The sequence below is a fragment of the Camelina sativa genome, chromosome 6 (genome assembly GCF_000633955.1).
Source record: "Camelina sativa cultivar DH55 chromosome 6, Cs, whole genome shotgun sequence".
In the NCBI taxonomy this organism is placed as follows: Eukaryota; Viridiplantae; Streptophyta; class Magnoliopsida; order Brassicales; family Brassicaceae; genus Camelina; species Camelina sativa.
Genome location: NC_025690.1, coordinates 9,282,047 through 9,346,920, shown reverse-complemented (window position 1 = coordinate 9,346,920; position 64,874 = coordinate 9,282,047). Strand labels below are relative to the sequence as shown.

At 38.8% G+C, this 64,874-nt stretch overlaps 3 protein-coding genes, 1 long non-coding RNA gene and 1 pseudogene across 6 annotated transcripts in view; 1 reads left to right on the top strand and 4 right to left on the bottom strand.

The window, feature by feature from the left end:
- The window catches only part of LOC104710948 (serine/threonine-protein kinase SRPK), a gene marked incomplete in the record, with an annotated part of 11,892 nt that extends 10,513 nt beyond the window's left edge, over positions 1-1,379 (bottom strand). The window contains 1 exon segment of the mRNA XM_019246704.1: positions 1,069-1,379. Within this exon segment, the coding sequence (XP_019102249.1) occupies positions 1,069-1,102 (34 nt within the window).
- On the bottom strand, positions 19,309-21,095 carry LOC104790733 (annotated as a pseudogene).
- LOC104790732 lies at positions 21,665-22,487 on the bottom strand. Its single transcript, XM_010516506.2, has 3 exons — positions 22,462-22,487; positions 22,159-22,380; positions 21,665-22,073 (listed from the first exon to the last, which is right to left on the bottom strand). The coding sequence occupies exons 1-3, from the start codon at positions 22,462-22,464 to the stop codon at positions 21,741-21,743; spliced, it is 558 nt and encodes a 185-aa protein (XP_010514808.1). The 5' UTR covers positions 22,465-22,487; the 3' UTR covers positions 21,665-21,740.
- Positions 25,604-26,971, bottom strand: LOC104790731. 2 transcript variants are annotated; one of them, XR_768803.2, is made up of 4 exons: positions 26,811-26,971; positions 26,631-26,700; positions 26,450-26,529; positions 25,604-25,645 (listed from the first exon to the last, which is right to left on the bottom strand). It is a non-coding gene; the product is annotated as an uncharacterized LOC104790731 (long non-coding RNA). The 2 variants fall into 2 exon arrangements; XR_002038529.1 differs by lacking the exon at positions 25,604-25,645 and having other exon boundaries at positions 26,196-26,529.
- LOC104790728 (putative F-box/LRR-repeat protein At3g44810) lies at positions 31,964-34,131 on the top strand. 2 transcript variants are annotated; one of them, XM_010516505.2, is made up of 4 exons: positions 31,964-32,043; positions 32,407-33,333; positions 33,421-33,567; positions 33,649-34,130. In XM_010516505.2, the coding sequence occupies exons 2-4, from the start codon at positions 32,419-32,421 to the stop codon at positions 33,913-33,915; spliced, it is 1,329 nt and encodes a 442-aa protein (XP_010514807.1). In that variant the 5' UTR covers positions 31,964-32,043; positions 32,407-32,418; the 3' UTR covers positions 33,916-34,130. The 2 variants fall into 2 exon arrangements, with proteins under 2 accessions (XP_010514807.1, XP_019102248.1); XM_019246703.1 differs by lacking the exon at positions 31,964-32,043 and having other exon boundaries at positions 32,086-33,333; positions 33,649-34,131.

Sequence of the window (64,874 nt, the reverse complement as noted above, 5' to 3'; positions counted from 1 at the left end):
CCTGAACTACCACCTTCTTAGCCTTCTTACGGATCTTCTTTTTCTGATTCTTTGTCAAATCGCCATCGTATGTATAACTCTTAGTTTCAGGTTTAGCAGCTGACTCTGAAACAACTTTGTCCTTGGTGGTTGGCTGAACAAGTGGAACACCTGATCTCCGAGCATCTCTTGATGGATCAATAGTGGACAACAACAAAACGTTCTCCGGCTTTAAATCAGTATGAATAATAGAGAGCTCACGGTGAAGATAATCCAACCCAACCAAAATATGAAAACAGAGCTCTTTAACCTTGTGGAGAGGGACCCCTCGGTAATCACTGTACTTGATAACGGACAACAAGTTATCTCCCAAGTACTCAAAGACCATACAAACATGTTTCCCATTAGGACCCGAATGCTTGAAATGATCCAGTAGCTTTACAACACATTTCTTATCACCCGGGTCACTTTCAGCAATCTGTTTCAAGATCTTGATCTCATCCATGGCTGCCTCTGTGTAGTGCTGAGCGCTCTTCTGGACTTTCAAAGCTACATAACGCTACAAACAATAAATTTTTCTTGCGTGGTCAACGCTTTGAAATGAAATTAAAGCAAGGCCCTCCAGCACAAAACCCAAACAAGTACTATAAGATACACAGAAAAGAAAGCAAAAGAGGGTAACCAAAGGACACACAAGGCTAAACGATGATACTACAGGTGTTTCTCAGGGATCTGATACTAATACTTAAGAACTCAATCTGACAAGCTCACTAAACCACATTACCGAAACAGAGCATACATAGTCTATACAGTACTGAGTAACATAACAAAGCAATCATTTTTTTCTTCTTCTTTTCACACCCTAAAATTGGTTCCTTAGGAAACAAAAACGAAGAGGGTAAAAAAGGAAACATACCGATCCATGAGTGTCCCAAGCAAGCCAAACAGTAGAGAAATGTCCCCAACCAAGCTTACTCTGAATCACATAAACTCCATTCTTAAAAGTATCACCAACTCTAACCGCATGGTACCCTCCTTTCCTGTAATCCTCCGTTCCTTCGTCCTCCGACGAATACTCACTCTCTTCACCCACACGTCCGCCGTTTTTATCCTCCGCCGCCATTGCCGGAACTTCACAAATAGGGGCAATCCCGGAGACCCAGAACCACCTCGATTCTAGGAAAAAGTTTCGAAATTGGCAGAACCCCAATTGAGAAGACCCAAGCGATTTCGAAGCTTAACCCTAGAAATTGATGATTCAATACAAAATCAGACTGAAACGAAAGATGATGATTCTGGAATCTGATTTGGTGAATCGATCGAATTTGTTCAATGTGATGATTGGGAATTTTGAAAAGTCTCGAAAGAGAGACAGAGATCGGTTGGGTGGTGTGTCTCGTTAGTTGGTTTGGTAGTTACAAATTAGGGTTTTCTACTCACTTTAGATTCAATTAAAGAGATAAACCGGTTTTAATTGGACCCGGTTTAACGGTAAAACCAGAAAAACGATTTGTCAAAAGAATATTAATTATGTCAAAATCCACTTATTAATTGGGAAGTAGTTGACAAAAAAAAAAGAATTGGGAATACATTTGTCAAAATAATTTTTTTTATTTACATAATTAAACCTTTGTCATTTGTATAAAAATCATAATTTGAAATTATTATTTATAATATAATCATATTTTTAGTATCTAAAAAAATAGTTTAAATAATTGTAAAAGAAATTAGTTTTCCATAATTTAAATATTTTTAACTTACTAAAAAAAGAAGCTCTTATGGACATGTTATGGTCTTATGGAGTTGATTAGAGTTTACATAAATATGATTATATAATCATTTACGGATTAGTTTACTAAAATACACAAAATATTTTAGTCTGCTACCAAACACAATAAATACAATATAATTCATCTAAAATTATAGAACCTCATATATTAATCAAAACATATCAAACAATTAAATAATATAACATACATATTTTCTTAATAATTTAAACAATTAAATAACTACAACATACATTTTTTCTTAGTAATTTAGTACTATAATATAATTTACCTCATTGTGTTTCAAATTTTTTAATTTCAATATAAATCTATGAAACGAGATAGTTTTAGGCTTGAATAAAACAAAATATGTGATCCTTGAGATTAGTTAATTAACCTTCAATCATTCATTTCTTAATATTAGTTAAATTAATATTTTTATTTTTTTAATGATTATTGTTGGATTTCAAAATTTAAAATATATTTTAAATAGATTTGAAAGTAAAAATCAAAAGAATTCAAATCCGTAAATAAACCATGTTATGTCAAGATACAGGGAAAACAGTCAAAATCAACCTCAACTATTTGTCGAACGCTTTTTCATACTTAAACTTCAGTACATTGCAAATAACAACCTAAATTGTGTTAAAATTCAAATTTGCTACATGAACTATATGAAATGTTATTAATTTCAACATTCATTCGAACAATGTTAAGTCGAAGTTTAACGGAACTGAGTCAGACGACCCATGACGTCAACGTAACACTGAAACCCTGTTTTAAAAATCTCCGCCTAGCATCGATTACACCCCGCAAAATCGCTAGACCCACCTTCTGCGCCTCAATTAATGACTAATCCCCGCTGTTATTCATATATTTTACCCTGTTTCACCTAAGTATATTCACATCTTTTGCATGTTTTACTATCTAGTTTGGCCATTATTGAGTAGCTTTAGGACTGTTTATGCATTAGAGTAGATTTTCATTGCATTTGCATAGTTTCTTGCATAAACAGGTGATTTTGGATCCTAAGAAGTATGGAAGGATGCTGAGAAGGATTTGAGCTACCAAGTGAAGAGGATCAAGGAGATATAGCAGAGGGAACCAAGTCCGCGAGTCCACTCGACCACCACACTCGACCAGACACTCGACCGTGTGCTAGGAGGGACTCGATCGGTTGGAAGAAGCAGAAGAGGAGACCACTCGACCATGTACTTGACCGAGCACCTAGTCGAGTTGACCGAGCCACCTGGCTATTTTGTCTTCTAGCCATTTTATGGCTTCCCCTCTCTCCTATATAAGTCACTTGTACCTCATGGCCGTCCAGAAGTGAGAGAGAGTCATAAATAATATCTAGAACCTAGTATTTTACCCTTTTGGGATTATCTACTTTTTCCTTTCTTTTTGTTAAGATCTTTAGCCACTTCTGTACCAAAAACCAAGAATCTTTTGATACTTGTTTGTTTCATAACTTAAGTATTGAGTATTTGAGTTTGATTTCTTCTTCAATATTGTAGATCTCTATCTCATCTTTCTAATCATGCAAGTTTCAATGATTTCTGGTTTTATGATTTTGTTCATCATGTTTAGTGATTGTGAGTAGTGGCTTAGGATCTTAAGGATGGATTAGGCTGTGTAAAAGTTATGGGCTTTTAGATTGATCAAGCTTTATTGTTATAGATCTCTTCTAGATTAGATAAGCTCTATGTTGTTCTTATACTGAGAAGGTAAGAACAAATCTTAAGCTTCTTAGCATCACACCAATGTCTAAGTTGCTAGATAAGGCTAATACTAGAGATTATCATGAAGCATGCTAAGAGATTAGATGTTTTGTTTGATTTTTGACAATAGTGATCTGGGTTTTAATGCCTGCTTTTATATGTAATAGCTCGTGAGAGCTAGTCTATGAGTATCTAAGCTCCATTGTTATTACCATGAGAATGAAGTAACAAGTCTTGGAAGATCATTGTCTAGAGATTAATTCATTGTTGATTGAGGTTTGTTGGTCAATCTAGATAACCATTGCTTAAGCCCAGCCCATGAATTCATCCTTAGGACCTTTCTTTGACTGTTGATTCTCTATTTCAAGCTTTGTTATTAGTTTCTAGTTTGATTTACTTTAGTCTTACTCTGTTTTCTTTGTTGTCTTGTCTCTGTTTTGTATCCGCACTCTAACTCGACCAACCACTCCATCGAGCATCCGATCGAGTGTCTGCTCGAGCTCCATCCATAGCTTCCTATTTTAGCATTTTTACATTCTGCATTTTATCATCATTAGTTGCTAGATAAAAACATTCATCACACTTGGCTTAACTTAGATAAGTATCCACATCCTAATTTCTTGCATCACATCCATTATGGATTGATATCCTTTATGCTGCAACAACATAAGGGTAATTGAAACACCTTGCATCCACCTGTTCATCCATCATCCCTTCCATCATTCATCATCATCACACATACAAAAGAACATGTTTCAATTTGGCGTCGTTGCCATATGGGTGTTTGTTTGTGACATTTAGGATTCATACAAGTCTAAGATTAAGTTCTATTGTTACTTTGATCACTATTGATTAAGATTCTTCATCTGCTTGTTTGTTTTGAGTCTCATGTACCAACTCGACCACTACTCGACCGTGTGCACGATCGAGTACCTGATCGAGTCGACTTCCAGATTAAACGAACAACTCATCTCAGTAAGCTCGACCATCCACTCGAACTTGTGCTCGACCGAGTGTCAGTTCGAGTACCTAGTCAAGTCAGTTGATGCAAACCAGATCTAAGGGAAATCAGAATCTTCAGAGGTACCTTGATCACATCAATCAACTACCAAGAGACCTAAGACAACAGAGAACAAGAATCCAACAAGAACAAGAGAATCAGTTGCTAATGGAGCAACAAAACAATCAAGATCTAAGACCAAGGAACATTGGTGCTGGAGATGCACCAAACACACACAACCAAAGAGTTGGTATTGTGCCTCCAACAGTTGCTAATAATAACTATGAGATCAAAAGTGGGTTGATCTCTATGATTCAAGCAAATAAGTTCCATGGTTTGCCTATGGTTGACCCTTTGGACCAACTTGATGAATTTGATAGAATCTGTAGCCTCACAAAGATCAATGGTGTAAGTGAAGATGGTTTCAAGCTAAGAATGTTCCATTTTTCCCTTGGAGATAAGGCACACTTGTGGGAGAATACCTTGCCAACAGGAGCTATCACCACTTGGGATGCTTGCAAAAAGGCCTTCTTGGCCAAGTTCTTCTCTAATGCAAGAACTGCAAGGTTGAGGAATGAGATTTCTGGTTTTGCACACAAGAATAATGAAAGCTTTTGTGAGGCATGGGAGAGATTCAAAGGCTTCCAAACTCAATGCCCACATCATGGCTTTAGCAATGAATCTCTACTCAGTACCTTATATAGAGGAGTTCTACCTAAGATAAGGATGCTATTGGACACAGCTTCCAATGGAAACTTCCTCAATAATAATGTAGAAGAAAGATGGGAGCTAGTGGAGAACCTAGCACAATCTGATGGGAACTACAATGAGGACTATGATAGAACAGTAAGGGTTGTCTCCACTGATCAAGATGAAAAGTATAAGAAGGACTTGAAGGTTGTCAATGAGAAGCTGGACAAGATTCTACCTAGTCAACAGAAGAATATTCACTTCCTTGCTGAAGAAGACACAACAATTCAAGCTGGGGAGAATGAGTTGGCTGAGTTGTGTTATATGCAGAACCAAGGTGGCTACAAACCTTACAACCAGTTCAAGAACAACAATCTCTCTTATAGGAGTACCAATGTGGCAAACCCACAAGACCAAGTATATCTTCCTCAACAGCCCCAACAACAGAACAACTATGCCCCCAAGCAGCAACATAATGGTTTTCAGGCCCCAATGTGTCCCCCTCCAGGGTTTCAGACTAACCAAGGCCAAGAACCAGATTTGAGAGCTATGATGCAACAAATGCTACTTGGTCAAGCAAATGGGCAGATTGAGGATGCAAAGAAGTTTGCTGAGCTGAACCAAAAGCTAACTTCTCAGTATAATGATCTAAACATCAAGTTTGAGAGTCTGAACTTTAGAGTGAAGTACATGGAGAGCAACATTGCTTATTCATCAGCTCCAAAGCCTAACCAACTTCCTGGAAAAGTCATTCAAAACCCAAGGGAGTTCACTGCTAAAGCTATTAAACTTCATGAGGAAGCTGTCACTGAGGACAGTGAAGTTCAAGCTGGGGAGGATTTATCACTAATTGAAGCCAAGAGCAAAAATTTTACACAACAGGCACAAGGCGGCAAGGAACTCGACCAGGCACACGATCGAGTACTTGATCGATTGGCTGATCGAACCATTGCCACAGAAGCTGTGAAACCTGTTAGGTACATCCCTCCTGCTTACAAACCTCCTTTGCCATTCACATGACGTTTCAAGGCACAAAAGCTGAAGGAACTTAGTGAAATCATTGAAAGGAATCAGTTGAGAAGCTCAAGAGTTCAGTTTAGGAATTAACTGGTCTAGTAAAGGATCTCCAAATGCAACTCAACAAGAGGTCTTTCAAAAAAGCAAGACCAAGGCTCAAGATTAAGAAACAAGGTTCAAGTTTTAAGGAGGTAGTGATCAAGCAAGAACACCACAATGATCAAGAGGTACCAGGGAGGATTTCATCACCTCTTTGTTCTCTAAACCAAGCCTGAAAAGGGCAGTCAAAGTCAAGTTTAGAGACTATAAACAAGCTCACTAGGGAGGAAGTCCCTAAAGTATCATTGTAAATATGTTTAATTTTCCTTGTAGTTTTGATATCTTTTCTTTTATGTTTGTGTTGGGCAGGCTATTTTATGAAGGTGTAGATTGTTTTGGAATGAATTGGACTTGTGCAAGTAGACTCGCAAGCCCACTCGACCAGCCCATGAGAGGTACTCGATCGAGTGGCCTACGAGATCAAGCCCAATCGATTCAAATTTTTCTTGCACGATTGAGTGGAGGGAGAAAGCAGTTCAAAATTCAAATTTTGGTCAAAATTCGAGTTGCAGAAAAGAGAGTCAAATATTCCCAATTCAAAATTGAATGCCAAAAACGTTCCACCATTGTCTCTTTGTCCTCTTAGCCTCTTTATATAGAGGTAAACTCGGTCCAAGGCTCCTCACACTCTCTCATTTGTTTAAGACAATCAAAATCTAGCTTAAAATCTCTCTCAAGTTCATATCTTTGTTCAAGCTTTGTTGTTTTGGTTTTGGGTTACTAACCTATTAACTTTAAGCTTTGAGTCTATCTCTTTCAGTTCTTTCTTTCAAAATGTCTTCAAGGTCTACAAGGTAATCTCAACAAGCTGTTGATCGCTCCATGGAACGAAGAGATGCACAGCTTGCATCAAGAAAACAAGCTGGTGGAAGTACTCGAGCAGGCAAAGGACCAAGTGCCAGCTCGAGTAGGCGATCAAGTGGAGTTGCGAACAAGAAACATCAACCAGCTGAAGAGGACCCTGAGCGAACTGAAAGTGAAGAGGAGATGGAGTTCACTCTTCAAGAACACATGAGGAGGAACAAAACAAAAGGGAAGAGGCCAGCAGTAGAACAACAAGAAGAGGTTGAAAGTGAAGAAGAAGAGTAGGAAGAAGAAGGGGAAGAAGAAGAAGAATCTTGTGGGTTGACTCCAAAACAGCTCTATGGAGCATTCATGAAGATGAGCTTTCAAGGAACAAGGTATCCACATAAGGAGACCATGGAGAAGCTGGGCATTGATGAAGATGTGGAGTTTCTCTTTGAGAAGTGCAATTTAAGCAAGTTCATGAGCTTGTGCATGGAAGGGTATAGAGAAGAGAGCTGTGAGTTCTTAGCCACCATCAAGATGCACTTCTATCCAAGGATGGATAAAGAGTTGGGAGCTGGTTGTTGTGACTTCACCATCAAGGGTAGAAGATATGAGCTTTCTTTCAAGAAGATAGCTAATATCTTTGGATTTGAAGTTAGGAGTGAAAAGAATATGGTTATACCAAGAGAAGAACTCTTTACTGTTAGGGAAACCATTGGAGATAGCAACCTCTACTCATCCTCCAAGTGCAAGAGCTCAAAGATAAGGAACCCAGTCCTAAGGTACTTCCACAAGTGTCTAGCAAACACTTTCTTTGCTAGAAAGGAGACAGGAAATGTGAATGAAGGAGAACTGAAGATGTTTGATGTGGCCCTCAATGGTATCATCCTCCAAGCAAGAAATGGCACCATCATCTTTGGGAGTTGTGTGGAGACTGATCTTGCCATGCTCCTTATTGACCAAATGATCTACTATAGAAGCTGGGTAAGCAAGTTGCACAAGAGAGGCTCAGTTGGAGTCCTAACCATTGGAGGCATCATCACTCCAATGTTATTAGCTGCTAAGGTACCACTCAAGGGAGAGCAAGCCAAACCAAGATGGGTAGACACAAGCTACCTCACCTCCACTATCATTCTAGCCAAGGAGATGCACTATGGAAAGCACCTTTTCAACTTTGAGCATCCAACATTAGGGAAGACTCAACTTGTTCTACCAAACAAGGCACTCACCACCATAAGTGAAGGGTTAAACATTGATTTTTGGCCAGCTGCTGAGTTTTTGTTTGATGGGACAGCCCATATAAGAGAAGATCAAGATAGAGATGTTGAGATGGTTGATGGAGAAGAGCAATTTTACTTTGAAGATTATGAGCCAAGTCCAAGAGATAGTAGAGGAGTGAGGGAGACTAGCAAGAGGTTGACACTTCTACAAAAGTGGAACAAGTGGCATGGGAAGAACTTTGACAAGCTGAAGAAGAAGATGGGAAAAATGACTAAGTCCATCAAGGGTTTAAAGAAGGAGATTGTTGAATTGAAGAGTGGAAATTCTTCACCAGCACCATCTAGCCCTTTGAGAAGGAGTAGCTCAACTAGAGCACTATCTAGAGCTGAAAACCAAGTGGAGCCAGCTAGAGCTTCAATGCATGAGCCAATTCAGAGGAGGAGAGGTTCAAGTCGCCCAGAACAGCAGTTTCCGAGGCACTCGACCGGTTCACTCGAGCACACACTCGACCGAGTACCACCAATGCACTCGGCCGAGTACTTGCCCATGCCTCCATATGGTTTCCCAGCTCCAGCAGGTTATCCAAGATATCCCTATGGCCAAGCCTACCCTCCCATCCCACCCCAATACTTCATGGATCCAGCCCTCTTGCAGCAATTCTACCAGCAGCAAGGAAGCCAATATATCTCACAACCATCAACTCGCAGTCCAACTCGACCACCCCACTCGACTGAGCACTCGACCGAGTACTAGTCGATGGCTATAGTCGAGTTGCCTCCTTCTCCACCTCCAAATCCAAATCCAAGCTCCAGCTACACCTTTGACAACATGAATGAGGATGTATACACCTTCTTCCACAACCAATAAGGTACCAACATCAACATTTCATTGTAAATACCATTTCATCTCATGTTTAGTTTTCTTTTCACTCTTGAATCCTCTCACAAATTTTTCTTACACAAGGGACTGTGTAATTTAAGTTTGGGAGAGGGTTTGAGATAGTATTTGACATTGTTTTATATTTTCTTATTTCAAAATTTTAGCAAAATCATGTTAGTATTTGCATTTCATCTAAGGCATAAAAAAGACCAAAAATTTTGAAATTTTTTCACAAAAATCTTTGAAAAAACAGAGTGTTCATGTAGTTTGCATTGCATATTAAGATCTTGTTAGGACTTTTTCATATTGCATTAGGGGTCAATGATGAGTTTAGCCTTGTTAACTTGCTTGAATTCACTAAACTAGGATCAATGCCCAAGTTAATAGTACTTTGATGCTAGTTGAGTAGCTAGAAACATAAGATTGAACCAAGTCTAGAATTCCTATATTGCATTCTGTCTAAACTAAAGCATGTTGTGATATGAAACCATTTCCTATTTATAAGAACCTAATATTGACTTTTAAATATCAGTTTGTGCATTGCTTTAAACGCATGGATACTTTACACATATTTGGATCATCTTTCCCATTTTTTTACCACTCTTGTTGATCCAAGTAGTTGAATTCATTATTGAATCAGTTTCCCCTACCCTTAACCAACCCTTCTTTCAAGCCATGTTATATTTTGTGTGTATGAGGCCTATTTTAGGATTGAGCTTGGTAGAAAGTGTTAGTTTTGAACTGACAAGAATGAAACCTTGTGTAGTTCTAGTTTGCATTTTTCAAACTAGATTGGACTAGGAGGTTTAAATTCTAGGTTGGGACTTGGTATGTTTAAAAACAGAGAAGAAAAGAGGGAAAAGAGAAAGAAAAGGGTAGAGTCTTTAGGAGAGGAATGTGTTTAAGTAAATATAGGCTCTAGTGAAAGAATGGGAATTATGAAATTGTTAAAGATGTTTCTGTTCAAAGAAAAAGAAAGAAAGAAAGTTAGAAAAGTCTAGCAAAAAGCTTTTATGTCTTAAGAAATGAGAAGAAAAAGGAGCCATAGCAAATAAGAAAGAAACCCCATTCTACTAGATGATTCAAATAAGAAACCTCTCCTAAGGCTTAAAAACAAAAGAGAAAAGGGTATTTGAGAAAAGATGAAGTTAAAGGGTAGAACTAGGACATTATGGTATTAGAATAATAGGAGCAAATACTTTGGGTACCTTTGGGTAGACAATGTTCTGTTCTTGTATGTGTCTAAGTGATCTTACCTTTAGCCTTTTTCTAAAGCTCAATCCACTTTTTGTGAGAGAAACCTTGTATTTGATAAGCCCCACTCAAAAGAGAGACCATTTTTGTCTCTAAACCCTTATTACCAAGCCAAATGAGTTTAAGCATTGCATGAGTTGATTCATATTCTTGTTTGATGAATGTTAAAGGAAATGGTTGACTTGAATGCATGTGGAAGTCTAAGGTTTGAATCAGTTAAGGTTGTGAAAGGCTTGTCTAAAATTTTTAAGTACAGCTCATTCAACTTGCATCCTAGTACTAGTAACTTGGACATTGATTCTAGCTAGCTTATTAGCAAGTTTTAGGTGATGACATCCCACTTCCAAACCTCATTCTCCTTCTTATATCTTGTTTATTTGCTTGAGGGCAAGCAAATACTAAGTTTGGGGGTGTTGATGTTAATATATTTTATCCTGTTTCACCTTAGTATATTCACATCTTTTGCATGTTTTACTATCTAGTTTGGCCATTATTGAGTAGCTTTAGGACTGTTTATGCATTAGAGTAGATTTGCATTGCATTTGCATAGTTTCTTGCATAAACAGGTGATTTTGGATCCTAAGGAGTATGGAAGGATGCCGAGAAGGATTTGAGCTACCAAGTGAAGAGGATCAAGGAGTTATAGCAGAGGGAACCAAATCTGCGAGTCCACTCGACCACCACACTCGACCAGACACTCGACCGTGTGCTAGGAGGGACTCGATCAGTTGGAAGAAGCAGAAGAGGCGACCACTCGACCATGTACTCGACCGAGCACCTAGTCGAGTTGACCGAGCCGCCTGGCTATTTTATCTTCTAGCCATTTTAGGGCTTACCCTCACTCCTATATAAGTCACTTGTACCTCATGGCCGCCCAGAAGTCAGAGAGAGTCAGAAATAATATTNTAGTAACTTGGACATTGATTCTAGCTAGCTTATTAGCAAGTTTTAGGTGATGACATCCCACTTCCAAACCTCATTCTCCTTCTTATATCTTGTTTATTTGCTTGAGGGCAAGCAAATACTAAGTTTGGGGGTGTTGATGTTAATATATTTTATCCTGTTTCACCTTAGTATATTCACATCTTTTGCATGTTTTACTATCTAGTTTGGCCATTATTGAGTAGCTTTAGGACTGTTTATGCATTAGAGTAGATTTGCATTGCATTTGCATAGTTTCTTGCATAAACAGGTGATTTTGGATCCTAAGGAGTATGGAAGGATGCCGAGAAGGATTTGAGCTACCAAGTGAAGAGGATCAAGGAGTTATAGCAGAGGGAACCAAATCTGCGAGTCCACTCGACCACCACACTCGACCAGACACTCGACCGTGTGCTAGGAGGGACTCGATCAGTTGGAAGAAGCAGAAGAGGCGACCACTCGACCATGTACTCGACCGAGCACCTAGTCGAGTTGACCGAGCCGCCTGGCTATTTTATCTTCTAGCCATTTTAGGGCTTACCCTCACTCCTATATAAGTCACTTGTACCTCATGGCCGCCCAGAAGTCAGAGAGAGTCAGAAATAATATTTAGAACCTAGTATTTTACCCTTTTGGGATTATCTACTTTTTCCTTTCTTTTTGTTAAGATCTTTAGCCACTTTTGTACCAAAAACCAAGAATCTTTTGATACTTATTTGTTTCATAACTTTCTAAGTATTGAGTATTTGAGTTTGATTTCTTCTTCAATATTGTAGATCTCTATCTCATCTTTCTAACCATCCAAGTTTCAATGATTTCTGGGTTTATGATTTTGTTCATCATGTTTAGTGATTGTGAGTAGTGGCTTAGGATCTTAAGGATGGATTAGGCTGGGTAAAAGTTATGGGCTTTTAGATTGATCAAGCTTTATTGTTATAGATCTCTTCTAGATTAGATAAGCTCTATGTTGTTCTTATACTGAGAAGGTAAGAACAGATCTTAAGCTTTTTAGCATCACACCAATGTCTAGGTTGCTAGATAAGGCTAATACTAGAGATTATCATGAAGCATGCTAAGAGATTAGATGTTTTGTTTGATTTTTGACAATAGTGATCTGGGTTTTAACACCTGCTTTTATATGTAATAGCTAGTGAGAGCTAGTTTATGAGTATCTAAGCTCCATTGTTATTACCATGAGAATGGAGTAACAAGTCTTAGAAGATCACTGTCTAGAGATTAGCTCATTGTTGATTGAGGTTTGTTGGTCAATCTAGATAACCATTGCTTAAGCCCAGCCTATGAATACATCCTTATGACCTTTCTTTGACTGTTGATTCTCTATTTCAAGCTTTGTTATTAGTTTCTAGTTTGATTTACTTTAGTCTTACTCTGTTTTCTTTGTTGTCCTGTCTCTGTTTTGCATCCGCACTCTAACTCGACCAACCACTCCATCGAGCATCCGATCGAGTGTCTGCTCGAGCTCCATCTAGAGCTTCCTATTTTAGCATCTTTACATTCTGCATTTCATCATCATTAGTTGCTAGATAAAAACATTCATCACACTTGGCTTAACTTAGATAAGTATCCTTTATGCTGCAACAACATAAGGGTAATTGAAACACCTTGCATCCACCTGTTCATCCATCATCTCTACCATCATTCATCATCATCACACATACAAAAGAACATGTTTCACCCGCATAGCATCGATTATCCAATTATGTCCTAATTTGATTATAAGATGTCTACTCCGATTGCTTCCCGCTTAATTTTGTATATACCGATTATTTTTGAAGTCAAATATAAATCAAATATATATATTTTGTTATTTAGACATTTAAATTATGAGTTTATGATGTTTTACAATAATTAATGTATAAAATTTAATGAAAATCATAAAATTTTCTTTTAAAATTACGTTTTTATGTGTTTACCGTAATTTGAAAGACAATACTATAGTTTTATATTTTAGTTGATATTTTTTTAACATAAACAGAATTATTCATATATTTAATACTATATATTTGTATTTTATTATTAATTTAATAAAATAGCCCTAAAACTAGTCCCCAATTAATCTCCGTTTAATCCCCGATTTTCTTGCTAAGCGCTAGGCTCACCTCGACCGCCCAACTAGCACCTAGCGATTTCTAAAACAGGGACTGAAACTAACTAAAACAACGCCATTTTAATAATTTCATAGCAACCACAACACATTGAAAATGACGAAAATGGCGTCGTTTTAATCAATCGCATTGCAACTTGGACGCGACGAGTCGTGTAACTCAGCACCGTTAAACTCTGACTTAACACCGTTCGAACATATGTTGAAACTTGAAATTGACAACATTTCATATTTTTAGGTAGTAAATTTGAATTTTATAATTGTTCAGGTTGTTATTTGCAGGGTAATGAAGTTTAGGTTTGAAAAAACGTTTGACAAATAGTTGGGATAGAGTTTGGTCGTTTCCCCGTCAGGATACATCTATATTAACATTTTTGAAGTACATTTTGGTTTATGCCCTTTAAGTTTTAATTATTTAATTTTTTATTTTACAACAATAACCCCTAAAGAAATTCTATAAATAACATTGCAGAGAAACTCAAATACTAAACTTTCTTAAACTGACCAACATTTGTTACATTTATTGCCATAAAATCTTAACAACATCTATACATTCCAATTTTTCCAAAAACAACTCTACCCATTAAAGTTTTAACTCATTAAATCTCCAAAACTATTTTTATGGATGCTAGAATCTCTCAAATTTAAATGATATACCACAAATTTTCTATAACAAAAGTTTACAATCTCAATAATTATATTAACATTAATAAATTTCCTAAACTGAAAATCCAATCTATATATACATTTTTGAAGTACATTTTGGGTTCTACCCTTTTAATTTTGCTTATTTAAAATTTTAGTCCCTACAAAATTGCACTAAAAGCAAGAAGTAAAATATGGTAAATTGAAAAAATCAATTTTTTTATAGAAACTAATTAATTCTACTTAAATTCCTTATTAATAGCAAATTTCTTTTCTATATATGTATTCCGAAATAAAAAAATAGAAAAATCAATCATTAAACTGTATACACTGAAAAATAAACAATCAATTAAATTAAATAATTATATATCAAACAAATAGTATTATTTTAAATAAATAAAACAGTTAATTATTCTGATTAAAGATACATTATACAAACAGTTATAATTCATAATTTTAGTGTTTTCATGATAAAATTATAATACTTTAAGAATAATTGTATCACTAAAAATTAAAAATATATAATTTTATTACTAAATTAAATACCGCTAAAATTAAACATCATTATAAATAAAATTAAGTAATTGTCACGAGTTAAATCCTAGTATGTTTTTATTTTAGAAATCAATAAAAATTTCTGAATCATATGTAACTTAGGTTTATAAATCAATGAGCTAATAATATTTTTTTAATTTGGATAAGAATGACCGGTGTCACTAAGTGACTCACTACTCATGCTTATTTTTCAACCTAGTCTACAGCGGGTCGGAAACTTCACGTTGACCCGATCTGTCAACTACTAAACCTTTAACGTTGATAATTAATTATTTAATTAGTGATACAGTCTAGGGCTTTACATTCTATTAATCTAAAACTTTGAATATAATTAACACAAGAAGACATTAGGTGGGATGAGACAAACGTATCAATACAATAAAACATCTAGGTTATTCACCAAGTGCTGACAGCTCAACTTTTGTATTGAAGCACAGACTGACACATCAGAAAAATCTGTAACTAACCAAATTATAACAATTAATACAACCCATTTTTTTTTGACACATCAGAAAAATCTATAACCAATCAAATTAACAATTAATACAACTCATCTTTTTTTTGACACATCAGAAAAAATCTGTAACCAATCAAATTATAACAATTAATACAACTATCTTTTTTTTGCCAAAGACACATTGATTTCTTCTTTTTTTATCGTCCAATTTTAGTATTGTATTTTTTTTTAGCAAAAAACGATGGTAGTACCGGCAAAGGTCTTAGCGGATTTGTAGCTCCCATATCGGCCTCTCGACAAAGCCGCCTCCTGGACTTCCTGCTCCTAGAAAGGAAGAACCGTCGTAGATTCGGTGTAGGAATGGGGAATTAATCGGTTGTGGTGCTTCTAGGAGGTTTTACATGGGGATGAACCTCGATTCCGACGAGCTTCTTTTAAGTGTCGTTTGCGATTTCTTCTTCTTTTCTAATTGGATTTGTAATTTAGATTTTAATTGATTTGTAATTGGCAGCTCTCATATGATGTTGTTGTCGAATATTGCAAGTTACAATATTGCAGTATTGCAAGTTAAATTCATAGAAGAAACAACAATAACGAGGATGAGGAGGAAGGAGAAGAAAAATTGTAGAGGTGCATGCGTCAATGTATATATCTCCTCTTCGATTCTGGGTAAGTGAATTTTCTATCCTTTTTCTCCAGATTCAGATTGACTTTAATTGATTAGTGTAAAATTTTGAATTTAATTCATGTGCTTTGTGTTCTCAAAGAGGTAATGCTAACGAAGCAACTTACCTAAATAATTTTTGCTTCTCCAGAATGTATTTGAAGTGAGGATAAATGATGAACCTTTGAGATTTGAGATTTGGTTTTTTAAATGACTTGCTTGATTTTCAAACTCTTTGTGTAATCTCGAACTCTCCAATAGAAATTTCCATTTAGTTCTTCATTTTTCAGATCTCAAGTTGGAATAAGAGATAATTATGGATCACAAATGAAATCTAAATTAATTTTCTTTTATTGTTGACTAGCCAACTTCTGGATTTTTTTTTGTGGAGTTAGTTTTTTGTTGTTGCATATATGCCAGTGTGAGGGCAATGCATTTTTATGAGATTGAATTCCTTTTTTGCTACTCCTTGGGTCTGGATTTGGTTCGGCAGATGTTGAGTTTCTTTATACGGAACATTAATTTTTACTTGTTGCAGCAATATAATCTTCTGAACTTATTTTTCATCCACAGGCTTTGATTACAACAAGAAATGTATTTGGTGAAAGGATCTACTGAACTGTCTTTACATATGGGGGAAAATACAAAGGCAACCGTATATCCAACAGCAAACAACACTTGTTTTCTTGAAAAGCCAACAGAGGCTATGGCTGGAAAAAAGAGAAGGAGAATTATGGAGGTAAGGAAACACAAGAAGTTATGAAAGATGAGGATATGTCTGTACCAACGAAAATGGAGATAGATACTGAGATAAAAAAGATGATCAAAAAGCTGTGATGGAAGATACATAGTCAGAGGTTAAGACAAGTGGAGACAATGCTGAGAATGAAAAAGTTGTGACGGAAGATAAGAGTAAGAGGTTAACTTGTGATTGTAGGCAAGACTAATCATTTGGAAGAAGAGATGTTATAGTTTTACAAATACTAAAAATGCAGACTAAAAGACTAAAAGAGTAAATAACACTTTTATCTTTGTTCAAAAAGCTTCACGATGGAGTAAGAATAATAAAGATGTTTCTTTGATGAAAAGATTGAAACTAGGAACCCATAGGTCAAACTATTTTCTTCATTTTTATTTACTCGTAGTTTTGATGTTACATCATGAACATTTTTATTTACTCGTAACTTTGATTAAGTATAACTTTGATGTGATTACGAATATGCGATAGAGGTAGATATTGAAATATTTTTTGGTTTGATTTGAGGCGTATTTTGTTTCATTTCAGTATGGTTTTAGCTTTTTGGGATCTAGAGTTTTTTAATATATAAATATTATTTTTTTCGTTTAATGTTGAAAAATTAGATTTTTTAAGGTAAAAAAAATTGAGAAATGATAATTAATCAATCGAGGCATTGACTTCTTTTTTTTGTTATTATTATAAACAACATACAAAAATAATTGAAATAAAAATAAAATACAAAAACAATCTCGCAGCGTAGCGCGGGTACTATCCTAATTATACTTAACAAATAGAAAACACTAAATAAGCACGTTTTTGGGATGCAAAAGTTGGGAAACAAGTCAATCGGCTGCTTCCACAAAAGCTACGGGTCAATAATTTGTTCTCCTTTGAATATTTTATAACCACACAAATATAATTATATACACATCTATATAAATAATATCCAGTGAGAAATATTGTATATACTGCCAGTAAGCATGGCCAGTTACTACTAATATTATTTAAAAAATACATATAAATTTTTTGCTTCAGAAATTTTCATGGGATAACTACAAAATTTGGTTTGTATAGCTACGAAAAATATTGTAGCTATTTACATATTTTCGTCGTATATTTATATTTGCTACAAATTTGTTTCAAAAAAAAATTTGCGTCTATAAGGTAGTAGCTAATTAATTTTAGTAGACAATCGTAACAAATTTGCTACAATTTAATTTGTGTCAGTTTGCTTCAATTTTGATTCACTACATTTAAAATTTAGAATCAAAAGGAGATGATAGGAAAATAAAAAATTTAATATGAAATAAATCTTCTAAATATCTATATTAATTGTAGAATATTATATATATGGATATTTATAATATTTTAATTATGTTTGGTTATAAGGATAGTAGAGAGAATTAACTTAATTTGTTTGAATATGAATATAAATATTTAATGATATTTAATGGTAAATATTTCCAAAAACATATTTTTGTGCAAAAACTGCTACAATTATACTAGTATAGATAGTTAAAAATATTTCTACGTTATACTTTGTGAGAATAGTTAGTAACTAAACACTACAAATTTTGTTACGATACACAATATTGGATATATTTGTTACACATATATTGCTACTTATTTGTAGCTAATTACCACAAAATAAGTTACATTCATAATAGTGGGTGTATTTGTTACAACAATGTTGTTACTTATGGGTAGCTAATTACTACAATATAAATTAATAAATAAAAACTACAAAATTAATTACGATGATAAGTAGTGAGTATATTTGTTACAGAAATATGGTTACTTATCATTATCATTAGCAATTTACCACAAATTTTATTGGTATCTAAAGTTGTCACTAATTACTACAAATAACTACAATTTTGCTACTATTTTTATTTTATTTTATTTTTTATCGCTAATTAGTAAAAAATTGTCGCAATAATTTGCTACAAACTATTTGTGTGACATATGGCGAAGCTTCTTTGTAGTGGATGCCATTGTAAAAGATGTCATATATCTAAAAGATAACTTAAATCACCTCTGTAAAAATAATTATTTTGAACGATGTATACGCAATTTTTTAAATGTATATTTTTTAGTTTATTTAAATAGAAATGTTAATTTACTTTTTATATGGAAGCAAAATATTTATTGACTCTGAATACAACTTCACAAATTCGGCAAGATGCGATGGAGAAAACATATGAGCTTGTGATAGAGAAACACACGAAACGCTTCCTCAATTAACCAAAGCCAAACCCGGAATGCAATACATCATTGTGCTTCGAAGAAACTGATTTCATGATCTATGTAGAAATGTGAAATGAAATAAGTCTGAGATTCTAATAATGTGATTACAATTATGTGTGTTTATATGTGTGAATGTGTTGTGTTCGTATCATTTGAACAATCCCTTTCATTTGTGTGTATCATATGCTACACATATTACTTTGAAATATCAGTCACTATTGTTTTCCCAAAATATATTTCCATTAGATAAATACAACTAATGGACTACTATGTCTCTTTATACTGTCAGTTATACACTTGCAAAGGCTGGCCCAAAGGAGGCTAATCCAAAGGGTCAAGTGATGAACTCAAAAAGTCATAGGAAGTTTGGTATGGTTGTTGAACCTCAACAACTATAATTTAAATGGTTCCTTCTTCCACAAGAAAAACAGATGAATATAATTAATTAGGAGCAAAATATGGAAAACATGATCAGAAAATATATATTTATATATTGTATACAAATATGCAACATGTTACATCAGTATTAGACATGCATGTGCATACATAACAAATAAAACAAACACCACTTAAGGTAAAACAGTAAATGCTACAACACTGCTAATAGCCGCTGCAATTGCTCCGACCACAAATCCTGGTAAGTTTCCACCTCCAAATAATGCATCAACAGGACCAGCTCCAAACGATACAATCATTTGTGGTATCACGATTGCCATATTTAAAACTCCTAGTGAGAGTCCTGTAGAAATGACATTAAATAAATAAAAAATCCTTATTAACTTTATTAAATGCTTTATTTTATTTTGAATGGTATATTTTCTTGAAAAAAAAAATAAGACAAAAAGATTTTAAATACCTTGGCCGGCCCCGGTGCTGCTTAAGATTATGGAAGCTAGGGCGAATGGAATACTGAAAGTAATCTACAAAAAAAAAAAAAAGATTAATAATGTTAAAAAATAATAATAAAGAATGGATACTAATTATAGTAACAAAATTTGGATTAAAAAAAATAAAAACACAAGTTGTGGACTTACAGCAAGAGGAATTCCAAGAATAGCAAAGAGAGCCAATGCTCCACCTTTGATGCTATCGGTGGGAAGGGCCAAGGCACCGGCAGTTCTCCGGTGCTCCTCCGCCTTTTTAGAAACCAAAACCGTCATTGCCAAACACACGGCGAGGATGATGTTCACAGCTCCCCAAAGCCTTTTGGCTCCAATTTTCCTACTAATACCTTCAATACCAAGCGAAAAGAATCCAAGAACAATTGAGTTAAGCATCAATCCCAACGCACCAACGGTGACTCCTCGGTTGTAAAGTCTCTTCATGTTGTCATCTCCCTCTGAGCTTCCACCGTATACTTCACGACCCATCCAGTCGGTATCGAATAAAAGGAAAGGGAACCACGCAATCCAGTTCAAGGATGTTGTGATCAACAACATCCACATTGGTTTTTTCATCACCTTGAAGGCTCCAAATAGCTCACCGAAGAAGGGAGTTTTCTTCTCTTCGTTGGAGTCTGCCTTTGGTGACCATGGTTTGTCTTCGACGTACAAAAGAAATATGATGGTGACGATGAGGAGGAGAGTGATAGAGAGGAAGAAACAACTCTTTAGATTTGCGCAATAGATGTCACATGATTAAAAATTAAAAAAAAAATAAAAAATAATAAAAAAAATAAAAAATGTCACATGATTTAGTCATTGTGAAAGGAAAGATCTTGTGGAGGTGACTGTATGAACCAGCCGCGTATCCCAAAACGTTTCCAACAGCCATAAAGAAAGAGAAAGCCGCGTTTGCGGTTCGCGTTTTCCTAGCGTCTCCAGCTGCTAAATCACCGAGGAAAGCACGGCAAGGTCCTTGGAGAGTGTTGTTAGCCACGTCCAGGATCCAGAACCCGAGTGCGAAGATAACGACGGCTTTTGACTTTACAGGCTCGTCGACTTTGTCTCCCAAGCTGTGGCCAAAATCAGCCGCGTAACCGACTAAGAAAACAGCAACGGCCACTAGAAAGGCGCCAGCGGCGATGAAAGGACGACGACGACCGAATCTTGACTGACATCGATCGCTGTAGTAACCGACGGTTGGCTGGACAAGAAGGCCGGAGATTGGGCCACATAGCTAGATGAGAGATGACCATTTGTGTGGAACCCCGAGAAGTTGCACGTACGGAGTTAGCAGAGACAACTGAAGAGCCCAACCAAACTGGATACCAGCAGCTATAGAAGATAAGTGGTGATGGGCCATCAACAACTGCCGTCGACGATGAAGAAGACGACTTATCCACAGCATTTTGTTTTTCTTGGAGGTCACTCATCTTCACCTTATCTTTTGAGGGAATTGTGTTGGTGATGGTATTAAAAGACAAGGTGAAGAAGAGGACCGTGATGTTTGTTCTATAAAATGTTATTAATTATTCCGTGTTTCAAATAGTTTAGGAAAGCAAAGCTTTTATAGGTAGAACACACTACAAGAAAACATGGATTTACCGATTGCAAAAACAGTCATTATACAGTCGTTAACTACTTAGTCACGACTGATTGGCGAATGACATACGTAGTCGCTAAACAGTGCGTCGCTAAAAAAATCAGTCGCTAAAAAGTCGCTATGGAGCTACTAATTGGCGACTGATAATTGAGGTTGCTCTTCCCTCGCCAAACAGTCGCTAAAGTTGCGACTGAATTGCAACGCTTTAGCGACTGTTATGGTTACTCATTTGCGACTGTTTGGGTACTGTTTTGTTTACGTTTTGGTGACTGTTTTGCGACTGTTTAATTATCATGTTTTTTAAAAAAATTCTGGTAAAAATGTATTATTTGATTTTGTAATACCAAAACTGATTAAGAAAACATGTACTAAAACATAACAAACATGAAATTAAACAAATACATAAGTACCATGTTTTTACAAAAGTTGCAAAAGTTCCAAAAAACATCCAAATATCCAAGAGTGTTGCAAATATTACATGAGGGAACCTAACTTTGAAAATCAGCAGGGTTTAGGTCATTGGTTTGAGACTCAAGGAAGGTGACATAGTTTGGGTTAGTCTTGAGGAAGCTCGCCAAGCGTGAGATCTCTTCTTGTTGCTCAGATGCAACCCGCAAAGCCTCAGCTGCAACCCGTGAAGCCTCTGCGTCACGCTCTGCTTGTAGAGCTGCTTGTTCCTCTATCTTGCGATTAGCGTCTTCAAGCTGTTGTTGTAGGGTTGTGAAAGTAGAAGAGCTTCCAGGGTACTTCCGCTTCCCGTTGATGTAACTTCCTAGGCTTCCAACTCCAAAGTATGTTCCTCTATCATTTATGTAAGTAGACTCCATACACAAAACAGAGAGAAAAAGTTATTATAATTACTTAACAATGAAAAACTTAATAGCTTATTAGAAAGAAGCAAATTACCTGAAGAAAGAGCTCATCATCCTCCTCATGAGATAGCTCTGATCGACGTGAAGTACCATCTGAAGACTCATCATTATCCTGAGCAGCCAACTTAGCTTCCCTTCTTTTCTTATATGCCTCATGAACTGCTTGCGCTTTCTTATCCACAAAAGTACCATCTTTTTTGGTATGAGTCCTGAGAAAAACTTCAGGAATAGTTGGCGGTCTTCCCAATTCTACTTCCTGGAATGTTAGACAATGAAAAGGTTAGGAACCATTTGATGTCAAGTAATTAAACAATGAAAAGGTTATGATGTAACTCACCATCTCTTGTTCGATTTGTAAGTAAGCCTTCGGCCCTGATACATGCTTGTGAGGGCCAAGACCATTACGGTCAGACATTCGAGCTGCTGAAGTGGTTGCACTCTTTGCCATGGCTTTTTATGTGTTCCAATAGTCACACATTTCTTTCCAAAGAGTTCTCTCAATCCACCTCGGTTTCACTTCCTCTCGCTTAGCTGTTGCCTTGGAAACCATGTATTTCATACGGTTTTGACAAATGCTATAGAACTTTGCTTGAACCACACCGGTTAGAGAGGGATCCCAAGTGTGTGTTTTCTACAAAAGAAGACTAGCGTTAGTGATAAAAAAAAACAAGAAAAAAAGCTATAAATACAGAAATCAAATTGAAAAGAGTAGAAGTTTACCGCGAATTCCAAGAAGTAACCTTCTCTTCTTGCATTTGGAACACAACCCCAACCTTGTTTGTCAACACTTTTGTAATCTTTCGGGTAAGTGATGACTTGTCTTTATCAAACCTTCAAACACAAACAAATCAGTAGTCAAATTCCAATCAAACACAAACAAATCGATCAATCCAAGTAAAATTCTAATCACAAACAAAAACAAACAATCCAAAATTCTAAAAATTCTAATCACAAACAAACACAATCAAGGACGCTTGGTTGGATCTTCGCCAGAAGGGGATGTTCCGGGAAAGCTCCTCGAGTGCTGGAACAGATTTGTCGGAGGGGGATAGTCTCAGTAAGAAGGTGTAGGTCTTGCTGGAGGCTGGAGGTTTGGGACAGGAGTTCTCTGAGAATCAGTCTTTGGAACTCGATGGTTCGCCGGCGTGAAGGTATACTGGGGAGAAAGATTGGCGGGTCTGCGATTCGCCGTTTGTGAGGTTCCAGAGGTTCGATTAGAGGGGTTTCTTCTTCCTCCGCCTCTTTTCTTTACTCCAGCCATCAACGGTTTACGGTTTCGTCGAGTGAGAGGAATTTAGATCTAGGGTTTTGAGGTTTCGCCGTTTCGTCTCGAAGAAGAAGAAGAAGAAGAAGAAGAAATGAGAAAAGAAATGTTAGATTAGGGTTTGTTCGGGGAAGAAAACGAAAATAATGGGTTTTCGTATTTTGTTACGGCCCAAATTTTGTTAAGGCCCAAATTTATTAAAGCAGTCGCTAAATAGTAGCTCTTTAGTCGCAATCGTTTAGCGACTGTCAAACTGGTCTCCAAATTAGTCGCAAATTGGCGACTACACTACGACAATATGCATCAGTCTCCAATTAGCGTCTACTAGGCAACTGATTTATTTTAATAGTCATTCAGTAGCTAAACAATCGCAATTCAGTCGCTAAATTTAGCGATTGTGTTTTTAGTCGCATATTAGTTTATTCTAACAAATTTTAATAATGAATTTTAGATATATATATATATATATATATATATATGTATACATAAATTAGTTTATTCACACAAAAAAATATAAATAATCTACTTACTAAATGAAAATATGGGATAAAGTTGATTAAAGGGGTGGGTTTGTACAATTTGCACCATTGAGAATGAAATGCCTAGTATTGTAGAGGCAGATGTGGTTGTTGCTTATCCCTGTGTTAGTAAGATTTTGCGTTCTATAACTTCAGTCAGTTACATAAATTAGTTGCTTATCCCTGTGTTAGTAAGATTATGCGTTCTATAATTTCAGTCAGTTACTATTTATGGTTACTAGATTCAAAGGTAAATTAATTTTCACTCTCTAACTTACAGATTTTTATTTCTCCAATCTTTGGGTCAAAATATTTAATATATTGCCACTAACATATCTCATGTACTTTTTATAAGACGTATACCCCCGTTGGTTGTTTCTTATAAGTCTTGTATATTTAGAAATATGCACGTGTGAACCAGAGTGGTTGAATACACTTTTGTGTATGCTCAGAGATCTCAAATTAGAACAGGTTGGTGCATGGATCTAAACTTGATTTTAATACATTTGGCTTTGGCAGTACATGTGTTGGTTGACTTGGTTCTAATCCACTCTGCTAATAATCAAGCAACATTTCCCTCCCGATAAACAGCGCCCTAACTGGATAACTGGATTGAGCCGTGTTTAGTTCCAAAATGTTTGTCATCAAGTCTTGAAACCTTAAAATGGTTACAATATGAAGGAGAAGAAGAGTAATCTTAAGAAACGGAAGCGGTTTAAAAAAGGTATCCATCTCCTCAAGATCGACTCATGACCTCGACAAGAAATTTGAGATGATCAAGGAGTTGGCATTTTTTGTCAAGGCGTTCACCTGCCTGTCATCTTATACTCGACTGACGTTGTGGTCGTCAATTCACATGTTGTTGGTTTGTTGGTTGGTGTTCGATCTGAATTTTCTTATGTTTTTGTCTCCTAAATTTAGCTTTGTCAGTTTGCTATGTTCTTTTGCTGTTGCATGATCACTCCGGTTCTAGAAAGTGTGTGTGTTTAAAACTTGGTCAGAAGTTTGGTGTTATAGATATTGGAGTATGTGTTGGACCTGCTGTTAATGGCAGAGTGCGTGAGCTGATAATCGAGATTGATGCTTCGATTACTGAAATATCAGTCACACTTCCAAGGAGTATGTGTACAGACCGTAGAATTAATGCTTGTGAATTTGGTGCTAAACAATGCTGGGAATCGTGGATTTTCGTAAAGAATAAAGATATAAGCAACCTATTATGATTGTAACAAACCTAGCATCATCACCTTAAGTATAACATCACAATATCAGTCTCATGCTCATGCATATCAATCATAAATGGGCTTCGTGTTCGGTTTTTTGATTTGGTTTTCGTTCGTTTTTTTTGTTTTATAAAAACTAAATCATTTAGAAACTGAACCTAATTTAGTGAAACGACCTGACCCGTTTTTTTTTCTTTTAAAATAATAAATAATAATAATATAATAATAATAATAAATAACTACAACTAGTGGTCCCATACCCACTAGCCACCTAATCACAATCACAAACAACAGCGGAATAACAAATACCAATATCAAATAATGCTCAATAATAGAATAACCAATATTCAAACATAACCATTCCAATGTCAAACAACAGGAAACAAGGAACCGGCAACCTAGCACGTTCTAAAGACCCAATCCTAGCAACCTAACAATGTCAGACAACAACCAATCGAGTCCCTAGAACATCCTCCTCTTCATTGCCTTGATTCCACGATCACACTTTGCCTTTACCTGCACCACAAACACAAATTGAGATGCATGAGTATTTGATAAACACTCAGTGATACAATCCTCTCATCTACTAGGCTATACACACAAGCAACATTGATTCCAATGTTCCAAACAAACAACAAACAAAACATACAAACCAGGAAAACAAACATCATCTCGCTAGAAGGGAGGTGTCGACCGACACCAGTCTAGTGTCGACCAACACTGGCATTGGTGTCGAACGACACTACCCCACAATATCGATCGATGCGGTTTTGTTGGTGTTGACCGACACCAAGTGGTGTCGATCGACACTCCACCTGCAACTACGATCCGCTGCGAAGTCGAGAGTCGAATCTCGCTCCCAAACTCCACCAACTCGTCCAATACTCAAAACCCAAGCCGGAAACATCCTTAGAAGCCTGTAGCAACCAATCCCCAGCAAGAAAACACAGAAAACAACAACAAACAAGCAAGAACAAGGAAATCAAAGGCTAAAAAAAGTGTTCTAAGCCACTATTTATTATTTTTCTATTTTTTTTAGGCTAAGAACACCCCTTATGTTCTTTTTATAAAGATGGCCTTAGCAAAAGCGATCTTAAAGGACTCTATGTTTGTACGCGACTACTCAGTTTAATTGAAATGAATTGCCTTTTGACAAAAAAAAAAACATTGATTTAGTGAAAACACTCTTGCTGGAGCAGACTTACACTCCAATCAATTTCATCAAAACACCAAAGCAGTTAACGATACTATTAACTAAGGAAGATTTAGAGTCGCAGAGCTTAATAAATAAACAAAATCTAAATTGAAGAGCGATTGAACCTGAAATAATGGTTTTAATCAAGTTTTGCTACGAAACTGTGTTATATATGTCAATATTATCTTTGATTGCTCTCAAAAACCTGGAAACACATGCAAAATTAAAAGATATACATATATCAGATAACTTATGTATGTGAATCGTAATTGCATTAGAAATTATGTGAAGACATCAAACACATACCTTGCTTTCTCTCCAGCAGAGAACTTAAGAGATCCAATAAATGGAAACAAATAGAGAACCGATGATAAGCCTGCATATATATAGCCTAGAGATTATGATTCTAACATAACCTCGAGATGCATATATCTAATTAACAATGGGTTGGAAAAGGGGGAGAAACTCAAAATCGGGATCGCTTACTTCTGTTCGGAATCTTAAAATTGAAGCATGAAAAAAATATCAGTTTGAAGTCAAGCAACCGAGACTTGCATGTCCTAGATTCTGTCCGGATTGATTACAACAAAATTTTCTATCGGATCTGAAAATTTGAGTGCGAAGATGAGAAACTATCGAATGGAGAAAAAAAAAAAAAGGAAAGAAATGGCTAACTAAATGAACTATAACACAATACATGGTCACACATACCAAATATACTATTTTATCCTTAATTACATGAAGTATATGTATTACATAGCCACATGCATGAACTATGTGACGTTATGTAGTCAACACTATAAACATACAATTCGGTACACTGGTCGACTGACTCCAGTGAAAACCGACGTTGACTCCGGCGAAGACCGACGTTGACTCCGGCGAAGACCGACGTTGACTCCGGCAAAGACCGGCGTTGATTCCAGCGTTGACTAAAAAAATTATATTCTAAGTTTTTTTTTTAAAATTATATTAAATCATTAATAGTTTTTCATGATTAAAAACATATTCAATTCAATATATTAATATTTTTATATATCTCTAATGTATTCATTCTTATAATTAGTTAATTTTTATTTTTAAAACATAAACTAATAGTTAAATAAAAATCATTGATCATGATTTTCAAGATGTAATATAAAGGTATTTGCAAAAATATTCTTATTTTATACCCTTTTGCAAACATACCCTCTATATTGTTTAGCTAAAATCAATTTTTTGTATGTTTATCTTTTATATATTAGAAGTAAATATTGTGAATTTATTTTGTTGTTGTATACATGTTATTAAGAGTATGCAAATTTTATAGTAAAAGTATCTAAAATTTTATACAACATTTACTATGCAAACTATAAAGTAAAGAGTCATATACTCAATCTTTTGCATATTATTTTTATAATGAAAGTAGTTGAATTTGATTTTATGATTTTGTAGTATTTAAATAATCTTATTATCAAAGATTTATATCTTGAAAATAATTATTAATGATTTATAATTTATCATTATTTTAGCTTTAAAAATAAAAATTAACTAATTATAAGAATGAATACATTAGAGATATATAAAAATATTAATTTATCGAATTGAATATGATTTTAATCATGAAAAACTATTAATGATTTAATATAATTTTTTTTTAAAACAAAATTAGAATACAATTTTTTTAGTCAACGTCCGTTTTTGCCGGAGTCAACGTCGGTCTTCGCCGGAATCAGTCGACCGATGTACCGGATTGTATGTTTATGGTGTTGACCACATAACGTCACATAGTTCAAGCATGTGACCATGTAATATATATACTTCGTGTAGTTGAGGATACAATAATATACTTGATATGTTTGACCATGTATTCTCCTATAGTTGGTGTAGTTAGCCATCTTTTTTCCAAAAAAAAACTTTCCCTTTCTCTCTCTTGGTTTTTTCACAATTAGTGATACAGAAGATTCATGGGAAATTGACAATTGGAATAAAGTGATATTTTTCCTTCTTTATAATTTAATCTTTGTTGCACAAAAAATAATAATACTATAATTGAACTTTTTAATAATAGGATACAAAACATATGTATCTAATTCAAAGACATTAGTGCCAAAATTACTACAATAATGTTGTTAAAAATAATTATAATAAACACTTATGTGTTATGTTTTTGCAATGTCTCTTACATGTTATAATACAATTAAATTTCTCAAAAAAAAATCTTACTATTTTTCAATTTAACTAGCATAAGTTCAAAATAAAAATTAAATACATAGTATGTTCTATAACAATAAAAATTTTTAAACTAGATGAATCATATATAAATTAATATGAAGAAAAAAATCAATTAAATTTTGTAATATTTATATTATAACATATGATATAGAAATATACTATATTTGTGTTTGTGTTTACTCCATAAGGGAGGTCGAAAATTTCTGTTTTTGCTTCATGTCGTTTCTAATCGTAAATAAAATGTGTCTCATATTCGGAATGTCTTATATTGGAAATGTATTTTCTTACGCAACATGAATTTAGGAAAGAGTGTATGACATAATTGGATGGGACATGACAAAAGGGAAAAAAAAATTACGTCTACCCCTAAATATTTGGATTTGTCTCAGACAGATTTTATCCTTGTTAACGATTTCACAAATTTAGTAGAAATCTAACTAATCATTTATCCGGTTCAGTTTGATCCCAGCCCACCGTTTTGTCCTTCCGAATTTTAAAATAATGGTAAAACTATTATTCTTTCACATTTGTATAATAACTCAGATTGAAACTAAACCAAAAATTAAACGAAAAACTCAATTTGTCCGAGTCTGATTATAAATATTATATCATATAAATTGGTTTCAAACATATTCGTGCACGTACGTATATTATACTCGATAAATATACAATATACAATATATTATATTGTGTTTGTCCGGAACAGGACTTGAGGAATTTTTGTTTTTGTTTTGTCCCATTTTTAAGGAATACAAATTGTTTCATATATCGGGAATATCTTATATTGGGAGCATTGTTTCATACGGCATGCATTTGAGAATGCCTAAAAGATAAAATGGGACATGATAAAAGGAAATATAAATTATTTCCACTTTTAAAATATTTGTGTTTGTCTTTAATGGGGTTTAAACGTTTTTAATGGTTTCTATCCATTATGATAGGACGGGACGGGTTTTTGTCCCGATTAAACTTACCACATTTCTATTACTATATTTTAGTGTAGTTATCTTTACTAAATTACAAAAACAAATACAATCATTTTTTCTAAATCAAACTAAAAGCAAATTAATATGATTCCTAAAAGAAAGTATGTTCACAAACTGATTATCAAACTTAGTTTTTGAAATTAACTCTGCATGTATGTGCGGGTCAATCCCTAGTATTCTAATAATATACAAATGTGATATTCTTAGAGAAGAAATACAAAGATTCACATTTCTTTATAACTTTTAAACTAATTAATTGTGGCTTTCTAGTTAAGTGAAAATATATAAAAGATTCACATGGTTCCAATTTTTTTTTAAACGCTTCCAAATCAAGAATCATAAAATATCTGAGCGCTTCCAAAATGCATTCAAATAATTTTTTTTCCTTTCGAAATCGCCTTTGTTTTGTGCTTCTTTACACTTCCAAAAATTCCCAAAAACCTTAGGACGAAGCTTCCGTATAAGGGATATCAAAGTAACCTAAAAATTCTCTAACTTCAAAGTTAAATTGAAACACAACTAAAAATCTTTTTTTTTTTTGGTAGAAATTAAAAATCATTTTTGTTGAAAGATACAAGAAGAATAGAAGCCTGTTTCATAAAAAAAAAAGAAAATTTAAAAGAGGATAAAATTCAGAATAAAGGATGCGAGACATGAAGAAAAGATATGCAGCTTTATCATATCTAAGTCTTGTTTGTTATCAATTTAATAAATGATTCTTCTGTCATAGGTTTTAAATTGAACCTTAAACATCTCTCTCTCTCTCTCTCTCTCTCTCTCTCTCTCTCTCTCTCACTCTCACTCATATGGGATTTCGATTTTGCAGGTTTTGCAAAGCAGGGTTGAAAAAGTGATATCACTGTGGTTGTTGCTGACCTGAAGTTCCGCCTTTCATAAGGTATATAGCATTTGATTATTCTTTGATGCTTTGCATTTTTCCTGAGTTTGGTATCTCCTCTGACGTCTTTGATAAGTATGTATTTGATCATTACACCATAGAATTTGTTGTGAATCTCTCTGAGAAGTAGCTTAAATGGTGGATTCAACTAGTTGTTCTTGCTATGGTGATATTAATAACATAAATGATAAATTTTCAACTTCATAAGGTGATTATCTGATGCTTTGTTTTGTTCATGGGTTGGTATTGCGATTATTCTCTTTGCTTAGTATGTGTTTAATGGTTGAGCCATAGAATTTTCGTAAACTACTAAGGAGAGTAAGTATATGCTCACAGGAACTAGTGGTGAATTTAGGTAGGTAGGCTTGACCTTTATAAACGATAAAAATATGTCTTGTTGGTGGTCTCTTTTGCCAATTAGTCTACTTGCTGACACTCAAGTAAAGTAGTGTTGTATGTATTAGATTTCTTATGGGTATGGAAGTACTGAATATATGTATGATGTCACTTACATGTTTAAGTATATATGTGTATTAGTAAATTCCGAGAGAGAGTTTTAGAAGAACTACTAATACCATTGATAGGGTTATGTTAGTGTATATTTGCATTTTTTGCTTGTGTTGGAAATGGGAGATGCTAGCATATGGATTATGAAGATTCGTAAAACACTAATAAAAAATTATTTTGAACAATTATACTTTCCTTAGAGCTACAAGATTCTGTTGTGACGCTCAAGTAAAGTTCACCTCAACACACTTAGTTTCCTTCCATACTATATGCCCTGCTTCCGAGTACTACCTCGAAATGACAATTGGATACGGTGAAGACAACCATGAACCATATATTTCCCAAGTCGAAACACCCCGAAAGCCCTTTCTCTCAGTAGCTTCTTATGTTGTGATGATCTATTGTGAACCCTCTGCACTTATATTTATTAGCTTCAAATTCTCCTAGTCCTTATATGAATTAGATTTGAAGTCTTTTCCACTCTGGGAATGTTGTTGCTTCTTTCAAAGGAAACACAAAACACACAAAATAGGTTTTGGGCTATTCTCTTTATATTTCCTGCGTCCCATCTTCTACCCCAGCTAGCCCTGTTCCCTGACCCGTGACAATAAGATCCACACAATCAAGTTGTACCAATATTTCTTCAGCATCAACGAAATAAAATCAAACATAGGATACACTGAAGTTATGCCAATGATAACTCTACCTAATATCAATTTAAAGGTTTATTATATATAACAGCAACACCGAAAGCAATATTGTAGATTTTTCTCTATCTATTATTTGAACTATATATCTTTCCATTTACACTTTATAATCTTTATAATTAATATAATCTAATTATATATATATATATATATAATTAAATCACTAAAGTTACCTAAATCAGAAGAAAATACAATTTCCCACATGGCAACTTTACACAAATTCTTACTAGTTATAGCCAATTAGATGATGAGTTAAGTGATAACTTATCCAATTACTGATAAGCTCCATTATCATCCACCTTATAAATATCCTAAAAACCAATCAAGACCACAGAAAAAAAAGAGACAAAAAAATCACAAAACTAAACCTTGAGAAAATGGGAAATTGAGAAGAAGTTGTTGTTCTTGTAAGTATCTCTTGAGTTCGTTTTCAATTTGATGAATTTATTTTCATGTCTCCTGGAGATAAAGCTTGAAATTTTAGGGTTTTGGTGTTTAAATTAAACCTAAAAGCTTTGGCTTAGTAGCTTTGTTTAATGAGTCTTAAAGTCTCTCTCTAATGTAATTTTTTTCAAAATGGAAACTGTATCTATTTGTCTGTGTGGGAACCATCTCCTTATCTTCTGTTTTGTGGTGTCAATTTTGAGTTTTGTCTAGGTTGTCGGAATGTTCCATTTTCTCTAAAGTGTGTTGTCCTTTACATACTTGTGGCATATTGGTGGTTGCTGGAATGTGTTAATTAGTGATAGACCTCAATTTTCATGTTTCAGGTACAACTAGGGATGAGTTCTGTCTCTATGACTTCATTGAATTGTCTTCCAGACGAACTTCTTGTCCAAATCTTGTCCTTCCTTCCAACCAAACGGGCCGCTTCAACTTCTGTTCTCGCCAAGAGGTGGAGGACTTTGTTTGTTATCCGGCAGAATCTCGACTTTGACGACTCCGACTTTTTGAACTGGGAAGATGTAGGTGAAGATGATATGGACGAAATCAGAGAGAGTTTCAAGGATTTTGTGGATAGAACATTGGATTTGCAAGGCCCTCAACCTATCAACAAGGTCTCACTTAAATGTGGAGAGGAACCTGGCGAGGATCATGTTGACGACTGGATAATAAATACCCTTGACCGAGGTGTCTCTGAGCTGCATCTATGCTTAACATTTCATAGGCGGACTCATTTTCCATCCAATTTATTCGTCAGCAAAACATTGGTGAAGCTAATATTAGGAAAAGAATTTAGCATCGACTGTGTTCCTTCTAATACGTTTCTTCCGGTACTTAAGATTCTCTTCCTTCGTTCTGTTTGGTTTATGGGAACAGAGTTGTCTGATGTGCTTCTTGCTGGTTGCCCTGCACTTGAGGACTTAACCATACACCACAAGTATTTTTTTGGAACACCAGAAATCATTTCCAGCAAAAGCCTTAAGAGACTTTCTATCATCTCTAAATGTGCTGAAGATGTTCATCTGTTCGAATTCATTTCTTTTGATGCACCAAATCTTGTTGACCTCTTCTATGCTGATTATGCCCGGCATAAGTATTGTCGTTGTAATTTGGATTCACTTGTCAAAGCTACACTGGATCTTCATTTCCTAGAACCTGAACATTGTGATGAGCCATTTGAACCGAATGTGACGGTTCTCATGAATGGGGTACGCAATGTCAAGATGCTTCAATTGACATTTTCTGCTACTGAGGTCAGTTGCATTGTGTGCATGGTCACATTATCATTTGGTTAGAACTTACAAAAAAAAATAACATAATGTGTGTGTGTGTGTTTTTAGGTGCTTTCGGAATGCTGCAAAGGTGGGCTACCTGTGTTCAAGAACCTCCTTGATTTGGTGTTTTACGGTTACAAAGAAAGAGTTTGGAAAGAGCTACTGCCCCTTATGCTAGAGAATTCTCCAAACCTAAAACGTTTGATGCTCTCGGTAAGAAGCAAAAAACTTACTTTATATATATGAGTATGGCATGAAACTAAATTAAATTGGTTTCTTATGGTAATACTTCAGGCATTGTACCCTTGCACGTATGAACATGAGTTTGATGGGATCCGCATTCCACAGACTAACAAAGTAAACTTCTTGGGTATCATGTATTATCAAGGAACTGAAAACGAGTTGAAGCATGTCAGCCACTTCCTACTTAAAATGGAGCAGCTTCAAGTGCTGAAAGTCCACTTCCCAAAGACACTGGTTGACTCCAAAAGGGTGCAACTCATAGAGGATTTGTTGAAGCTTCCGAGAGCCTCATCCACTCTCACGATGCAATTTGTTTGATCATCATCGTCGTCATCATCATCATCATCATCATCTTCATCATCATCATCAACAACATCATCATCATCCTCATCATCAGCATCATCATCCTTATCATCTATATATGTTGTTCTATATGTCTTATGTTTTAATAATTTATGTTGGTCCTTAAACTATGGCTTCTTGAACAATTATTGTCCCTTTTATAAGTATCTTTCTTTTAAAGAATATTATTCTTCATATATTTCTTGATTATTAATTCTATGGCTTTTTCTTACTCCTTTATGCCAAAGTCTAGGACCTTACAATCACTACAAGAAAATATGGAATTGCCGACCGCAAGTTGCGACTAAAAACACAGTCACTAAATTAAGCGACTGAATTACGATTGTTTTGCTACTGAATGGCTACTAAAATAAAACAGTCTCCTAGTAGACGCTAATTCGAGACTGATGCATAATGTCCTAGTGTAGTCGCCAATTTGCGACTAATTTGGAGACCAGTTTGACAGTCGCTAAAAATTGCGACTAAAAAGCTACTATTTAGCGACTGTTTTAATTAATTTGGGCCTTAACAAAATTTGGGCCGTAACAAAACACGAAAACCCATTTCTTATTTGTTAATAGGCGCACCATATAAAATGAAAAAACCCTAGTTCTAAGCTTTTCTAATCTCTTTTTTTTTCTCCTCCTTCTATGTTCCCTTTTCTCATTCTCCTATGTTCTTAGCTTCATCTTCCCCACCTTTTTTATGTATCTTCTTTTCCTCCGTCGATATATTATTTTTCCCTCGTCCTCAAGAGAGAATTGAAACGTTGTTGGCCTTGTCACCCTAATCCATAGTAAAAAAATCCATTCCCTTCGACTACGAATCTGTGGTTAAGATTCGAAGTTTCTTGATCATTTATCGCTGGATTCTCTGTTAGTAGTTTCCTCATCACCAAACTCACGGTTGGTAAGTCCTCAGATCTACTCGATTTTCATTTTTTGTTTGTTGTTGAATTCCTATTTTTCAGTTTTAGATGAAGGATTGCATGTTGTTTGTTTTGATAATTGTAGGTGATCTCGACATGGCATATTTCTTCACTGGGAGATCTTACTATCGGATGCCATCATCAATGCTAGCGTCGCTGATCCGGCGGCTTTGGAAGAGAGCAGCGGCGTGGAGTCCATGAACCCTAATTATTTATGGACTTGTTTTTTTTTGTTATCTAATTTGGGCTCGTGTATTGTATAGGGCCCATGATTTATTGGGTTGTAAATGTAATTTTCGAAGGTCCATTATCATAAATTGTTCTAATTCGGTTCGAATAAACCAAATTAGAAAAGAATTCGGTTTATTTCAGAATTGATTTTAAATCTGATAACCGACCCGAATAACCCGATTATCGAATAACCCGAACCAAATTTTTATTCGGTTCAATTCGGCAGAATTTATAGAAAACCGAAATTTTGAAAAACCGAATAACCTGAACCGAATAACCCGAAATAACCGAATGCCCAGATCTACAAAACATCAACCAAAACAGTCGCAAATGAGTAACCAGATCAGTCGCTAAAGCGTTGCAAATTCAGTAGCAACTTTAGCGACTGTTTGGCGAGGGAAGAATGACCACAATTATCAGTCGCCAATTAGTAGCTCCGTCTTGACTGTTTGGCGACTGATTATTTTAGCGATGCACTATTTAGCGACTACATATTTCAGTCACCAATCAGTCGTAACTAAGTAGTTTGCGACTGCTTAGTGACTGTTTTTGTAGTCGGCAAATCCATGTTTTCTTGTAGTGAATAACTGGTAATTTTTGCTCTTCGTTTGCCTGAATCTGTGTTTATGCATAAATTTTTGCTAACAGTTTGATGAGTGACTACGAATAGTGGTGGATTTGGGTAGCATAAATGTTCAGTATGATGATTTTAGGAACATAGATGATCTCAAGACACAATTGTGCAACGTATGCATAAGGAAAAAGCTTTGAAGACGTACCATAAAGTTAATAGGGTTTCAGCAAAGACCTTTGTGATTTTTTGGGATATGGATAAGTAAATAGCTACAGTTAGGATCTACAAATAGATATAGTTTGTCCTGGGCAATCGGATACCCAATCGGGTTTCGGTTCTACCCAATCGNCAAATGAGTAACCAGATCAGTCGCTAAAGCGTTGCAAATTCAGTAGCAACTTTAGCGACTGTTTGGCGAGGGAAGAATGACCACAATTATCAGTCGCCAATTAGTAGCTCCGTTTCGGGTAAATCGGTATAAGACCAATAGATCCCATTCGGTAATTTACAAAAAAATCGGTTCGGTACGGTTAGTAATTGGCCGGGTTCGGAGCGTTTTTCTACTTCAATACAAAATCCGAAATAACCCGAAATTTTTCCGGGTTATAATCGGTTCGGGTATTTTCAGTAACCAAAATACTCAAATAACCGACTAAAACGCGAGATATCCGATTAAAATTATAAATATCCATGTAAATAACCAAAATAACCGATTAAACCATAAATTTAAACCATAATATTAAGTTTCACCATAACACAACCAAATACCATAACATTAAGTTTCACCATAGCACACCCAAATACCATAACATTAAGTTCAATAAACTCACAACCAACATAAAACAAAAGATAGAACAAGTTCAAACTGCCGTCGAAGCCTTAGTGGGTCAAGGCTTTATTAGGCCTTTAGGTTAAACGGATCTAAAACGGTGGCCCAATATACTTAAGTTACAACCCGAACCCGGACCGAAGTCTATTTTACCAAGGGCTCTTAGCCCATTCGGTAATTTTGCTTAAACCGAACCCTACCCGATACCGCTTTTATCGGTTTGGTTCCGGTACGGTTCTTCGGTACCGGATATTATGCCCAGGACTAGATATAGTTGTGTTTGAACCTATAATTTGTATAACCATATCATGACTGCATTTTTAAAAATTAACTAGAAATATAATAAATGTATTAAATGAATATATAAAATTTTATTAAACAATTAAATTACTCATATTAATTTAAATAAAAAAATTGTAATATTTCTTCAATTTTAAAAATTATTATGAATTTCCTTTGTTATCAATTGAAAAAATACTAATTTAAAAAAATACCCTTCTATGGTATCCATTTTCAAAAATACCCCCTTTTAATAAATATAATGATTAATTCTAAACCTAAACCCCAAATACTAAACTCTACCTCCTAAAATTATATCCTAAATGTAAACTAGAGAACCCAAACCTAAAAAAACTTAATAATAATTTATTTAACATATTGTAATTGTGTAAAAAAAGCAAATATGAAAATGCTCATAAAAACGGTATTTTTGAAATTGTATCTCAAAAAGGGCATTTCTATCAAATTCTCAATTTATTTTGTTATGTTATAAGACATATATGTTATAAAATACTGAATTTTCCTATAATTAAAGAGAAATACCCTTAAATAGCATTTAAACAATTTTATGGACAATTAAAGCACACTCTAAGTCGGTTGAACCTTAGAATGGACTAAGCATCTCACCTTGTTTCTTGTGGGTTTTAGATGTCTTCAGGTGATTCAGGTTGCGGGGATGGTTCAGGAGATGAGGGGCCAAGACATGAGGGTTGTAATCATCACAATGGGTATTTGTCGACGGAGTCAGAGAGTAGTCATGAACCAATAAATCCACACACTTGGAGTGTGGATTGGCGATTGATCGGAGAAGGGGACAGTATGTCTATTGAGACCGATCCATCCGAGTGTCTAGATGAAACGGAGAAGGTGGAAGTGGATCAGGATGACCAGACAATCGTATTGGAGGTTGGTGAACCGAGTCGTATCCAAGTCAGGATGGACGCGCAAGGAAATTTTCAGACCAATCCAGTTGGAGATCATGGAGAGGCGGAGGTGGAGCTCACCGATAAGTTACAGAAGTTGCTGTTAGAACTTGTGGAGGATCATTATGAAGAGGTTAATCCAGAGGACTATATGAGAGAGTACCCGAAGGAAGTTGAGAAGATTATGAACTTCTTGACAGAGATGCATTCACCAGGAGAAGAACTTGCTGCTAATGGGAACAGAGTGACACCCGAGATCGGAGGTACCAGTACGGGACAACCAGTGGAGGAAAAAGCAGAGACGGTCGCAGAAATTCTTCGAAGGTTGAACGAGTTACACTCACCGGAGAGAGCGGATGGAGTTGAGGGTGACCCTATAGTACCGGAGGCCGAGAGACAAAGGAATCCAGGTGACGGAAACTCTAAGTCGGAGGAGCCGACGACGAGAAGGGAAGTATTTGTGGAGGTGATCGAAATTTTGTCAAGTGATTACGAGGGGATACCAACTTTGGTGGTGGAATCAAGAAGTGACCAAGACATAATGCCAAGAGACCAAGACCAAGAAGCTGTCGCGAGTGTGGATCCTAGAGAAGATGTGAGACCAAGGGCTAGTTCAAGCCGAGATGTGAGAAACCAAGGCGGACCAGATCAAGTAATGCCAGACCAAGTAGTACCGGACCAAATTGTGCCGAGACAAAACAGTCCTATTCGAGCCATACCGTTGCAGATGGTGTTAGCTGATCAAGAGGAAGAACCAAGAGACTTAGAATGGGAGAGGATGTCTGGGTTAAGAAGATTAAACCGAAGTCATGTAAGGTTTGAGGAAGGAGAAAGCAGTTCAAAATGGCCAAGGACGTCCTATAAGGAGATGCAACTGAGAGAGCAGCAGGAAGCGCAGTCTGTGACTTTTCAACCGAGAGGCTGACTGAGAATAAGAGCCACTGCTCGGAAGAGGGTGGTGTATCCGAACCAAGTCCACATGAGGAACCAGCCTTATTGCGATCTGTGTGAGGGAGTTGAACATTGGACCAGAAACTGTTGGAGGACAGCACTTCGACGTATGTTTTCCCCGGAGAATGTGGAATGTGATTCATGTGGAATGCGAGGGCAATTTACCTATCGCTGTCCGAATCCAGAATATATGAGGCATTGGAGGCCTTGTGATACTTGTGGGATGCCGGGACACTTGAACAATCATTGTTGGAGAGCGAGACCAGATCGTCCATTGTTTCCAGAACCTAGCCGTTGTACCGAGTGTGGGGGAAGTGGACATTTCCCTCCTAGCTGTCCATACCGAGTTGTGCGAGAAGGATTGAACCCATCAAACCGACTTGTGCATATGGGGGACAACCCGTTAGACCGAGCTATTCGAGATGAAGAAGACCCGATGAATCAAGCTGGAACCTAACTGTCTGTTGCCTCTACCTCAACCGAGTCTCCCGCTGAACCGTTACCTGAAGAACTGGCTAGGGCGTGCGTGTGCACTTGTGAAGAGTGTACTAGGCGCAGGAACCAGTAGATGGTTGGGAGTAAGGGAAGTGTTCCTTTTGAATTTGTGTGTAAGGGTTGGATAGTTTTTCCTTGTGTTGTAGGTTTCTAGACTTAACCTTTGTTGTGGTTTCTAGGATCCAAACCCTTGAAGTATCGGCTAAGTGTTGTAGAACCTCGTATCTTTTGTAAAGTACCTTGTGTTCTTTACCCGTGTTGTTGTGTTGTTAAAACTGCTTGCTAACCTTTGCTTGTTTAAAATGCTTGCTTTGATTGTTGCTTAAGTTTGATAGGTTGCGTAATTAATTGCATAATTAGCTTGCATTGCTTCAACGCGATTGATGAGGATTCACGTAAGTCACCACAAAGCGCGATCAGACAAAAAGAGAAGAAGTTCAAGAGAGTTCAACCAGGAAAGGGCAACCAATTCAGTTAAAAAGCAAAAAAGAAAGAGAAGAGAAAAATGATGGAGGAGGATGAGACAGATTCAAAGAAATCGAGAGAGCAAAAGAGCGGCGCAAATCGATCGAAATGGCAAAACAACTTGAGAAGGTCAATCCAAGTATAATTAAGGAAGTAATGTGTGATCCAAGAATTAAGTGCAAAAGAGGATGCAAGAAGATAACGCGGAGAAGACGAAAATTGTCTATGAATAAACAAAGAGAGTGCAAGAAAATAATGGAAGTCAACCAAGGAAGGTTAAAACATAGTTTATGTTTTGGGGCCAGTAAGGTTCTGCTAAACCAAGTGTAGCAAGGAATTGGTGGAAATATGGGAGTCGAAGAAGAAAAATTCGCTAATAGAGGCAGACATTGAAGATGGAGAAGTCAATATTTTCTACCAAGATCATTCGAGCAAGTTCAGAACTAAAGTCAGTCAAGGACAATGAAGATATAAGTCAAGGAAATGGAATTCAAACTAATTTGGGGGAGAATCTATATGAAGACGAAGGAATCAAAAGAAGTTAAAATCCCAAGGAGTGTGAAGCTAAAGGAATCGGAGAAATGAAAATGAGTGTAAGGTTAAAGGAACCGGAGGAGCTGGAGGAGCAAAAATTTTGTGACTAACAGAGGAGAGAATACGAAGTCGTAGGATGAGCATATCAAGATGGTGGAGTGAACCAAGTTATAATACGGAGGAAAGAGAAGAGTCAAGAAAAGCTGAAGAAAGAGAAGTAAAGAATATAAAGTAGTGGACAAGCCATGGTGCAATATAGCAAAAGCCTTAGTATTCGAAGAACTTGAAGAATATGAGGAGCCAAGTGGATGCTGGAGATGAAGAAACTTCTCCAAAAGTATTAGCCGATGGTGTAAGTGGAGCGAGTGTCGAATGGAGTAGACCATGTCACCAAAAAAGCCAAGGAGAAATGTAAGGAGTGTAACCATACAGAAGTATTTCGATAAAAGTGTCAATGTGATGGTAACCACAAGACGGGGACGTAGATGTCGTGAAGCATCGACATCACAAGAAGAGACGGAGAAGGCTTGAGAATTCGGGGACGAATTCTTATAAGGGAGGGAGAATGTAATGACTCTCACCAAGAGGTAAAATTCAAAATAAAAACCCCTGGCCAAAGGACTGGAAAGGACATAAAGGGAAGGCAAGTAAGGAAGGTAGAAGAATTACGGAAGGAATGTCTGAGAAATTCTGGACAGATCGAGAGATGACCGATGGTACCATGTACCATGTACCGTACCGGACGTACGTACACCGGACGTACCAGACGAACGCCGAAGGGAATTCGAGAAAATTCGAGCAGACCGAGAGATGGCCGTGTTGTCTGAGACGTACTGCCCAAGTTGACCAAGACGTACTAAGCGGATAGTACCCGAGGAGCCGAGAGAAATTGCCGAAAGGACCGATAGTACCCGAGGAGCCGAGAGAGCTGTCCGAGCGATGACCGAGAGGAGCGTCCGAGCGAGACCGAGAAATGACGAGAACTGTCGAGAACGTCGGACGAAGTGACTAGTTTTGCCGGAGAAAGCAAGAAATCGTGTGCCTTTGTAAAGCTGACCAATCAGATTACATGCACACAAGCAGAAAGAATTTTAAATGGAAGGTCGCGAGGGGATTGGGCGGTGTAATCCACGCGCCACATGCAAACAAAGAGAGCGCCACTTGTCAAAACACACTAAGGAATAAGAAGGAGAAGTCGAGCCTATAAATAGAGGGCTTGCGATTTCATTTGTGGTTTTTCTCTCATTTTCTCTCATTCCTCCCTAACACTAAAACACTAAATCTTTGTTCTCTCAAAGCCGAGTGAGAGAGAGAGAGAGAGAGAGAGAGAGAGAGAGAGAGAGAGAGAGAGAGAGAGAGATCATCGAGAGATATTGCTTGCGCCGAGAGAAAAACAAAGGAGAGATCATCGAGAAGGAGACGGTGTTGGTGTCAAAATCAAGTCGAGAAAGAGACAGTGTTTGTGTCGAGGACAAGCCGAGAAGAGACGGTGGTTGCGGACGAAAGCAGACAAAGAGCGGGAAGCCGTTTGACGCGAAGGAGAAGATTGTCTGATCCGCGTCAGTGAAGTCCATCCATCATCTGTTGCCCCCAAGGTGAGTTCTGTGGTTTTGTGTGTGGTGCTGCATGGATCTTTAGATCCTTGCGGTCACCATTTGCGTGTGGAATGTAGACTAGATTCATGTTAGAATCGGTTTAATTTGATGCATGCGAAATATGGTAGGATTCATGCTAGATTCATGTTTTAATGCACATAGAATTTGAGCTAGGAATCACCATGAGAAAATAAACTTGGGTGCATGTTAAGTAACTGGAGTACTTAAATTTTGGATAAAAAGGTTGCATGCATGGTTAAATTGTGAAGATTTTACTTGCAATATTTCTTGCATAAAATCTGTTGCATGCATGAAGTAAATTGGTAAAATTTACTTGCAATTTTTATTGCGTAAAATTGGATGAGGTTAGTTGCATGCTTAATAAGACTTAAAGGATTTAAATGGGTTAAATTGCTTAAAACTGGCTTGCATGCGTAAAGGAACTTGTTGCATTAATTTGCTGAAGTTGGATAAATCGGTTGCATGCATGTAGAATGATCATAAGTCGCATGAATTGTTATTCTATTGCTTGTTGATTGTTGCATGTTTTCTTGCTTGAATTTCTTGCTTGTGTTGCTTGATTTTTCTTGCTTGATTGGTTGGTTTATTTTAGCAAAGTCTCTTGAATTTGTTTCTCGAGTCATAGCTAGAATATAGTGTCGATCTTCTGTTCTAAATACGGTTCTGTCTCGCGAGAGTTCCCAATGATCGCTCGCGCGGGACAATGTCACGGCTAGCTAGCTACTAGCGTGACCGTTACATGACGATGTAACCTTTGGGGGCTCATGCTGGTTACCTTTGTGGTTTCAGCATGGGAAGTGTTGTGGAATAGAACAAATTATCGAGGGCCCATAGGTGAAGGAGTCTAGGGTATTTCAAGTGTCCCTTGTTTTATTCTAGTCGTCCTTGCGAGTCGTGTAAGAGTTAAGAGTCTATTGTGTCCAAGTGAGCATGCCTATGAGCAGTCCTTGTACCTCTAGTCAACTTTCTATGTGTCTAGCAAGTATAGTTCGTCCGAGTAGAGTCGTGTCATTCTAACTTCTCTCGCTTGTTTATCAGTGTTGCTTCCGCTTTGTTTCTGTTGCGTTGCTTTGATTACTTGCTTGCTAGTTTGCCTTGCTTGTTTATTTGCTTGCTGGGGTAGTCGGGTTGGGAAGTAGAATCCTGTTTAGGAGAAAGGGTTGCCCAGGCTCACTGAGTAATATTAGATTACTCATGATATTATTTTGTTTTGTAGGAAGTCTAAGTGAGTCTAGAGCTGGAGCAAACATTAGGGTACCGGATATGGTTTTCTTTTGTTCTTTGTAAAACCCTATATTTTCATAAGTGATTTATGACAAGTTATCAGACTATCTTTATATATTGCTATAAGGATTTATTTTCAATGTAATAAACTATTGAAGTAATATATTCGGTTTTCGGGAAAAGCATGGCAAGTTGGAAATGGTACTCGGCCTTGTCCAGGTCAACACAATGCACCAGGCCACAAGGGTTGCAAAGCCTAAGTAGTCTCGGTTGCGGGTGGAATTGTGCTAGGGAGGACCGGTCGGGAAGCCTGCAGCTTCCGTCCCTCGACTGGATCACCTTGGTACAATTCCCAAAATGGCGTTCCGTGGCTGTCTGATGGCCTGCGTGGTTATAGAACGGTTTGGGGGCGTTACAACGGTGGTATTCACATCTTCTCTAGGCTCCACACTCGCGACAGCTTCTTGGTCTTGGTCTCTTGGCATTATATCTTGGTCACTTCTTGATTCCACAACCAAAGTTGGTATCCTCTCGTCATCACTTGACAAAATTTCGATCACCTCTACAAACACTTCCCTTCTCGTCGTCGGCTCCTCCGACTTAGAGTCTTCGTCACCTGGATTCCTTTGTCTCTTGGCCTCCGGTACTATAGGTTCACCCTCAACTCCATCCGCTCTCTCTAGGGTATTTTCCTCCACTGGTTGTCCCGTACTGGTACCTCCGATCTCGGGTGTCACCCCGTTCCCACTAACAACAACTTCTTCTCCTGGTGAATGCATCTCCGTCAAGAAGTTCAGAATCCTCTCGACTGCCTCCGGGTACTCTCTCATATAGTCCTATGGATTAACCTCTTCATAGTGATCCTCCACAAGTTCTAACAGCAACTTCTGTAACTTATCGGCGAGCTCCACCTCCGCCTCTCCATGATCTCCAACTGGATTGGTCTGAAAATTTCCTTGCGCGTCCATCCTAACTTGGATACGACTCGGCTCACCAACCTCCAATACAACCGTCTGCTCATCCTGATCCACTTCTACCTCCTCTGTTTCGTCTAGACACTCAGATGGATCGGTCTCAATAGACATACTGTCCCCTTCTCCGATCAATCGCCAATCCACACTCCAAGTGTTTGGATCTATTGGTTCATGACTACTCTCTGACTTCGTCGATAAATACCCATTGTGATGATTACAACCCTCATGTCTTGGCCCCTCATCTCCTGAACCATCCCCGCAACCTGAATCACCTGAAGACATCTAAAACCCACAAGAAACAAGGTGAGATGCTTAGTCCATTCTAAGGTTCAACTTAAAACTAGACAACCAAACAACCGTATAAAATTTGTGTTTTTGCGACACATTTACTCGATAAAAGTTTGAAATGCACAAGTGCTCGCGGGTTCGAAAACACCGCTCTGATACCACCGTTGTAACGCCCCCGAACCGTTCTATGACCACGCAGGCCATCGGACAGCCACGGAACGCCACTATGGGAACTGTACCAAGGTGATCCAGTCGAGGGACGGAAGCTGTAGACTTCCCGACCGGTCCTCCCTAGCACAATTCCACCCGCAATCGAGACTACTTAGGCTTTGCAACCCTTGCGGTCTGGTGCGTTGTATTGACCCGGACAAGGCCGAGTACCATTTGCAAACTTGCCATGCTTTTCCCGAAAACCGAATATATTACTTCAATAGTTTATTACATTGAAAATAAATGATTAAAGCAATATATAAAGATAGTCGGATAACTTGTCATAAATCGCTTATGAAAATATAGGGTTTTACAAAGAACACAAGAAAACCCTATCCGGCATCCTAATGTTTGCTCCAGCTCTAGACTCACTTAGGCTTCCTGCAAAACAAAATAATATCATGAGTAATCTAAGATTACTCAGTGAGCTCGGGCACCCCTTTCTCCTAAACGGGATTCTACTTCCCAACCCGACTACCCCAGCAAGCAAATAAACAAGCAAGGCAAACTAGCAAGCAAGTAATCAAAGCAACGCAACAGAAACAAAGCGGAAGCAACAATAATAAACAAGCGAGAGAAGTTAGAACGACACGACTATACTCGGACGAACTATACTCGCTAGACACAGAGAAAGATGACTAGAGGTACAAGGACTGCTCATAGGCATCCTCACTTGGACACAATAGACTCTTAACTCTTACACGACTCGCAAGGATGACTAAAATAAAACAAGGGACGCTTGAAATACCCTAGACTCCTTCACCTGTGGGCCCTCGATAATCTGTTCCATTCCACAACACTTCCCATGTTGAAACCACAAAGGTAACCAGCATGAGCCCCCAAAGGTTACATCGTCATGTAACGGTCACGCTAGTAGCTAGCTAGCCGTGACATTGTCCCGCGCGAGTGGTCATCGGGAACTCTCGCGAGACAGAACCGTATTTGGAACAGAAGATCGACACTATATTCTAGCTAGGACTCGAGAAACAAATTCAAGAGACTTTGGTAAAATAAACCAACCAATCAAGCAAGAAAAATCAAGCAACACAAGCAAGAAATTCAAGCAAGAAAACATGCAACAATCATTCTACATGCATGCAACCGATTTATCCAACTTAAGCAAATTAATGCAACAAGTTCTTTTACGCATGCAAGCCAGTTTGATTTAACCGTTTATATCCTTTATGTCAAATTAATCATGCAACTAACCTCAACCAAATTATGCAATAACAATTGCAAGTAAATTCTACCAATTTACTTCATGCATGCAACCGATTTTATGCAAGAAATATTGCAAGTAAAATCTTCACAATTTAACCATGCATGCAATCTTTTTATCCAAATTTTAATTACTCCAATTACTTAACATGCACCCAAGTTCATTTTCTCATGGTGATTCCTAACTCAAATTCTATGTGCATTTAAACATGAATCTAGCATGATTCCTACTATATTTCGCATGTATCAAATTAAACCGATTCTAACATGAATCTAGTCTACATGTAACACGCAAATGGTGACCGCAAGGATCTAAAGATCCATGCAGCACGGCACACTAAACCACAGAACTCACCTTGGGGCAACGGATGATGGATGGACTTCACTGCACCGCGGATCAGACAATCTTCTCCTTCGCGTCAAACGGCTTCCCACTCTTCGTCCGCTTTCGTCCGCAACCACCGTCTCTTCTCAGCTTGTCCTCGACACAAACACCGCCTCCTTCTCGACATGATTTTGACACCAACACCGTCTCCTTCTCGATGATCTCTCCTTTGTTTTTTCTCTCGGCGCAAGCAATATCTCTCGATGATCTCTCTCTCTCTCTCTCTCGGCTTTGAGAGGACAAAGCTTTAGTGTTTGGGAGGAATGAGAGAAAATGAGAGAAAAACCACAAATGAAATCGCACGCCCTCTATTTATAGGCTCGACTTCTCCTTCTTCTTCCTTAGTGCGTTTTGACAAGTGGCACTCTCTTTGTTTGCATGTGGCGCGTGGATTACACCGCCCAATCCCCTCGCGACCTTCCATTTAAAACACCAAAATTCTTTCTGCATGTGTGCATGTAATCTGATTGGTCAGCTTTACAAAGGTACACGATTTCTTGCTTTCTCTGGCAAAACTCGTCCCTTCGTCCCACGCTCTCGACAGTTCTCGACATTTCTCGGTCTCGCTCGGACACCATCGGCTCTCTCGGCCATACTCAGACAGTTCTCTCNATGCAAGAAATATTGCAAGTAAAATCTTCACAATTTAACCATGCATGCAATCTTTTTATCCAAATTTTAATTACTCCAATTACTTAACATGCACCCAAGTTCATTTTCTCATGGTGATTCCTAACTCAAATTCTATGTGCATTTAAACATGAATCTAGCATGATTCCTACTATATTTCGCATGTATCAAATTAAACCGATTCTAACATGAATCTAGTCTACATGTAACACGCAAATGGTGACCGCAAGGATCTAAAGATCCATGCAGCACGGCACACTAAACCACAGAACTCACCTTGGGGCAACGGATGATGGATGGACTTCACTGCACCGCGGATCAGACAATCTTCTCCTTCGCGTCAAACGGCTTCCCACTCTTCGTCCGCTTTCGTCCGCAACCACCGTCTCTTCTCAGCTTGTCCTCGACACAAACACCGCCTCCTTCTCGACATGATTTTGACACCAACACCGTCTCCTTCTCGATGATCTCTCCTTTGTTTTTTCTCTCGGCGCAAGCAATATCTCTCGATGATCTCTCTCTCTCTCTCTCTCGGCTTTGAGAGGACAAAGCTTTAGTGTTTGGGAGGAATGAGAGAAAATGAGAGAAAAACCACAAATGAAATCGCACGCCCTCTATTTATAGGCTCGACTTCTCCTTCTTCTTCCTTAGTGCGTTTTGACAAGTGGCACTCTCTTTGTTTGCATGTGGCGCGTGGATTACACCGCCCAATCCCCTCGCGACCTTCCATTTAAAACACCAAAATTCTTTCTGCATGTGTGCATGTAATCTGATTGGTCAGCTTTACAAAGGTACACGATTTCTTGCTTTCTCTGGCAAAACTCGTCCCTTCGTCCCACGCTCTCGACAGTTCTCGACATTTCTCGGTCTCGCTCGGACACCATCGGCTCTCTCGGCCATACTCAGACAGTTCTCTCGGCTTGTCCTCGCCGCAACCACCGTCTCTTCTCGGCTTGTCCCCGACACAAACACTGTCTCTTTCTCGACTTGATTTTGACACCAACACCGTCTCCTTCTCGATGATCTCTCCTTTGTTTTTCTCTCGGTGTAAGCAATATCTCTCGATGATCTCTCTCTCTCTCTCTCTCTCTCTCTCGGCTTTGAGAGAACAAAGCTTTAGTGTTTTAGTGTTTGGGAGGAATGAGAGAAAATGAGAGAAAATGAGAGAAAAACCACAAATGAAATCGCAAGACCTCTATTTATAGGCTCGACTTCTCCTTCTTATTCCTTAGTGCGTTTTGACAAGTGGCACTCTCTTTGTTTGCATGTGGCGCGTGGATTACACCACCCAATCCCCTCGCGACCTTCCATTTAAAACACCAAAATTCTTTCTGCTTGTGTGCATGTAATCTGATTGGTCAGCTTTACAAAGGCACACGATTTCTTGCTTTCTCCGGCAAAACTCGTCACTTCGTCCGACGCTCTCGACAGTTCTCGTCATTTCTCAGTCTCGCTCGGACCCTCCTCTCGGTCATCGCTCGGACAGTTCTCTCGGCTCCTCGGGTACTATCGGTCCTTTCGGCAATTTCTCTCGGCTCCTCGGGTACTATCCGCTTAGTACGTCTCGGTCAACTTGGGCAGTACGTCTCAGACAACACGGCCATCTCTCGGTCTGCTCGAATTTTCTCGAATTCCCTTCAGCGTTCGTCTGGTACATCCGCTGTACGTACGTCCGGTACGGTACATTGTACATGGTACCATCGGCCATCTCTCGATCTGTCCAGAATTTCTCGGATATTCCTTCCGTCATTCTTCTACCTTCCTTACTTGCCTTCCCTTTATGTCCTTTCCAGTCCTTTGGCCAGGGGTTTTTATTTTGAATTTTTACCTTTTGGTGAGAGTCATTACATTCTCCCTCCCTTATAAGAATTCGTCCCCGAATTCTCAAGCCTTCTCCTACTCTTCTTGTGATGTCGATGCTTCACGACATCTACGTCCCCGTCTTGTGGTTACCATCACATTGACACTTTTATCGAAATACGTCTGTATGGTTACACTCCTTACATTTCTCCTTGGCTTTTTCGGTGACAAGGTCTACTCCATTCGACACTTGCTCCACTTACACCATCGGCTGATACTTTTGGAAAAGCTTCTTCATCTCCAGCATCCACTTGGCTCCTCATATTCTTCAAGTTCTTCGAATACTAAGGCTTTTGCTATATTGCACCATGGCTTGTCCACTACTTTATATTCATTACTTCTCTTTCTTCAGCTTTTCTTGACTCTTCTCTTTCCTCCGTATTATATCTTGGTTCACTCCACCATCTTGATATGCTCATCCTATGACTTCGTATTCTCTCCTCTGTTGGTCACAAAAATTTTGCTCCTCCAGCTCCTCCGGTTCCTTTAACCTTACACTCATTTTCATTTCTCCGATTCCTTTAGCTTCACACTCCTTGGGATTTTAACTTCTTTTGATTCCTTCGTCTTCATATAGCTTCTCCCGCAAATTACTTGAATTCCATTTCCTTGACTTATATCTTCACTGTCCTTGATTGACTTTAGTTCTGAACCTGCTCGAATGATCTTGGTAGAAAATATTGACTTCCCCATCTTCAATGTTTGCCTCTGATTGCAAACTTCTCGTTCAACTCCCATATTTCCACCAACTCCTTGCTACACTTGGTTCAGCAGAACCTTACTGGCCCCAAAACATAAACTATGTTTTAACCTTCCTTGGTTGACTTCCATTATTTTCTTGCACTCTCTTTGTTTATTCATAGACAATTTTCGTCTTCTCCGCGTTATCTTCTTGCATCCTCTTTTGCACTTAATTCTTGGATCACACATTACTTCCTTGATTATACTTGGTTTGACCTTCTCAAGTTGTTTTGCCATTTCGATTGATTTGCGCCGCTCTTTTGCTATCTCGATTTTTTTGAATCTGTCTCATCCTCCTCCATCATTTCTTTCTTTTTGCTCTTTTCTCTTTCTTTCCTTTTTAAACTGATTGTCCTTTCTTGGATGAACTCTCTTGAACTTTTCTTGAACTTCTTCTCTTTGTCTGATCGCGCTTTGTGGTGACTTACGTGAATCCTCATCAATCGCGTTGAAGCAATGCAAGCTAATTATGAAATTAACTATGCAACCTATAAAACTCAAGCAACAATCAAAGCAAGCATTTTAAACAAGCAAAGGTTAGCAAGCAGTTTTAACAACACAACAACACGGCTAAAGAACACAAGGTACTTAAAAAGATATGAGGTTCTACAACACTTAGTCGATACTTCAAGGGTTTGGATCCTAGACAACACAACAAAGATTAAGTCTAGAAACCTATAACACAAGGAAAAACTATCCAACCCTTACACACAGATTCAAAAGGAACACTTCCCTTACTCCCAACCATCTACTGGTTCCTGGGCCTAGTACACTCTTCACAAGTGCACACACACGCCCTAGCCGGTTCATCAGGTAACGGTTCAGCGGGAGACTCGGTTGAGGTAGAGGCGCCAGCCAATGAGGTTCCAGCTTGATTCATCGGTTCTTCTTCATCTCGAATAGCTCGGTCTAACGGGTTCTCCCCCGTATGCACAAGTTGGCTTGATGGGTTCGATCTTTCTCGCACAACTCGGTATGGACAGCTAGGAGGGAAATGTCCACTTCCCTCACACTCGGTACATATGATATGATCTAGGATCAACGGACGTTGTGGTCTTTCCCTCCAGCAATGGTTGTTCAAATGTCCCGGCATACCACACGAATCACAAGGCCTTGAGTGCTTCACGTACTCCGGGTTCGGACACTGATAGGCAAAGTGCCCTCGCATCCCACAATCCTCACACACCGTATTCTCCATGGAAAACATACGTCGAAGTGTTGTCCTCCAACAGTTTCTGGTCCAATGTCCAACTCCCTCGCACAGATCACAATAAGGTTGATTCCTCATGTGGACTTGGTTTGGATAAACCACTCTCTTCCGGGCAGTAGCTCTAGTCCTCAGCCTGCCTCTTGGTTGCGTAGTCACAGACTGCGCTTCCTGCTGCTCTCTCAGTTGCATCTCCTTATAGGACGTCCTTGGCCTCTTTGAACTGCTTTCTCCTTCCTCAAACCTTACATGACTCCGGTTTAATCTTCTTAACTCATACATCCTCTCCCATTCTAAGTCTCTTGGTTCTTCCTCTTGTTCGGCTAACACCATCTACAACGGTATGGCTCGTATAGGACTGTTGTGTCTCGGCACAATTTGGTCTGGTACTACTTAGTCTGGCATTAATTGATCTTGCCCGCCTTGGTTTCTCACATCTCGGCTTGAACTAGCCCTTGTTCTCAAATCTTCTCTAGGCTACACACTCGCGACAGCTTCTTGGTCTTGGTCTCTTGGCATTATGTCTTGGTCACCTCTTGATTCCACCACCAAAGTTGGTATCCTCTCGTCATCAATTGACAAAATTTCGATCACCTCCACAAACACTTCCCTTCTCGTTGTCGGGTCCTCCGAATTAGAGTCTCCGTCACCTGGATTCCTTTGTCTCTCGGCCTCCGGTACTATAGGTTCACCCACAACTCCATCCGCTCTTTCCGGTGAGTGTAACTCGTTCAACCTTCGAAGAATTTCTGCGACCGTCTCTGCTTTTTCCTCCACTGGTTGTCCCGTACAGGTACCTCCGGTCTTGGGTGTCACTCCATTCCCACTAGCAGCAACTCCTTCTGGCACATACATCTCCGTCAAGAAGTTCAGAATCCTCTCGACTGCCTCCGGGTACTCTCTCATATAGTCCTCTGGATTAACCTCTTCATAATGATCCTCCACAAGTTCTAACAACAACTTCTATAACTTATCGGCGAGCTCCACCTCCGTCTCTCCCTGATCTCCAACTGGATTGGTCTGAAAATTTCCTTGCGCATCCATCCTAACTTGGATACGACTCGGCTCACCAACCTCCAATACAACTGTCTGCTCATCCTGATCCACTTCTACCTCCTCTGTTTCGTCTAGACACTCAGATGGATCGGTCTCAATAGACATACTGTCCCCTTCTTCGATCAATCGCCATTCCTCACTCCAAGTGTTTGGATCTATTGGTTCATGACTACTCTCTGACTCCGTCGACAAATACCCATTGTGATGATTACAACCCTCATGTCTCGGCCCCTCATCTCCTGAACCATCCCCGCAACCTGAATCACCTGAAGACATCTAAAACCCACAAGAAACAAGGTGAGATGCTTAGTCCATTCTAAGGTTCAACCGACTTAGAGTGTGCTTTAATTGTCCATAAAATTGTTTAAATGCTATTTAAGGGTATTTCTCTTTAATTATAGGAAAATTCAGTATTTTATAACATATATGTCTTATAACATAACAAAATAAATTGAGAATTTGATAGAAATGCCCTTTTTGAGATACAATTTCAAAAATACCGTTTTTATGAGCATTTTCATATTTGCTTTTTTTACACAATTACAATATGTTAAATTAATTATTATTAAGTTTTTTTAGGTTTGGGTTCTCTAGTTTACATTTAGGATATAATTTTAGGAGGTAGAGTTTAGTATTTGGGGTTTAGGTTTAGAATTAATCATTATATTTATTAAAAGGGGGTATTTTTGAAAATGGATACCATAGAAGGGTATTTTTTTAAATTAGTATTTTTTCAATTGATAACAAAGGAAATTCATAATAATTTTTAAAATTGAAGAAATATTACAATTTTTTTATTTAAATTAATATGAGTAATTTAATTGTTTAATAAAATTTTATATATTCATTTAATACATTTATTATATTTCTAGTTAATTTTTAAAAATGCAGTCATGATATGGTTATACAAATTATAGGTTCAAACACAACTATATCTAGTCCTGGGCATAATATCCGGTACCGAAGAACCGTACCGGAACCAAACCGATAAAAGCGGTATCGGGTAGGGTTCGGTTTAAGCAAAATTACCGAATGGGCTAAGAGCCCTTGGTAAAATAGACTTCGGTCCGGGTTCGGGTTGTAACTTAAGTATATTGGGCCACCGTTTTAGATCCGTTTAACCTAAAGGCCTAATAAAGCCTTGACCCACTAAGGCTTCGACGGCAGTTTGAACTTGTTCTATCTTTTGTTTTATGTTGGTTGTGAGTTTATTGAACTTAATGTTATGGTATTTGGGTGTGCTATGGTGAAACTTAATGTTATGGTATTTGGTTGTGTTATGGTGAAACTTAATATTATGGTTTAAATTTATGGTTTAATCGGTTATTTTGGTTATTTACATGGATATTTATAATTTTAATCGGATATCTCGCGTTTTAGTCGGTTATTTGAGTATTTTGGTTACTGAAAATACCCGAACCGATTATAACCCGGAAAAATTTCGGGTTATTTCGGATTTTGTATTGAAGTAGAAAAACGCTCCGAACCCGGCCAATTACTAACCGTACCGAACCGATTTTTTTGTAAATTACCGAATGGGATCTATTGGTCTTATACCGATTTACCCAAGACGGAGCTACTAATTGGCGACTGATAATTGTGGTCATTCTTCCCTCGCCAAACAGTCGCTAAAGTTGCTACTGAATTTGCAACGCTTTAGCGACTGATCTGGTTACTCATTTGCGACTGTTTTGGTTGATGTTTTGTAGATCTGGGCATTCGGTTATTTCGGGTTATTCGGTTCAGGTTATTCGGTTTTTCAAAATTTCGGTTTTCTATAAATTCTGCCCAATTGAACCGAATAAAAATTTGGTTCGGGTTATTAGATAATCGGGTTATTCGGGTATTAGAGCGGTGTTTTCGAACCTGCGAGCACTTGTGCATTTCAAAATTTTATCGAGTAAATGTGTCCAAAAACACAAATTTTATCCGATTGTTTGCTTGTCTGGTTTTAAGTTGAACCTTAGAATGGACTAAGAATCTCACCTTGTTTCTTGTGGGTTTTAGATGTCTTCAGGTGATTCAGGTTGCGGGGATGGTTCAGGAGATGAGGGGACAAGACATGAGAGTTGTAATAATCAAAATGGGTATTAGTCGACGGAGTCAGAGAGTAGTCATGAACCAATAAATCCAAACACTTGGAGTGTGGATTGGCGATTGATCGGAGAAGGGGACAGTATGTCTATTGAGACCGATCCATCTGAGTGTCTAGACGAAACAGAGGAGGTAGAAGTGGATCAGGATGAGCAGACGGTTGTATTGGAGGTTGGTGAGCCAAGTCGTATCCAAGTTAGGATGGACGCACAAGGAAATTTTCAGACCAATCCAGTTGGAGATCATGGAGAGGCGGAGGTGGAGCTCGCCGATAAGTTACAGAAGTTGCTGTTAGAACTTGTGGAGGATCACTATGAAGAGGTTAATCCATAGGACTATATGAGAGAGTACCCGGAGGCAGTCGAGAGGATTCTGAACTTCTTGACGGAGATGCATTCACCTGGAGAAGAAGTTGTTGCTAGTGGGAACGGGGTGACACCCGAGATCGGAGGTACCAGTACAGGACAACCAGTGGAGGAAAAAGCAGAGACGGTCGCAGAAATTCTTTGAAGGTTGAATGAGTTACACTCATCGGAGAGAGCGGATGGAGTTGAGGGTGAACCTATAGTACCGGAGGCCGAGAGACAAAGGAATCCAGGTGACGAAGACTCTAAGTCGGAGGAGCTGATGACGAGAAGGGAAGTGTTTGTAGAGGTGATCGAAGTTTTGTCAAGTGATGACGAGGGGATACCAACTTTGGTGGTGGAATCAAGATGTGACCAAGACATAATGCCAAGAGACCAAGACCAAGAAGCTGTCGCGAGTGTGGAGCCAAGAGAGGATGTGAGACCAAGGGTTAGTTCAAGCCGAGATGTGAGAAACCAAGGCGGACCAGATCAAGTAATGCCAGACCTAGTAGTACCAGACCAACTTGTGCCGAGACACAACAGTCCTATACGAGCCATACCGTTGCAGATGGTGTTAGGAGAACAAGAGGAGGAACCAAGAGATTTAGAATTGGAGAGGATGTCTGCGTTAAGAAGATTAAACCGAAGCCATGTAAGGTTTGAGGAAGGAGAAAGCAGTTCAAAGAGGCCAATGACGTCCTATAAGGAGATGCACCTGAGAGAGCAGCAGGAAGCGCAGTATGTGACTATGCAACCAAGAGGCAGGCTGAGGACTAGAGCTATTGCCCGGAAGAGAGTGGTTTATCCAAATCAAGTCAACATAAGGAATCAGCCTTATTGCGATATGTGTGAGGGAATTGGACATTGGACCAGAAACTGTTGGAGGACAGCACTTCGACGTATGTTTTCCCCGGGGAATACGGTGTGTGAAGATTGTGGGATGCGAGGGCACCTTGCCTATCAGTGTCCGAACCCGGAGTACGTGAGGCACTCAAGGCCTTGTGATTCGTGTGGTATGCCGGGACATTTGAACAACCATTGCTGGAGGGCAAGACCACAACGTCCGTTGATCCCAGACCATGTTATCTGTACCGAGTGTGGAAGAAGTGGGCATTTCACTCATAGCTGTCCGGACCGAGTTGTGCAAGAAGGATTGAACCCATCAAGCCAACTTGTGCATACGGGGGAGAACCCGTTAGACCGAGCTAGTCGAGATGAAGAAGACCCGATGAATCAAGCTGGAACCTCATTGTCTGTCGCCTCTACCTCAACCGAGTCTCCCGCTGAACCGTTACTTGATGAACCATCTAGGGCGTGTGTGCACTTGTGAAGAGTGTACTAGGCGCAGGAATCAATACATAGTTGGGAGTAAGGGAAGTGTTCCTTTTGAATCTGTGTGTAAGGGTTGGATAGTTTTTTCCTTGTGTTGTAGGTTTCTAGACTTAACCTTTGCTGTGTTGTCTAGGATCCAAACTCTTGAAGTATCGGCTAAGTGTTGTAGAACCTCGTATCTTTTTAAAGTACCTTGCGTTCTTTAGCCGTGTTGTTGTGTTGTTAAAACTGCTTGCTAACCTTTGCTTGTTTAAAATGCTTGCTTTGATTGTTGCTTGAGTTTTATAGGTTGCATAGTTAATTGCATAATTAGCTTGCATTGCTTCAACGCGATTGATGAGGATTCACGTAAGTCACCACAAAGCGCGATCAGACAAAAGAGAAGAAGTTCAAGAAAAGTTCAAGAGAGTTCAACCAGGAAAGGGCAACCAATTCAGTTAAAAAGCAAAAAGAAGGAGAAGAGAAAAATGATGGAAGAGGATGTGGCGAATCCCAAGAAATCAAAAGAGCAAAAGAGCGGTGCTAATCAATCGAAAGTGGCAAACGAAGTTGAGGAGGTCGAACCCAAATATGACCCAGAAAGTGCGAACAGTAATACGTGGTTCAAGAGTTAAGACAAAAGAGGGTACAAGAAGATAATACATAGAGACAAAACTGTCTATAAATAGACAAAGAGGGTGCAAGAAAATAATGAACGGCGGAGAAGAAGTATTATTATGCTAAGCGGCAAGAGATGGGTGAAGTTATTAAACCGAACCTCATAAGTAACGGACATAGAAGAAATTGGGCGAGATAAGAAGTTGACCAAGGAAGGATAAGATGCAGACCATGTTTTCAAGCCAGTAAAGTTTTATTAAATCAAGCGTGGCGAGGAGTTGGTGGTAATATGGGAGTCGAAGAAGAAAAATTCGCAAATAGAGGCAGACATTGAAGATGGAGAAGTCAATATTTTCTACCAAGATCATTCGAGCAGGTTCAGGACTAAAGTCAATCAAGGACAGTGAAGATATAAGTCAAGGAAATGGAACTCAAGTAATTTGGGGAGAAGCTCTATGAAGACGAAGGAATCAAAAGAAGTTAAAATCCCAAGGAGTGCGAAGCTAAAGGAATCGGAGAAATGAAAATGAGCGTAAGGTTAAAGGAACCGGAGGAGCTGGAAGAGCAAAATTTTGTGACCAACAGAGGAGAATACGAAGTGGTAGGATGAGCATATCAAGATGTTGGAGTGAACCAAGTTATAATACGGAGGAAAGAGAAGAGTCAAGAAAAGCTGAAGAAAGAGAAGTAAAGAATATAAAGTAGTGGACAAGCCATGGTGCAATATAGCAAAAGCCTTAGTATTCGAAGAACTTGAAGAATATGAGGACCCAAGTGGATACTGGAGATGAAGAAGCTTTTCCAAAAGTATCAGCCTATGGTGTAAGTGGAGCGAGTGTCGAATGGAGTAGACCATGTCACCGAAAAAGCCAAGGAGAAATGTAAGGAGTGTAACTATACAGAAGTATTTCGATAAAAGTGTCAATGTGATGGTAACCACAAGACGGGGACGTAGATGTCATGAAGTATCGACATCACAAGAAGAGACGGAGAAAGCTTGAGAATTCGGGGACGAATTCTTATAAGGGGGGGAGAATGTAATGACCCTCACCAAGGGGTAAAATTCAAAATAAAAACCCCTGGCCAAAGGAATGGAAAGGACATAAAGGGAAGGCAAAGAAGGAAGGTAGAAGAATTACGGAAGGAATGTCCGAGAAATTCTGGACAGATCGAGAGATGGCCGATGGTACCATGTACTATGTACCGTACCGGACGTACCAGACGAACGCCGAAAGGAATTCGAGAAAATTTTAGCGGGCCGAGAGATGGCCGTGTTGTCCGAGACGTACTGCCCGAGTCGACCGAGACGTACTAAGCGGATAGTACCTGAGGAGCCGAGAGAAATTGCCGAAAGGACCGATAGTACCCGAGGAGCCGAGAGAAATTGCCAAAAGGACCAATAGTACCCGAGGAGCCGAGAGAACTGTCCGAGTATTGCCGAGATAGCCGATGGTGTCCAAGCGAGACCGAGAAATGACGAGAACTGTCGAGAGCGTCGGACGAAGGGACGAGTTTTGCCGGAGAAAGCAAGAAATCGTGTGCCTTTGTAAAGTTGACCAATCAGATTACATGCACACATGCAGAAAGAATTTTGGTGTTTTAAATGGAAGGTCACGAGGGGATTGGGCGGTGTAATCCACGCGCCACATGCAAACAAAGAGAGCGCCACTTGTCAAAACACACTAAGGAAGAAGAAGGAGAAGTCGAGCTTATAAATAGAGGGCTTGCGATTTCATTTGTGGTTTTTCTCTCATTTTCTCTCCTTCCTCCCAAACACTAAAACACTAAAGCTTTGTTCTCTCAAAGCCGAGAGAGAGAGAGAGAGATCATCGAGAGATATTGCTTGTGCCGAGAGAAAAACAAAGGAGAGATCATCGAGAAAGAGACGGTGTTGGTGTCAAAATCAAGTCGAGAAGGAGACAGTGTTTGTGTCGAGGACAAGCCGAGAAGAGACGGTGGTTGCGGACAAAAGCGGACGAAGAGCGGGAAGTTGTTTGACGCGAAGGAGAAGATTGTCTGATCCGCGGTGCAGTGAAGTCCATCGATCATCCGTTGCCCCCAAGGTGAGTTCTGTGGTTTTGTGTGCGGTGCTGCATGGATCTTTAGATCCTTGCGGTCACCATTTGCGTGTTGCATGTAGACTAGATTCATGTTAGAATCGGTTTAAATTGATGCATGCGAAATATGGTAGGATTCATGCTAGATTCATGTTTAATTTCACATAGAATTTGAGCTAGGAATCACCATGAGAAAATGAACTTGGGTGCATGTTAAGTAATTGGAGTACTTAAAATTTGGATAAAAAGATTGCATGCATGGTTAAATTGTGAAGATTTTACTTGCAATATTTCTTGCATAAAATCGGTTGCATGCATGAAGTAAATTGGTAAAATTTAGTTGCAATTTTTATTGAATAATTTGGTTGAGGTTAGTTACATGCTTAATTGGACATAAAGGATTTAAACGGTTAAATCAAACTGGCTTGCATGCGTAAAAGAACTTGTTGCATTAATTTGCTTAAGTTGGATAAATTGGTTGCATGCATGTAGAATGATCATAAGTTTCTTGACTTATTATCCTCGTTGCTTGTTGATTGTTGCACGTTATCTTCCTTGAAATTTCTTTCTTGTTTTGCTTGATTTCTTGCTTGAGTTGTTGTAAGTATTTTAGCGAAGTCTCTTGAATTTGTTTCTCGAGACCTAGCTAGAATATAGTGTCGATCTTCTGTTCCAAATATGGTTCTGTCTCGCGAGAGTTCCCGATGACCACTCGCGCGGGACAATGTCACGGATAGCTAGCTACTAGCGTGACCGTTACATGACGATTTAATCTTTGTGGGCTCATGCTGGTTACCTTTGTGGTTTCAGCATGGGAAGTGTTGTGGAATAGAACAAATTATCGAGGGCCCATAGGTGAAGGAGTCTAGGGTATTTCAAGTGTTCCTTGTTTTATTCTAGTCGTCCTTGCGAGTCGTGTAAGAGTTAAGAGTCTATTGTGTCCAAGTGAGCATGCCTATGAGCAGTCCTTGTACCTCTTGTCATCTTTCTCTGTGTCTAGCGAGTATAGTTTGTCCGAGTAGAGTCGTGTCGTTCTAACTTCTCTCGCTTGTTTATTTTTATTGCTTCCTCTTTGTTTCTGTTGTGTTGCGTTGATTACTTGCTTGCTAGTTTGCCTTGCTTGTTTATTTGCTTGCTGGGGTAGACGGGTTGGGAAGTAGAATCCTGTTTAGGAGAAAGGGGTGCCCAGGCTCACTGAGTAATATTAGATTACTCATGATATTATTTTGTTTTGCAGGAAGCCTAAGTGAGTCTAGAGCTGGAGCAAACATTTGGGTACCGGATAGGGTTTTCTTGTGTTCTTTGTAAAACCCTATATTTTCATAAGTGATTTATGACAAGTTATCCGACTATCTTTATATATTGCTATAATGATTTATTTTCAATGTAATAAACTATTGAAGTAATATATTCAGTTTTCGGGAAAAGCATGGCAAGTTTGCAACTGGTACTCGGCCTTATCCGGGTCAACACAACGCACCAGGCCGCAAGGGTTGCAAAGCCTAAGTAGTCTCGGTTGCGGGTGGAATTGTGCTAGGGAGGACCGGTCGGGAAGTCTGCAGCTTCTGTCCCTCGACTGGATCACCTTGGTACAGTTCCCATAGTAGCGTTTCGTGGCTGTCCGATGGCCACCGTTGTAACGCCCCCTAGACACAGAGAAAGACGACTAGAGGTACAAGGACTGCTCATAGGCATGCTAACTTGGACACAATAGACTCTTAACTTTTACACGACTCGCAAGGACGAACTAGATTAAAACAAGGGACGCTTGAAATACCCTAGACTCCTTCACCTATGGGCCCTCGATAATCTGTTCCATTCCACAACACTTCCCATGCTGAAACCACAAAGGTAACCAGCACGACCCCCCAAAGGTTACATCGTCATGAAACGGTCACGCTAGTAGCTAGCTAGCCGTGACATTGTCCCGCGCGAGTGGTGATCGGGAACTCTCGCGAAAGAGAACCGTTTTTGGAACAGAAGATCGACACTATATTCTAGCTAGGACTCGAAAAACAAATTCAAGAGACTTTGCTAAAATACTTACAACAACTCAAGCAAAACAAGCAAGGAACTTCAAGCAAGAGAACATGCAAAAATCAACAAGCAACGAGGATGATAAGTCAAGCAACTTATGATCATTCTACATGCATGCAACCGATTTATCCAACTTAAGCAAATTAATGCAACAAGTTCTTTTACGCATGCAAGCCAGTTTGATTTAACCGTTTAAATCCTTTATGTCTAATTAAGCATGCAACTAACCTCAACCAAATTATGCAATAAAATTGCATGTAAACTTCCCAATTTAATCATGCANCGTCTCGGTCGACTCGGGCAGTACGTCTCGGACAACACGGCCATCTCTCAGTCCGCTCAAATTTCCTCGATACGGTACATGGTACATGGTACCATCGGTCATCTCTCGATCTGTCCAGAATTTCTCGGACATTCCTTCCGTAATTCTTCTACCTTCCTTCCTTGCCTTCCCTTTATGTCCTTTCCAGTCCTTTGGCCAGGGGTTTTTATTTTGAATTTTACGCCTTGGTGAGGGTCATTACATTCTCCCCCCCCTTATAAGAATTCGTCCCCANTCTAAAGATCCATGCAGCACCGCACACAATTACCGCAGAACTCACCTTGGGGGCAACGGATGATGGATGGACGGACTTCACTGCACCGCGGATCAGACAATCTTCTCCTTCGCGTCAAACAGCTTCCCGCTTTTCGTCCGCTTTCGTCCGCAACCACCGTCTCTTCTCGGCTTGTCCTCGACACAAACACTGTCTCCTTCTCGACTTGATTTTGACACCAACACCGTCTCCTTCTCGACGATCTCTCCTTTGTTTTTCTCTCGGCGCAAGCAATATCTCTCGACGATCTCTCTCTCTCTCTCTCTCTCGGCTTTGAGAGAACAAAGCCTTAGTGTTTTAGTGTTTGGGAGGGATGAGAGAAAATGAGAGAAAAACCGCAAATGAAATCGCAAGTCCTCTATTTATAGGCTCGACTTCTCCTTCTTCTTCCTTAGTGCGTTTTGACAAGTGGCGCTCTCTTTGTTTGCATGTGGCGCGTGGATTACACCGCCCAATCCCCTCGCGACCTTCCTTTTGAAACACCAAAATTCTTTCTGCATGTGTGCATGTAATTTGATTGGTCATCTTTACAAAGGCACACGATTTCTTTCTTTCTCCGGCAAAACTCGTCCCTTCATCCGACGCTCTCGACAGTTCTTGACATTTCTCGGTCTCGCTCGGACACCATCGGCTCTCTCGGAATACTCGGACAGTTCTCTCGGCTCCTCGGGTACTATCGGTCCTTTCGGCAATACTCTCGGCTCCTCGGGTACTATCGGTCCTTTCGGCAATATCTCTCGGCTCCTCGGGTACTATCCGCTTAGTACGTCTCGGTCGACTCGGGCAGTACGTCTCGGACAACACGGCCATCTCTCAGTCCGCTCAAATTTCCTCGATACGGTACATGGTACATGGTACCATCGGTCATCTCTCGATCTGTCCAGAATTTCTCGGACATTCCTTCCGTAATTCTTCTACCTTCCTTCCTTGCCTTCCCTTTATGTCCTTTCCAGTCCTTTGGCCAGGGGTTTTTATTTTGAATTTTACGCCTTGGTGAGGGTCATTACATTCTCCCCCCCCTTATAAGAATTCGTCCCCAAATTCTCAAGCCTTCTCCGTCTCTTCTTGTGATGTCGATACTTCATGACATCTACGTCCCCGTCTTTTGGTTACCATCACATTGACACTTTTATCGAAATACTTCTGTATGGTTACACTCCTTACATTTCTCCTTGGCTTTTTCGGTGACAAGGTCTACTCCATTCGACACTCGCTCCACTCACACCATCGGCTGATACTTTTGGAAAAGCTTCTTCATCTCCAGCATCCACTTGGCTCCTCCTATTCTTCAAGTTCTTCGAATACTAAGGCTTTTGCCATATTGCACCATGGCTTGTCCACTACTTTATATTCCNTCTCTCGGCGCAAGCAATATCTCTCGACGATCTCTCTCTCTCTCTCTCTCTCGGCTTTGAGAGAACAAAGCCTTAGTGTTTTAGTGTTTGGGAGGGATGAGAGAAAATGAGAGAAAAACCGCAAATGAAATCGCAAGTCCTCTATTTATAGGCTCNTTACTTCTCTTTCTTCAGCTTTTCTTGACTCTTCTCTTTCCTCCGTATTCTCTCCTCTGTTGGTCACAAAATTTTTGCTCCTCCAGCTCCTCTGGTTCCTTTAACCTTACACTCATTTTCATTTCTTTGATTCCTTTAGCTTCACACTCCTTGGGATTTAAACTTCTTTAACTCCTTTAGTTTCACNTCCATGCAGCACCGCACACAATTACCGCAGAACTCACCTTGGGGGCAACGGATGATGGATGGACGGACTTCACTGCACCGCGGATCAGACAATCTTCTCCTTCGCGTCAAACAGCTTCCCGCTTTTCGTCCGCTTTCGTCCGCAACCACCGTCTCTTCTCGGCTTGTCCTCGACACAAACACTGTCTCCTTCTCGACTTGATTTTGACACCAACACCGTCTCCTTCTCGACGATCTCTCCTTTGTTTTTCTCTCGGCGCAAGCAATATCTCTCGACGATCTCTCTCTCTCTCTCTCTCTCGGCTTTGAGAGAACAAAGCCTTAGTGTTTTAGTGTTTGGGAGGGATGAGAGAAAATGAGAGAAAAACCGCAAATGAAATCGCAAGTCCTCTATTTATAGGCTCGACTTCTCCTTCTTCTTCCTTAGTGCGTTTTGACAAGTGGCGCTCTCTTTGTTTGCATGTGGCGCGTGGATTACACCGCCCAATCCCCTCGCGACCTTCCTTTTGAAACACCAAAATTCTTTCTGCATGTGTGCATGTAATTTGATTGGTCATCTTTACAAAGGCACACGATTTCTTTCTTTCTCCGGCAAAACTCGTCCCTTCATCCGACGCTCTCGACAGTTCTTGACATTTCTCGGTCTCGCTCGGACACCATCGGCTCTCTCGGAATACTCGGACAGTTCTCTCGGCTCCTCGGGTACTATCGGTCCTTTCGGCAATACTCTCGGCTCCTCGGGTACTATCGGTCCTTTCGGCAATATCTCTCGGCTCCTCGGGTACTATCCGCTTAGTACGTCTCGGTCGACTCGGGCAGTACGTCTCGGACAACACGGCCATCTCTCAGTCCGCTCAAATTTCCTCGATACGGTACATGGTACATGGTACCATCGGTCATCTCTCGATCTGTCCAGAATTTCTCGGACATTCCTTCCGTAATTCTTCTACCTTCCTTCCTTGCCTTCCCTTTATGTCCTTTCCAGTCCTTTGGCCAGGGGTTTTTATTTTGAATTTTACGCCTTGGTGAGGGTCATTACATTCTCCCCCCCCTTATAAGAATTCGTCCCCAAATTCTCAAGCCTTCTCCGTCTCTTCTTGTGATGTCGATACTTCATGACATCTACGTCCCCGTCTTTTGGTTACCATCACATTGACACTTTTATCGAAATACTTCTGTATGGTTACACTCCTTACATTTCTCCTTGGCTTTTTCGGTGACAAGGTCTACTCCATTCGACACTCGCTCCACTCACACCATCGGCTGATACTTTTGGAAAAGCTTCTTCATCTCCAGCATCCACTTGGCTCCTCCTATTCTTCAAGTTCTTCGAATACTAAGGCTTTTGCCATATTGCACCATGGCTTGTCCACTACTTTATATTCCTTACTTCTCTTTCTTCAGCTTTTCTTGACTCTTCTCTTTCCTCCGTATTCTCTCCTCTGTTGGTCACAAAATTTTTGCTCCTCCAGCTCCTCTGGTTCCTTTAACCTTACACTCATTTTCATTTCTTTGATTCCTTTAGCTTCACACTCCTTGGGATTTAAACTTCTTTAACTCCTTTAGTTTCACATTTCACATAGCTTCTCCTCCGGTCCTTCTTGGTTTCCCTCTTCTTATCTCATAACCTCCATGTCTTTGATTGATTTAATCATTAGACTTGATCAAATGATCGTGATAGAAGCTAACGACTTCTCCACCTTCATTGGTTTTGCACTCCATACAACTTTACTCCTTCGGTTCTCTTGGTCTCCACACCTTGGTCCGATAAAAATTCTTCTCTGGTTCTTTTAGTCTCCACGCCACTGGTTCGATGTAATGCCTTCTCCGACCTACTTGGTCTCATCTCCATATATTGGAACTTCCATATACTTGATTTATTTTGATCATTATACTTGATCACATAATCTTGGTTCCTACCAATCGACTTCTTCAACTTCATTGTTTGTCTCCATCTCCAAACTCCTTGGTCGTCTCCCACACTTCATCTAACTCCTTCGCTTATGAGGTTTGGTTGGATAAACCTCACTTATCTCGCCACTTAGCACCATAATCCTTTATCTCCTTCGCCATCCATGTCTTCCACACTTTAACGCCTTCTCTGCTCATCCACCAGGTTTGATTTGATAGATCCTTACTGGTTTCTTCTTGCATCCTCTTTTGCACTTAACTCTTGGACCACACATTACTTTTCGCACTTTCTTGGTCATATTTGGTTCGACCTCCTCAACTTCGTTTGCCACTTTCGATCGATTTGCACCGTTCTTTTGCTCTTTTGATTTCTTTGAATCTGCCTCATCCTCCTCCATCATTTTTCTCTTCTCCTTCTTTTTGCTTTTTACCTGAACTGGTTGCCCTTTCCTGGTTGAACTCTCTTGAACTTTTCTTGAACTTCTTCTCTCTTGTCTCATCGCGCTTTGTGGTGACTTACGTGAATCCTCCTCAATCGCGTTGAAGCAATGCAAGCTAATTATGCAATTAACTATGCAACCTATAAAACTCAAGCAACAATCAAAGAAAGCATTTTAAACAAGCAAAGGTTAGCAAGCAGTTTTAACAA

Coding starts and splice junctions, on each gene's coding strand:
- LOC104790728 (XM_019246703.1), top strand. CDS start 32,398: ATGTTTCAGGTACAACTAGGGATGAGTTCTGTCTCTATGACTTCATTG. Junction 33,334..33,420: donor TGACATTTTCTGCTACTGAG/GTCAGTTGCATT, acceptor GTGTGTTTTTAG/GTGCTTTCGGAATGCTGCAA. Junction 33,568..33,648: donor TAAAACGTTTGATGCTCTCG/GTAAGAAGCAAA, acceptor GTAATACTTCAG/GCATTGTACCCTTGCACGTA.
- LOC104790732 (XM_010516506.2), bottom strand. Junction 22,074..22,158: donor ATGATGAGCTCTTTCTTCAG/GTAATTTGCTTC, acceptor TTGTGTATGGAG/TCTACTTACATAAATGATAG.